Source organism: Carassius auratus, chromosome 28 (assembly GCF_003368295.1).
Source record: "Carassius auratus strain Wakin chromosome 28, ASM336829v1, whole genome shotgun sequence".
Classification (NCBI taxonomy): Eukaryota; Metazoa; Chordata; class Actinopteri; order Cypriniformes; family Cyprinidae; genus Carassius; species Carassius auratus.
Window position 1 is genome coordinate 8,477,428 of NC_039270.1, and position 72,089 is coordinate 8,549,516.

Consider the following 72,089-nt stretch of genomic DNA (forward strand, 5'->3'; position numbering starts at 1 on the left):
GTGTCAAGCGAGGCTGTTCATAGCCACAGGCACAGCCATGCTTTATCACGCTCAAGGGGTCTGAGATATCTGCTCCGTACAAGCTCCTCTGTAGTTCATTTCTGGCCCACATTCATATCTCCTTTATCATTTCTAGACACATGATTTTGTTTAAAATGGTTGCAAGACATTCAGTCATTCAGCTTAAGAAAGTTTCCAACAAAGCTGTTAGCTTTGTTGTTTTATTATCAATGATATAGAATAGGTTTTGTTAATATTTTGACTATTTACTTTTTATTTTTATGTTTTCCATTTTAATTTTGAAATGTAGTTACAGTAATTTAATTATTATTTGTTTTTGTTGTATTTTTCTTTTATGATTTCAGTTTTAGTAATTTTAGTATTAAACTAGCTTAAAATAAGGTAAAATGTTTTCTATTTTATTACAGGTAGCAATTAAGTAACTTTTTAAAAATTTATGGTTTTAGTTTCATTTTGGCTTTAGTCAAGGAAATAGATCACCCAAATATTAGCAGTCGCAGAAAATGAACCGTTTCTTCATGAGAGTAGATTTGGGAAATTTAAGCATTACATTGTTTTGTTGCCCATGGATCCTTTGCAGCAAGAATCCACAAGTAATCCACATGACTCCAGTCCATCAGTTGACATTAAAAGCTGCATGTTTGGATTAAATCTATCATAAAGACACTTTTAACTTCTAGCTAAAATATGAGAGCTGTATTTATAAAATGTGTTTTTCTAGTGAGAAAGTCATCTAGTCTGAATCATGAAAGAAACATCCACATATCAGTTACTGTTTATAAACACAAGTAGTCCAAAACAATCTGTGGCCAAGAGGGGATGGAGTTTTTCACTGGAGGAATAATTGTGGATTAGTGTTTTGGCAAGAAGTGATGGTTTAAAGTTACAATGCCTAATTATCTATTTGTTTCATACAAACAGCTTTTCACTTCACAAAATGTTAACTGAAGGACTGGAGTCGTGTGGATTACTTGTGGATGATTGTGATGTTTTAATCAGTGCTTTTGAGTCGGACGGCACCCATTCATGGCAGAGGATCTATTGGTGAGCAAGTGATGTAAAGCTAAATTTTCCCCAAATCTATTTGGATGAAGAAACAAAATCACCTACATCTTGGATGGCCTGAAAACAAGTATTTTGTCAGAATTTTGTGTGCTCGTTCTGATATTTCTTAAAATCACATTTGAAGTGCATCGTTCAGTTTGCAGGCTAGGGATAATTCACTCAAAAGGTTAATTATTCTGTCATTTATTAACCCTTATGTTGTTTACTTCATTTTCAAACTTGTAGTTTTCTTCCCTGTGGAATGCAAAAGAACATTTAAATTTAGTTTTTGTTTTAAAGAAATGTTCCGGGAAAAGAGTATGAGAGAATATATCCCTGTTCGGTTGCCCCACAGTGTTCAACACTCCTATGATCACTGTTGTCTAAAACGAACATAAACACTGTTGTCAAGTCACCTGCTGCTGTGGATGAGAACTCCCTGGTGGCCCACTGGTACATGGCGATTTAAAGTTAATCCTTAGAGTATTTAAGCCAGTAGAAACACAAACAGTTGGAAACAGATGACCTATGCTTGAGTGGCTAGACCCTCACGCTTCAATGCGATCACAATCAGTCCATGTCCTTTAATCGGGCATCAGCTCATTGCTAGGAAACCAAGCCATCATAACAAAGACACTGACAGCGAGAGAAACGGAGGCTGCTCAAAATAACCACCACGAACCTATGGAGATGAATGACTAGGTGCGGAAAAGTTTCAGTGATTGTCGTAAGACAAAGCAAAGAAGGAACCAAGCAGTTTATTTGGCTTGCTATGCGATACATGCATGCTCTATGTGAACGGGATAATATTAATAGACACACATGAAGCCATTCTAAACATTTATCATGTGTTGTATTGTCATAATATAACATGTTTATGTCTTCGCTAGAGTGATACTGATGTGTATGGAAGTGTGGCACACGTCTGAGCTTAGATCAACATGCTGTGATTTAATTACACCTGTGTGTCTATGTTTGTGCAAATCTGATACTGCTCATCAGCTGATCAGTTATTATTAGTTTCTGTTATGTACTAGCTACTTACTGTAACATGATCGTGGGGTCAGGACCACACTCGGGGGGACATGTTCTATTCAGATTAGTGGATGACTGATCGCATACTGATTCTTGAATTATTTGAGTCCACTCCGTCCTAAATATGCAGTTTTATTCTTGAATGTGCTTCAGGCTAATGGACTGCAGCAGGACTGAATCATTCTCGGTGCACAATGACAGTTTTAAGCTTGACTGATGACATGAATGTAAATCTCATGGGAGCCGCAGAGAAATAATTCCATCTGGTCAGTTTATTCACTTTTAAATGGGGAGGTTGTGATACTTTGGGTTTGAATTAAGCAACCGTTTCTTGAATTCACTGATTCGTGATTTCAGAGATCTGGGTTTCCCTGCACTGAGTTTAACTTATTGATCTTGCAACAGACAAACTGTTGTCATGTACATAATGAAACGGAATGTGGCAAGAAGTTTCAACATTTATCCCTATAGATGCATGTATCCCAAAAAAGTATTAATATTATTGTAAATAAATACCAACTGAAGAGATATAGATACTTCGGCAACCAGTCCAGGTATCCAGTGAACCTCGTGAAAGTGAAAGATACATGTTGTCATTTCTAAATCCACTAGTTATTTAAAAACAATTATACCATAATGAAGTTTTTACTAATACATGTTTCAACAGCTTGCCATAATAGACAGCTGCAATCTCTCTGAGACGTGAGGGACTGCATTTGGGGCACTGTAGCTTGACTGTTTGTGGTCCCTCGCAGTTAATTACTAAGGTGTTTTTCCACGGGGAGGAGCAAGGAGAGCAGCACAGTAGAGCAGCGTACTACTAGACACTTGCGCCTGGAAAGCGAAGACACAGCGCGCGCTCCGTGGACGCGCTCGAACGTCACGCCGTGATATTCGAATTATTATCCTCGAGTTGATTGCTGTGTAATATTTCCACAAAGAACGTTTACTTGCGTTCGCATTTATTTTAAAGTCGCGTGGATTTTTGGTATATATGGGTATATAGGCTAATCTGCATTGTGCTCTTGGAGAACAGTTCTTGAAGTGTTGCTGTGGTTTGGAGGGACACTACAATGTAATGTAATGGACTATATGATGCACTGCTGTTCTAATGTTAACTACACAGATATCTAATACAATGTCAAAGGCTGAGGTTGACATGGCAGGTCTCGGCTTCCCGAGTTTGCCGGCGGGTTTTGACGCGGACTCGTTCTTCCCCGCGCGCCTGCCGCCGAGACGCAGGAGACACTCGGCGAACTCCAGGAGAAATGCCTACAGGTTTAACAAACTCCACACCATGGACGTCGAGCCCCAGGAGAGCGTCGCACCTCTGACAAAAACTCTTTCGTGGTCGGCCGACAACATCTTATCGGAAAGTGCGAATGAGGAGAAAAAGACGGACTCTTCTCCCCCAGTGTCACCTGTCTCCAGCTCTCCGCCGGAGACGCGAGACTCGGAGACGGCTGATACCTGGGCCACCGAGGAGCCCGGCGTGCAGGAGGCTGACGCCAGCTCGGACTCGGATGAAGAAAGCACCCAGAAGAAAGCCGTTTTGTCTAGAGCCCCGTTTGAGCGCAAACGCGAGCAGGAGGAAAAGGACGAGGTTGAGACTAAAGCTGTGGCGACTTCACCTGACGGAAGGTTTCTCAAATTCAACATTGAGATCGGAAGGGGGTCCTTTAAGACAGTCTACAAAGGCTTGGATACGGAGACCACCGTGGAAGTCGCTTGGTGTGAACTACAGGTAAGGACTTGTACAGTTCAGTCAGTTACTTTAATGGGGGTCAACTTTTCGGCCAGTAAATGTCTGGATGCAGTTTGTTAAGGTTCGAGTAATTGCCGTGTGGCGCCCCTAGCGACGTCAGGTAACTGAGAAATGGTTCAAACAGTCATTATTTTATTAGTTTTGACTGTATATATCAGTTCATAGATGTGCATTGTGGCATTTATCGGGAGAGCAGGTCAGCATGTGTTTTATGAAAGGTTTTGTTTATCTTATGATGAGGAGGAGGTGTGGATGAGAAAGCGTGTAAAGTTATGGTAGCATTTCGCTTGGATTTGTGTGTTATACAATGACTGCGAGCAGCTGATATCTAAACTCACTCAGTGATGAATGGACCGATGATATATCTGTTATCTTTGCACTGTTAGCAATCAGATGCATCTGCGTCTGATCTTTAAATGCAAATGAGAGGAACACAGATGATGTCATGTGTTACTTTAAAAAGCAGTTTTCATCAGCATGTGAGATTACAGTCTAATCAAGGCAGTGGTTTTCTAAAACCTCACATTTTTGTCCTGATAGGCTATCCTGAAAATCGTTATCTCATGCTAAGAGGCAAGATGTCATCACGTGGCGTGTCAATAGGATGATTAATGTGCAAGGCTCCATAGGTTAAGGTCATGTTGAATATTTTCAGTGTTAAATATAGATGGGTTAACCTATTTTTATTTTCACTCCAGGCAGTTATGTTTTTAAGTTTGAACTTTCTTGTAGTTGAATCATTTTGACTGGGTTGTCAAACATGATTTATTTGTAACTTTACAAATTGGTCTCGATTGAATGGAGTGTAGATGGTCTGATCACTCTTTAATTTTAGGTATATCTATACTTGTTGTACATTGAATACCAAACCTAGAATTCTTCACTGTGCATTAGGAGCTTTCTTCTCCAGTGCTGATAGCCGTGTACGCTATAATGTCTAGGGTCCCAGGTAACCTGAGTATTGGGCACCGGACCTTCACACAGGCTTCCTTATGGTGCAGTATGCAAGATGTCACATGCTGTGGTGACTAGGCAAATTGCTGGGGTCATTTTTCAAGCACAAATTTGCATGCTACAACATACTGTTCACATTACAGCTGGAATTGGCAAAGATCTGCACCACAGATGTTCTTCTAAGCCATAATTTTCAAATCCGATTTTGGCTATTTAATCCAATAAATCAGTTTCTCATTTGGTCTGTTCTGATCGGATCATAGATAGCAAGATAGGAAACAATGCTGAATGCAAATAATAAAAGGTAATGAATTGTATTTCAATCAGCTTTTTTAAAGGAGGATAAATTGCTTTCCATATCATTTGTTGCTGATGTCAAAGGTTGAACGTCCAAACTCTTCAGGTATCAGGTAAAATCATCAAATCAGCCAGATGATGCCAGCACCAACAGGTTGGGTGACATACTCTCATCCTCCAAAAAGAATGAACGAAGCTACGCCTCTGAAAGAAAACACTTTCAGTACATGACTCAGTGGTAGAATTCATCATACTTTTAGGATGATGTACAGGTTCACTTGCAGTTATGATTATCATATTTATTTACTTAATATTACATTCATGTTAAAAATGTACCTATTTTATATATATATTTATATATATATATATATATATATATATATATATATTTTTTTTTTTTTTTTAAAGAAACATTAATATAGCTTTTAACATTATCTCAGTGTACCCTTTAAAGTTAAGATTTTAAACATTTTGTTAATTTTTTATGCTAAACTATTTTGTTTCGATAAACTTTGTTGGGTCATCATGTAAAATTTGGGCTCTGAAGCAAAACTGGTTGAAAAGAACTACAAAGAGCTCAGCCTTCATGTATTTCTTTAACCCCTTTCATCACTGTGCAGGTGCACATTTCAATCATCGTCATTCATTGCCAGTAGCGCCACTTTCTTGTACGAAACCGCTGTCAACACAATTACTGATGAATGCTCCTTTGGTTGTTTTATTCTGTTTCCTCGACGCATTCAGAAAAACTTGAGTTGAAAAAAAAAATCCTCAAGGGAAAATTCACACAAAAAATGAATTATTTATTCAGCCTCCTGTATTAATTTCTTTCTTCTGTTGAATACAAAATAAGATATTTTGATGAATGTTGGTAGCTGAACAACTGGAGGGTGTGTAATTGATGACGGAATTTAAATTTTTGCGTGAACTGTCCCTTTAAGGCCTGTAACGTAAGTGTAGCTTTAGTGGAGGCATTGATTGTTCTGCAGACACTTGGACTCTTTCTTTGTGCTCGCAGGACATGTTGTCTGTCTCGTTAGAAAAGGATGCTTGTTAATCCTGTGAATGACCAGGAAAGTGTTTTTGTGACTTTCCCAGACTGCCGGCCCCTGGTCATTCACAGAGAGCTTGTTTACCCCTCACAGTTTTATCTGAGAAAGCCATTCCTCGGCGAGCCTTTATCCTGCAGTTCATTTTTCTGCTTGCTCGTCACACTCTTGAATGTGCCATTTACTGCCTGTGGCGTGTTCATTGAGCTGATTCTGTTGAAAGATTAGAACGTTTATTTTACCCAGAATGCAGTGCCTAATTACCCTGCTAAACGGTCGTCTGGTGGAGGGGAGCTGCCATGGTGACGGTGACTGCTTGTGTCCACTGAGGAGGGCTCCATGCTCTGTCAAAATGACACAGGCTTTGCTTCGGGACTTAAGGCGGTTAATGGGATTGACTGAAGTCTCTCACTCAGTGATCTCTCTTTCATGACGGCTGACAAGGATAAGAATAACTTAACACAGAGCTCGGCTTCACTTGTTGCTCATCCAGTGCATGTGTGTTTAACACTCCACAAGTGTTGCATATACAGTATGTTTAATAATTTTAGGGTGTTTTTTTGTTTTGTTTTAGGGAGCAGTAGGTTTTTACTTGTTTTTTGTTTGACTCAGTCCCCCCCGCCCCAACCGTCAAATTTGTTTCAGAATATTTATTGTGAAAAGCAATTTATAAATACATTAAAATTTAATTGAAAAAGTTTATATATTGAGAAGTTATATCGAAAAGACTCTCTTTCTGCTTAATTAATTAGTTATGTAAAAAATAATGCGCTTAAAATATTTTTACCAGACCGGTACATAACTTTACATTTCATACAGTTGACAAATATGATGCAGGGCAAAAACTTCATAAATGCAGCTATGCCTTAAAATCCAAGATATTAGTGCAAGAATGCCCCTTTATGAGATTTCTTTTGTCTCATATTTATATCATAAAATAAGCAATATCACACAAGCAGCTAGAGCAATATTAGACGAGTTCTGATTTTGTCCCGAATATCGCAAGTTTAAGTTAAATGTTATTTTATACAACAGTTCAAGTTGATATTGTGTTAGGCTATATTTTAAACACAATATCATGTGCCTTTGCTCAATTTTGCAGAGAACATGTTACCTATAAAGCCGCAGCAGAACTGTTGTTCATCTCCGAGCAACACAGCGTGTTTAGTTTTTGAATGAATCCGCGTTTTGAACAAATCGTGTGAATCAATGATTCAAAGATCCATTCATGAAGAGAGCCGTTTATTTAGTTCCTGAATGAATCAGCCATTTGAAAGAATCGACACATAAAGACATTTACCGCCACCTGCTGGCAGTTTTAGTTTGTTATTTAGAGTACCATTACATTAAAAACAAAATGGCATAGGCCTAGTTCACCCAAATCAGTATTTTCTGTCATAATTTACACACCCTCGTGTTGTTTCAAACACTTCGTCATTTTTGTCTAATTGTACCTTTCGACCAGTAGTGTGGGTGTGTGTTCACTATTAAAAATGTAAATTATAGATCTATAAAATTATGTACATCTTAAATGTACATCAAATATCTAAGATATAACTAATATTATTTGTTCTGATAAAGTAGATGTGCAGTTCTAATTTGTCTTTTAAACGTAGAAACGTATTAATCTGATTGTTTACATCGATGCGTATCTCTCTCGCTGATCAGAAGCTGAGCATGCTGTGGTCATGTCTCACACTTGTTGTCTAATTCATAGCTCCACGTGGTTCCTCTGTGGGGTCTCATATTCTGTTGCCTGTAGAGGGGGGCACATGGGTGGAGAGAAAGGGGCTCGCATGTCTGTCAGGCGGTCGAGTGTAATTGACGAGCCGGATGGAAAGAGAACTTGGGGGAGGGTGGAAGTATGTCAAAGTGTGTAACAGATGGTCTACGCTGTGTTCATAGCTAGCTTATTATATATTAAATCATTCCAATTATTTAATGTTTTAAAATCATAATTATTCCAAACTTTTTGACAGATTAAACATATATATATATTTTTTATTGACTGTCATGTCACTGTCTATTTTTCAATAGCAGAGCACAAATAGATCTTCTTTATAGTCGAGCACATAATAGTTATTTGCACTTGCATTACAAAACAGAGCTGCAGGCTTGTGGCTTTTGAAGGTGGATTAACTCAGAAAAAGTCATTCCCTCCCAAGCATTCATCATCTTTCTGAGCTGCAGGCTGCATACGAGTTTACCAGCTCCCCAAGGCTTTAATAAGCAGCCTGAATATCTCTCGAGTTTCCCTTTAAATCCCAAATCAACTGCTTCGCACCCTGCTTCGGTCTCTAGTTTTCAACGTAACTAATTTTCCTCTGTGTCAAGTCAATATTTATTCTTAATAGCTGTGTGATTATAGATAGTAGTGCATGAAAGTCATAATTCTGATGGCTTGAACACAACCCATTGTAATTCAGCACAGCAGGTGGATTTCCCCAGCTGATCCTTCTCATTTCACAGCCTTTATCTCACTTATACCAACGAAGTCAGACATGAAACGCATTCATAAAAGGATAGATTCAACAAAAAGAAAATGAAAATGTGTTGCTCAGCACACCATTAGAGGGCCGAGGCCGTGCCTTGCTTCGCCACACGTTTTGCTCTTGAATGACACTCTTCCTTTTTCGTCATCGCAGAGACTTTTGACACAAAGGCTGTGGCCTGAAGCCTTGTGGCATCATTTGCACGGCACATCAGTTTCTTTCTCAGGCAACAGTGAGACTATATCCATCCTGCTTTTCTCTTTTCATTTTCTCACAGTGAAACCGAAGTTTTGACATCCTTCGGTTTTGCGGATTTTAGAATTTGGGTTTTGTACACGGATGAACAAAAAAATAAATAAATGTATAGATAAAACGAAGATTATTAGAGCATGTTTTAAAAAGAACCTCTTATTCCAACTTCAAAATGTCATGTTTAATTCCATGTCACTTGCAGTTTCCTTGTAAATATTTTAGAAATTTACTAGCAAATTCTGTACACCTGTGCAAACAAGATGAGCCATCAGTGTCTTTGGTCCATTTTCTTGCATACATCAAAATGCTAATTATGTATATTTTAAGTACACTATTATATAAATGACCTCAAAGCTCAAAGACTTGGATTAAAACCTTCCATTTTTCCCACAACACTTCCTTTTTGATTTCATTCACTGTCAGATACTTCAGCAGTGTGACATGAAGTATGTCCCAATGTTCAATATCAGGAAGTGCATCACTTCCTCTGAGTATATTGCATGCTGAAGGAGCTGATTGTTTGACATGTCATCACCTTCCATACATGCTTGACCGGACACTTAGGCAGAAAACTCGTTTTCCGCTCATTTTGCCTTGTTTTGGATTCTATACTGCAAGCTGACCTTTCAGCTGAGAGAGTGACCCTTCCAGGCCCAGTGATGATAATCTGTAAGAGATGAAAAAAGAGTAGGGAGGATTCTCCAACTATAGTCTTATTCAAACAATAGTACATGATAATTAGTTGTGTGAGTCACACATCCAAAAAAAGAAATCTCCGTCTGTCAGTATAGTTGTTTCAGTGGTGCAACATTCCTCCTAATTGCAATTTCTTTTGGTGGGGGTGTTGGTCACCCGCTGTTTCATGAGGCATGTATGAAGCTCAGACCCAGAAAGCTGTATTTCACATGAAAGTATCAGCAGGGAATGAGGTGTGATCACCTGCAGCCACGAGAGCTACAAACATACCCCAGCGACCTGAAAGACGTCTCTTATGTTTACCAAGGCTGAATTTACTTGATCACAATGACAGTAAAAAACAATTAGTAAAGACATGTATAATGTTATGAAGGAATTCTGCTTCACATTAATGCGGTTTAATGAACTTTTATTTTCTATCAAATAATCCTGGAAAAAAATGTGTTATTGTTTCAAGCTCTAAAAGGTTTTTCAGCATAGATAATGAAAAAGAACCATTACTAATGAATGAGCACCAGTGATAACTGATAATAACTGCGCCTCGAATGATCATATCAGAATGAATTCTGAAGGATCATGTGACACCCAAGAATGGAGAGATGGATGCAGAAAATGTAGCTTTGCATCAAAGGAATACATTGCATTTTAAAATAGTAAAACAGAAAATGGTTTTTTAAATTGTAATAATATTTCACAGTATTACTGCTTTTACTGTATTTTTGATCTAATGCAGTCTTGGTGAACAAAAATCAAGTCTTGGTTCAAAAACATCTTGACCTTGGCTAATATGTGTACACATAATATCTAAAATTTGTATCTTTTTTACACGCAAACAAGGCTTTAAAGTCTTTTCCTGATGGATACATGAGACCTTTCCATCTGTTTGTACTTCAAACAAACTAACTGCTCTGCCATTGTTGCTTAACGTCAGCAAGACTGGGCAAACCAGACACCAAACGCAGAGAAATACTGTTCTTATGACAGGATTTCTGTCTTCAGGCATCTCATTTAAGGATAAAGGGACGGTTCGCCCCCAAAAAAGGAAATTCTCAAATTGTTCCAAACCTATACAAGTTTCTTTCTTTTGTTGAACACAGAATAAGATATGTGACCCTGGACCTCAAAACCAGTTTTAAGTAAGATTTATACATAATCTGAAAGCTGAATAAATAATCTGTCCATTGATGTATGGTTTATTAGGATCTGACAATATTTGTCCGAGATACTATTTGAAAATCTGGAATCTGAGAGTGCAAAAAAAAAAAAAAATCTAAATAATGAGAAAATCACCTTTAAAGTTGTCCAAATGACTTAGCAATGTACATTACTAATTTTTCTTTAGTTTTGATGACTTAGGACTGCTCTAGGGTCACATATGTTGAAAAAAAAAACAGCCTAAAAAAGTAGCCAAACAATTGACGGTAGCCATTGACTTCCATAGCATGAAAAAAACTGATTTAGAAGTCGTTGGCTACTGTTTGTCTACCTGTATTGTTCAAAATATGTTATTTTGTGTTCAACAGCTGAAAGAAACTGGAACAAGTGGAAAGTGAGTAAATGATGACACATTTTTCATTTTAAAGTTCCCTATTCCTTTGAACACTGGCAGATTTGAAAGAGAGCTGTGAGATTATGGGCTGACTTCTAGCCTTAGGTCATGGTTGAGACAAACACAGTAAGAGTTTGTGTGAGCTGAAAGTTAAATACACTTGGCAAACTGCTTCGAAATTAATTTTTTTTTTCAAATAAGCACTAAATGACCCATTAAATTGAACAAGTCTTAAATGATTTCAGAAACTGCCCCTAAATGACATGTCCAAATAAACTGAACTGTGATTGGTCACTACACATGTCAATCAAACTGTTGTCTCTTCCTGTATAATTGGGCTGGTTTTGACTAGAATAAGATACAATGTGGACATTGGCTTTCTGAACTAGGTTAGGACTTCAGCAATGTAAATCACCAGAAGAGATTTGGCAGAACCAGATGGAAGACGTTTTATTGGCTTTTAGCATTTGGCCCTACACCCTGTGTTATTCTTTTCTTTTTATGCAGGTCTTCCTCTCTGAAATAGAGTCATAATTTACAGTGTCCTCCGCCGTGGACATTTTGCAGATATTATGTGTCAGTGAGGAGCCAGTGGGATTAGCAACAGATGAATGTAGGATCTAAGTCACTATTGATGCTGTCTCATCAGATCTGTTGCTGTTGGAAAGTGGCTTGGGCTGGATCCTGTCTGTACTATTACACTACATGTGGTCTTATATTTTTAGTGCATTTCTATAAGTCCAGCTTGAAAAATCTCTTGTGTTGCTTGCTGTGCTGTATGGAAAGTGTCGATGGGATTTTAGAGTATGTGATATTACAAGGTGCAACCCAGAAAAAGAAAAATGCTCAAACATACCTCGTTGTAGTGGCTATATTGCCTGTTACGGTTCAGTTCAGGTGTTAGAAGGGCCGTCACCTTGAAGCAGATCCTTATTTGTGTTCTACAGAGGAATTCCTAGCTCTGTTTTGACTCCCTTAAACATTTTATAAGCTCTCCGGGAGTTATGTACACACATACACGAGCACATTTAGAGCAAGTTGGTGAAATATAGGCTATGTCAAAAAAACTGTCAGGTCAGATTGTGCATTGTTGTATTTTTTTTGGATAGGTGTTACAAATGAGGTTGTGAACGCTAAGCGACCCAGAACTAAATGTATTGCTTTCTTTTTTTAGTCCGGATCAAAACGACTAGAGACCTGAACTACAAGCGTGTACACATTCTTAGTAATAGAGGCTGATATTGAGAATGGCAAAGCAGTACATCTCCATGTTTTTTTTCTCCATAAAAACTGTTTTTGGTGCAGGTGCCATGGATCTCAGCTGTTTTTTTCATGCTACGGATAGTTTAGTCTGTGTGAATGAGATAACATATGCGATAACCATTTATATATCAACACTCCCTTCCTCACCATTGATAAAAATACACTCGTGGGTGTTAAAGGAATGAGGGATTTCTGAAACTTTTTTTTTGTGTGTGCAACTCTTGTGCATAGAGTCTGTAACACTGTATTTTTATGCAGTGACTTAAAATCATGTGACCTCTGTGTGTCTTTTGAGATTACTTCAGATCTGGTGTTGTCATACTCTGATACTGATCACTCATTTACAGGAACAGTAGTATTTTAGTACAGCAAAATTGCTAATTCATATGAGTCAGAAGAAGTTGTCATATATCTGGATCCTCAACATTGTGTGGCCTTTTCAATATGCGAGCCTTTATACTTTTAATATTGATGTGAGTATAATAATTTGATTGAATAAATCAGATTAGTTAACCATTACCTGTATAGTTGCGTATATTGTATGTAGTTGGAGGAATACGTATTATTTTTCTTTTTTAATGGATTTTCAAGTAATTTTCATATTAATGGTTTGAATTATTTGTGCAATCTTTTTGTCCCGCTCTAGTAGTATTTTCAAAACAATACATACAAATAGAATAATATTAATGTCCAGAATTTGTTAATTTTTAATTATTACTTTTTTACTAGAACAATTACTAGAAAATGTGTAACATACTCAAAATCTACGCAATTTGTAATAATTTGTTTCTGATATATTTTTGTATACTATATCTGATATAGTTTTAGTTGTTTATAGGCTGATTTGACCCCTCCTCCAAATAACATTTTTAAAAGAACCGTTCCTACCCACAACTGATTGGAAATCATGTTTTTAGAAATGAGTTGCAGTCAGATCGGATAAGTAGATTTATAAATATTAGATTCAAAGTTTTACGTCATGCAGGATGCACTGCAATCACAGCATGTAATAATTCAACTGTGCAAACTTGTCCTTAGACACATGCATACAATTAACCCACACACACACACACACACACACAGAGTCTGCCAGCGGTAGTGTTTACTCTGTTGTACTCTGCACGGTTCACACATGCATTCGGTCTTTTGTAATGCCACGGCTGCTCACTGTTTTGTTTCTGCATAATTAAACAGCAGCAGCTGTCTTCAGTAGAGAGTGAGGGTTCACATTCAGATCTGTTGCCCAGATAAAACACGTGACCCTGCTAGATTCAAACGTAAATTCATTCTGAGCTGTACTCTGATATATTGTTTAGTCATTGACTAACAAGCGTGTACAGTAGAATGACAGAATGTATGGGTGGTTTTGAAATATTATTGTTACAAGAGCTTTAACTTTATGGTTTAGCACTCTTAAAAGAAAAGTTCACGTCATTCCAATCCTGTATGTGATCTATACTTTTAAAGACAAGCTACTTAATATTTTTCTGTAGTATATTTCTGCACACAATAGCTATCCTAAATGTCTATATGCATGTAATACACAACCTACTACAATATTATTATATTACACCCCACAATGTGATTGACCTGAGTTTGATTTATTCGCCCGGGTCAAGAGCAGTAAACTAATTCTCGTTCTTTTGGGAGGTATAATTTTAAAATATTTATAATACCAGAGGAAATATGACAAACATCTGAATGCCAAAAAGAGGGCTGCAATGTAATTAGTCTTGAATTAAGACATTCATATAATTTTTTAAAATCCCACATGTAATGTTAATTGCAAAATGTGCTTCCAATTGATTTTGAAATGACCTCAAGCTGTGTTCAAGAGCTCCCGGGACGTTTGCATTTATGAGCTCATCATCACAATTTGATGTGCGTTCAAGTGATTTTGCAGAAGAAAAATAAAAGCAGTGGCGAATTTCCTTTTCCTTTAAGCACCAATGCACATTTTAGTTATACAAGCTTGTTGTTTCATAACCCACCTATAAGAGCTGGTATTCTCCATCAAACTGAGTTGTACTGTCAACATTCACAATTAATTTAATGTAGTCTATAGGTGTTTATTTGTCTTGAAATAATGATAATTCCAACATTTGAGTGCAATACTTTCTAAGAGGTCATTTTTGACCGTTGAGTGCGTCAGTGCTCTGTAGTAAAAGTGTTTTGGTTTATACGGATCGCACTAATGACAGTTCAAACTAAGATAAACCTGAAGTTTACGATCCCTCGTGTGAAGATAAAATGTTATCTCGTATTGTTGGCATTGCATTTAAATCTGAATGTCATTTTGCTTCATAACATTGGCACTGACATTTAGTCCTGTCATTTCCAGTCACGTTGACTGCGTGGCATGGGTTAAGCTGTACCCTGGGACGTCCACACCTCCTTCTGTGAGGGAGATGAAATCGATTGCTATGACCCTTAAGCTCATGCTTCATGGACACAGTGTTTACCTGCCATGCTTTATAATGTCTAGAATAAGAAAAAGACGGAGAAGCTTTCCTTCATTCTTCAAAACAATAGACCATTATTTTCATTGACCTTGATTATTTAGTTTGATAATAACAGAGGAAATTTACATGTAGAAGCCTTGAAAGTACAGTAGCAAGTAGTGGAAGAAGAAAGAAGGTGGAAATGATTTACACAATTATGACAGTTTTTGATGCAAAAAAGCCTCATTATAAAAGAATAAATGCACTTCAAGAAAAATCTAAAAAGCTACACAGGTGTACAATATGTTTTCTTAAGAAAGATAAGTGTCTGGGGATGAATATGTGCCCTTGCTCTTGCAATTCATGAGTATTTAGCCTACTTGAGTTATTTATTATACTGTGTAGGAAAGTTAGCTACAGGAGCGTTTCATTCTTATCTTGCACGTACAGAATATATAGCAGCATTTCCTGGTTAGTCATCTGTCCCACGCTAAGTTTCCATCGACAGCTCGTTTTAAATATGGATAATTTGTCTTACAAAAACACATCGATTCGCTACAGGAGGCCTTTATTCACTCCCCGGAGCCATGTGATATGCATTTTAATATGGATGGATGCACTTTATTTCACTACTTTTGGACTGTTGACAAAAAAAACAAAAACACCCATGCCATTATAATAAAGCTTGAAAGAGCCAATCTTTTAAAATGTAACTCAGATTGGATTCGTCTGAAAGAAAAAAGTCATGATGCCTTGGGGGTGAGTAAAACATGAAAGAATTTTCATTTCGGGTGAACTAACCCTTTAAGTCTGATGTCATTCATCACTGCTTCTGGGTCCAAACTCTGATCAGATGCTACCAGAAAACAACGAACAGTGCTAATATACACCCACAATGTGAAATAATACCACCAAAAGAATAATTATAATCCTAATCTTTAACTGGAAAATGGCTACAAAATTGTTTCCTTGTACTGCTGGAAAACAATAATCTCTTATAGTTCTGCCAGTCATTTAACAGCCTTCAGTTTCCAAAGAAAAACTCTTCGATTTATGTTAATTATGATCAACCCTTTATGTCCTTATTCTCAAAGTGCAGCTTCTCATAGCTTGTTGATTTACTCCATGCTTTTATAATAAAAATAAACTATCATTCTATTGATGGATGTGTTTGTTGCAGACTCTTGAATTTAGCTGTTATTTCGGATGTATGTGGTAATCTAGTCCTAGTGCTTCTCTTATAATAAGGATGTAGATGTGCAGGATCCCCAGTCCCCTTTATAGATCTGAGAGCTTTCTGAGCGTGATGCTGTTTTAATGACACATTCCACACAGCCAGCAGACGGTCGGCCTGGACCCCTTCCCTCAGGCAGGACGCACACACTCCACTAGTGAAGAGGAATGAGTCAAGCCAACGCCTCGAGCACAACTAACTTACTATCATTTAGAAGAACAAACCTCTGGAGGGAAATAGATCATTAAATCATAAAGAAATGTGTTATTAGCTCCTATGAAAGCCAAGGGGATACAAACAGAATATGAACTGTATACGTCATTAGGTATATTAGTCAAATGACCCACATTCTTCACATATTTTGAGTAATGTTTTTAAATACTATAAATATGTTAATATTATATTTGATATACTAAATTTTAAGGGATATAAAAATGCAATGTTTTTCTTTTATTAAATATAAATAAATAAGGATTGCATATATTGTTTTATTTATTTATTTACTTTATTTATTCACCATTAAATTGGTATTAAAAGAGACATTTTCAGTAAGACTGACACTGCATTGTGTTTTGATATTTTGTTTTGTTTTATATTTATTTTAGTTGGATATTTTGCTCAAGTTTTAACTCTGTCTTCAATAAAGTGAATTAGAAAAATTCAGTGCATTTTTCAGTTTGAGCTTTTTCCATACCTTCTTATGCAATGTGCAGTCCTCCCTAAGTAATTATATTTTTAAAGTGCTCAGACCTTTTTTTTATTCTGACCAATAAATGGTGTCAGATCCATGCATCAGACCTGTTCAGTTTAATAATGTCACATCAGTGATACAGCTTCTCAGCCTCTGGCTCTTTTCAGACAAAAACCCCTTGCATTGTGGGAAATGAGCAGATATTTCCACACCTCATTTCCACCTTGTCAGTTTTAACAGTACAGTCTGGATTGTATTACAGCGAGAGGCTGTTCATGGTGCTTTGGTGATCCATAAATCTTGGACTTTCATAAGGCGGAGGGAGATAGAGAGGAAGCTTCCGCTGAGGTCTGCTAGTTCTAGATTGATTCGTCTCTTACGTAATGCAGAAATCAGCCATCGTTCCACTGGCTTCCTCCTGCTTGACAGTAGTTCACCCAAATGATCATTTTGTCATAATTTTCTCCTCCCCGATGTCATTCTGACCCTGTATTCCAGCTTGTTTAGGCGGTAGTGACATCCAATTCTTCTTTTAGTCCTCTGGAGTCAAGTGAGATCTCAGGTGACCCATCTGGCAGCTTCAACCTCCAACCGTGTCCAACCGTGTGGATCAGAGCCTGGAAATATATGGATTACCACGGGTATCTTTGGAAGCACTTGGCACATCGAGGCCAGCCCCATCATCGGATGAACTCGAGATGTTGTCACCTAATGTTAGCAGCTACTGCTTCAGACCATCATCTACCATTCCTCAGGTCTTTCTTGTACAGATCACAAAAGAAGATATTTGAAAAGTGTAAATGTAGAAGGAAACTCATGCAGGTGTGGAATGACACGAGAATGAGGAAGTGATGGCAGAGTCTGCATTGAGGCCCGTGGGCTGAAAAACATCGACTCCTAGACAGCAGTTTATCTTAATTCTGCTCTCTAATATGTGTCTGGTGGCATTATCCATTCTTTAGTTCATCGTTATAGCTGCTGTGATATCTTCATATCCTGGCCTTCAGTCATTTTGAAATACACTGAGGCAAGTGAAGGGTCTATAAACACTATGAACACCGGTTAGGTAAGAGGGACACTCCGAGCCAAATATTCGACGCTCTCCAGTGTAGGCTAAGAATACACTGCTCAGGGAGCAGATGTGGAGTCTGATGAGCCATCTAATATGAGCACTTGCACAGACATGGTAACTGTTGCTTGGTATACATGTACCAGACAGAGAATTGCTCCAGGTTAAACAAGAGTGTGGGGCTGAAATCATTTGCATATATGTTTAAGGCATTACATTTTCTTTTTATTCAGAACTACTTACAAAATATTTTGAAATGCAGTTTATGACATTATCTGCTAAGAAAACGCTTCCTTTACCAGTAAACAAGTGTTAAAATTGCACTTGCACATTTACTTGTTTTTCTTTCCTGTGGTTGTCAGGCTATATATTCAAGGATTATTTATTGAATAATTTATCTGAAAGTCAAAGCAGATTTTTGTGTATGTGTGCCTGTGTTAGCCTTGAAGCCTTTGAATATCAACGAGTAAATGAAATGCCGCTGGTCCAAACAATCAGCATCAAATTCTGTTATATTCAAATTATTCTGCATATTATCACATGAGATTTCTGGGTTAGCCTATATAAAACATTGAAGCATTTACAACAATTTTACATTTCTAATCCAAGTTATATAGTATATATACCCAGAGCCTTCCTTGAGGCAGTTCTTATCATTTTGTTTGATTTAAAATGCTGCTCTCTTCACACAGGCACATTTGTGGGAACTCAGTGATGTTTTCTGTCTGTCTGTTAAAAGAGCACTGGATCCATTGAGAATGTATTAAGAAAAGCGTATGCTGGAGCTGATAAAGCGCAGGGCTTTGTAACCCACCCACATGCTCCAACAATATTACATCACATTCTCCATTCTTCCCAGTTTATGATCAGTGCTGTAAATGCACATTACACATGTGCTCTTTCCCTTGTCTGGAATACATTATATGTCTGCTTTGACGTCACAACTGCTCTCAGAAACCCCAATCACAGCCTGCCACTGACCGCCATCCTAAACTAAAATTACAGTTTAACATGTTCTCTGTTTATTCATCTGTGGACATGCAGTAGTAAAGAAACCCCACTTCATATATATTTTAAGACCTTTTCTTGTTTGCATGGCCTTTGTGATGCATAATGGCTCACAGAGTGTGTTTAACAGGTGTGCTGACGTGTGGTGCTGAGTTTCCCACACTTGGGGTTGATGAATGAGCAAACAAGATTATTTAGCTATCAAGGACAACTCTTTCCTTTCATGAAAAACAACCGTCACGAGACAGACTCTTAGGTATACAAAAAACAGCTTGGATGGAAAATCCCTGCTAAAGGAGAAAGAACTGATGAATAGATGTCATAAGGACATTGTTAATTTAGATTCACAAGCACTTGATTTGATTCGATTTGAGTTCAATGGCAATGGCAGCGTTTCAAAGTGATCCAAAACAGTAGCTGGTCACATAGTGTTTTATTTAAAGCACTGCCTCATGCATATTTCTGATTCCCCAAAAAGAACCAAATCAGAGTCATTTGTTCTTCAATTGTACTAGACTGGTCATGTTGTATGTTTTGATTTTGCATGCAGCACGTGAGAAGAAAATCATGTCCGAATCTCCAAAACAGTCCGTCAGGTTTTCAGTAATGGATTTTAGGCTGCAGCATAAACAAATTCTACAAAAAAGGTTTTAGCTTTTTTAAATGGAAGGCAACACATTTTGGACTCATTTTTCTGTAAGTGGTCAGTCTCCTCGATAGTAAATCTCAAGGCAGCCCTTCTGAGTGTGTTTCCATTAGCAGTTAGTTTAAGGATAAACAGCACTGGCAGCCACAGCTAAGAAGCAGTCCACTAACCACCAGAACTGGGCTTCTGCCTGAGACAGTTACTACAGGAGGGAATGGATTCAGCCTAATTACATACCAGAGAGAACAGATTAGAAAGCATGTCTGATAGATTCTTCATCTAGTCACAGAACCATATTCCATGATAGTTTTTTTTTTGCTTAGGAGCATGTCCATATGTATATTATATACTTTCTGCGTGTGTTTTTCAAACTGCATCTATTTCTTTTTGAAATGGCTATAATTACCCAACTAGATTCACCACTGGACTAAGCTGATATTCAAAAGGAAGTGTTTATTCATTCTTGAAAGGCAACAGGAGATCGGAACGTCAAGCTCTTTAACTTTCTGGGCTAAAGCTGTTACTGTTGTCTTTATAAATCTGGCTTGTCTTTGATCGCTGAGAGTCAGTCTAAGGCAGAGGTTCTCAGCTGCTGGGTTGTGCCACAAATACTGTAGGCCTATGAACGTTTTGTGGTTTTTAATATCAAAGGTACTGCATCCAGTAAAACTCATTTGTATTTGAGCAAATTAATGTCACATTGATAAAGACAAATCTTTTTTTTTAATTCTTAATCATTTCTATTTTTCACATTTTTAAAAAGTATCTCATGTAAATAATTATGCATATTATTGGATCTATGCAGTTCATGATTTTACAGATAAGTATACCATTTATTTTAAAGTCTACACATTTCTTTTTTTGCTTCTTTTTTTGCAAAACCAGCTGAGAAGCACAAAAACAGCTGAAAACCACTGATGGTGAAGCAAAGTCAGCTGAGAACCGTTTATCGTGTAGCAAAGCCAACAGAGAACCACTTATTATTAAGCAAAACCAGTCGAGAGACACTTATTGTGAAGCAAAACCAGATGAGAACTGCTTATTTGAAGGGAAAGTGGGTGGGCAGGGAAAGCAACTGAGGGAGTGAGAGAATACGTTTCACGCAGCTGTTTTTTTCAGGAAATAGCGTTTTCAGAGACGCAACAGCATTCCTTACTTACAGGGCGCTGGATCATCTTTCCTACTTTCCTTGCAGCACCATATTACCACATTATTCTTATTAATGCACTCTCAACACACTCATGCACTCTTCACCCTTCACTCCCGCCAACTTTATCCAAAACTGTCAAGAATGTCCCCGTCTGCTTTGATTACATAACCTACTGTCTTTGCCCCACATTCACATTGTTCATCAGAAAAGATGTTAGAAAGATGTTATCCATTAGCCTAAGCGCCTGAAAATAGCCTTTTCACTGAGCATTTCAAAGTTTTAGGAATTCAAAGCATTCCTAAAGCAACAAACATAATTCACACGTGAACTCATTCTGCACAATCAGTACTCTGTTCTGAGTGTGTTTTCACTTGTTACAGACCAACAACCATGAGCTTGAGGCAGTCATCGGTCCGGTTGACCTGTCACCTGTCTCAGGGGTCCGAGACTGAACGGGGCCCCCATGTTGTTGGCACCATCTGGGTTTGCCTTTGACATAATGTGATGTGTGGGACAGGGCAAGCTGTCTGGAGAGTCAGATGTGGAAATGCAAACAAACTCAGGGCTGCCATATGTGTTTGGACCAACAACTTCTGTCAAAAACCTCCTTCTTCCAGAGAAAATGATGCAGTTCAGCCTTTAAAGCCCAGTGCTGCAAATCAAAGTTATGAAAGAAGACAGCGCTGTCAGTTTTTCCATGTGTGTAGCACTGATTCTTTTTGCATACACTGTGTGCCAGCTTATGGATTTGGTGTCTACTGCATTTCTGATACTTTAAAAACACAGAATCGCTGCTAACATAATTTAGTAAGTCGTGTTTTGATTTGTCAGGACGTTCTGCTGTGTTTAACCTCAGTTTATACTTTATTTGCAGTGACGTTCTGAAGCTTCTGTAAGTTCTATATAAATGGATAATTTGTAAATAAATGTAAATGTAAAATAAATGTAAAATGTAAATAATTTTATTTCAGTTTTTGAGATTTCTTGCCCTTTCTCTGAGAACAAGGAATAATATTTCAATCAAACAATCATAGATTAAAGTCCTTACACCTATTTCAACCCTAAAAATGGGAAGAATATTATTGGTTTATATAAACATTGTACAAACCCCCAACCCTTAACCTATCTGTAAAACTTGATTAGTTAATAGGAATTTTGTTCTAGGACTCACACAGGAACATGACCTACTTGGGTAAATCACATTAAACAAGTTAAACGTCAAAGAAGAGGGACTAAATGGCAAAAATAACAAGAGTTGTTCTAAAAGTCTAGAACTGAAGTTTGGTTAATAAGTGTTGTTTTGAATTCCCAGCCACTGAAGTCAGTTTCAACTTGAATGTGGTTGTCATAGACCAGTCCTACAAGTCACAAAGTGTACAGAAGAACTCCCCAGACTCAGTGTCCCATCATGTATGAACATGAATGAACTAACTCATAAATTTACTGGAAATATGTGTCTCTTCGACAGACCCGAAGGCTGACGAAAGTGGAACGGCAGCGGTTCAGTGAAGAGGTGGAGATGCTGAAGTGCCTGCAGCATCCAAACATCGTCCGTTTCTACGACTCCTGGAAGTCCACCATGAAAGGACAGAAGTGCATCATCCTTGTGACGGAGCTCATGACGTCAGGGACACTGAAGACGTAAGTTCAGGCCAAGCATGGTTGTGTAAAATTGCTACAAAAGTACTTGCAGATGGAGTGGCCATCAAAGATTCCGGTACAAAGACAGGAAAGTTGTCTCTCCTGTAGATAAACTTTTCATTCTGTGTATTCTCACATGAGACACTGAAGCCCAACTGCTTTTTTCCACTCATTATCAGAATAATAACTGTGCTTTGTCATTCTGCAGACACTTTTATCCAGAGTTGCTAACTGCAGAATGACATTAATTTGGAAAAGTATCTTTCTTGATAAATGGAATACTGTAGCTTTTTTTTTTTTTTTTTGCCTCGCTCACAACCTCTAATGGATAACAAATCAAATTGTTCACTACCATAGTTTAAATGTATATCCCTGTATGCATATATTATGAAACAAACTTTATATTCAGTTTAATTTGACAGTTAAAAAAAAAAAAGTTGCTCCATCCCAAATTGCATAGCAGGAATATCATAAAATGACAAATAGGAGAATGAAATGAAAGCCCACAGCTCAGTTCCAAGCATAGTGATCTTTCTAACTGCCAACTGCCTACATAGTCAATCAAAATATTGCTCGCCATGGGAGACTGAACTCAAATTGTTTCAGTAGAGCTTGTCGTTAGCATGTTGCTAAGATAACAGTGCAATTTCCTAATAATACATTCTGGAATTGACCCTTCACAAAGACCTGCCCCCTTTAAAATACATTGCGAAGCAAAGAGGACGCTGACAACATGCTGAAACACAAGACAGAGCAGGTTACCTTTGGTATGAAACAAAATCTCAGCTGTCAAATTTAGTAATTTTGTAAGAAATTCAAACAATAGATACCAATCTGTGGCTCTTTAGTGTGTCGTGTCTCTGTAGCACCTCAGTTCAAGTGGCACGTTAACCGTTTATCTCTTCATCTTTACTAGTTATAGCGCAAAATAAACATGAATGAACATTAGAAGGTATCTTGTTTCAACTGCGCAAAGACCTCAGTATACCAAAATGTATACGTTTCAGTCCACCAATGGTAATCTAATCTCCCGTCTGGTTTGTTTGTCAGACAAAATGGCAGATTTAACGTTAGGATCAGGCGATGGGAATGATGGTCTAATCACCTGTCAATCAAACTCATGGCAAAGTGCCTTCTTCATGAAGAAAACACATGCTTAGACAAATTTAGTAAAAATGATGCCTACTATAACCCCAATGCCGACCTGTTTACCTGTAGGTACCTGAAAAGGTTCAAAGAGATGAAGCTAAAGCTCCTCCAGCGTTGGAGTCATCAGATCCTGAAAGGCCTTCACTTCCTGCACACCCGAACACCTCCCATAATCCACCGAGACCTTAAATGTGACAACATCTTCATCACTGGCCCCACTGGATCTGTTAAGATTGGCGATTTGGGCCTAGCAACTCTCAAGAGTGCCTCATTTGCCAAGAGTGTCATTGGTGAGTTCAAAAAAATTTCAGTTTACTGCTTAGATGTCAACATCTTCACGACACTCAACTGTAAACGGTGCCCTTATCTATCTCTACTATGGGCTTACCTTGTTTGTTTACTCTGTCAACTGTAATAATCCCATGACAAGTGATTGACACAGATTTCTCACCCTGCTTGTATTCAGTAGTGCTTCTATCACCTTAGCTCATTACCGACACAGTTTAAAATCTGATTTACTCACACTCAGGTTAGGAGAGTTCAGTGACTTGAATAAGTAAAAAAATGTGTGACCTGCATTGGACATCAGGAAAGCACCACCAATAGATCAAGCTCAAGTTCAGCTTGGATCTCAAAAGTAATGTTCATGTTTATTAGAGCACATTTAACATTCAGTCACTTGTTTGACCAGCTAACTCACTGAGATCAAGATTATGACTTGAGCAAGACACTTTATACAAGGTTATTCCTCGTAATACCCTGTTTAAGCTGGATTAAGATGGTCCTGTGCTGGTCCTAAGCAAATAGCTCCTGCTCAGGACCAGCTCATGACCAACTAAGGACCAGCTTAATCCAGCTCAAACCAGATGCTATACTTCAAAACATAACAACAGGTTATGTATGTTACTTTGAAATGATGAAAGAGCCTGCTAAATGGTCACTAAAGGTTTGTTTTTGGCATTGTTCTTTGCTTCCCCACAGGAACACCAGAGTTTATGGCTCCAGAGATGTACGAGGAGAAATATGATGAAGCTGTTGATGTTTATGCCTTTGGCATGTGCATTCTGGAGATGACCACATCAGAGTACCCTTACTCAGAGTGTCAAAACGCTGCGCAGATCTACCGCAAAGTCACCAGTGTAAGTCAATCCTTGCAGCTGTATTACATACTTGAAAAGAACGTCATGGCCCCAGGCTGTACTCAATATGGTTTTTACCATCAATACAGACTTCATTGTTTTGTCAGGTTGCATGAAATATATAACCTCTATCTCTGTCTGCCTCTCACACAAACTTTAGCTTGCACAGGCTTGTAAAAATCAAGTTTCTTTTTTGGAAACTATAGTTCCTTGCCTGTATGAGGCTCTTGTTGACATTTATTTGCAACATGGATACAATTAGCGCATCTCTCTTGAGCTGTAATTCTGTTTAGAAGATGGTGATCTTTTCTCTCATCCAGATCTCTAATCAACCCCCTGGATCTCTAATCAAACCTAGGGTCCAAACTGATTTCTAATTACAGTGTTGCAAATGTGTCATTTCATTGTACTTGTGTGCAATGCATGCTAACCGCAATCTTGGGTGTGCATCGAGTTGCATGGTTATAATCTCTTCCATGACGGATGACTTTTTCCCTTGGGGTGGCTCATTAAGAGTCCAGCCAATCGGCATGTTTACGTGAATAATATACAAAGCAAAAAAACCACACAGTTATACAGTTCTAGAACAACAGTAGTCGCATTGTTGAATACAGAAGCCCTAGAGGAAATCTGTTATTTTGATGGGAAAACTGGCTGATTTTCTCTTTCTCTTCTTGAAACCTCAAATCAGTTCCATTTATGAGGTATTTAATGGCCAACACATGTTGAAGAAAACGTTTCCAGTTTGTAATACTTTACATAGATGGATGCCATCTCAATATCTGTGTTTTTTTTATATTTAAACTATCTTATAGCCAAAGAAAAGCATAAAAACTGTTTTTTATATATATATATATATATATATATATATATATATATATATATATATATATATATATTAGGGCTGTCAAATGATTAAATTTTTTTATCAAATTAATCAGAATTTTCAGTGGATTAATCAGGATTAATCACTATTTGCAATTACACCTGAATCCTAACCATTATTTTTTTTAACTGAAATGCATATCAAAAGATAAATAACAGGACACAGATACATAATTTTCATGTATTGATTCATCAATATGTGGTTCTTTTTTTTTGGAATTTCAAAAGTTTAACATTTACTTAGATCAAATTTACCTGAGCACTATATCAAACCATGCCATTTAACTACAGATAGTGTAAGAGTTTTAGGTGAACCAGTGGTTAAATATAGCCACATATCTATGAAACTATGAGAAACTCGAAAGAATGAACTCAGAAACACAAACATGCGCCACCATCACATAAGCAGCACTCTGGGCACTCTTGTTTTTGGGAGGTGTTCATTTGCTCTGCCACAATACTTTAGGATCGATATTTTCACGTTCTGAAGGCTTCAAGTGCCAGTAAAACCAAGTAAAAATGCATATGCTTTTTCAAAAAGCTGTAATTTTCGCTGCATTGCATGTATGCGTTCTGCGCACGCGCAGTGTGAAACACAGGACGCTATAACAGGAAGAAGCTCCAGCGTATCAACTACAAGAGTCGTCTCTGTTTATCGAGCTTGTTTTGACAGCCCTAATATATATATATATATATATATATATATATATATATATATATATATATATATATATATATATATATATATATATATATATATATATAAAGAGATTTTATTCTATTATAAGGGTGGTCTCTCATTAGCAGTGCCATATTGAGAATACATGACCAGCGCAATAATCCTCACTTTATCACAAATTTGTTTCAGAGTAAATTAATCATGAGTATGTATATTTACAAATACTTTAAAAGTTCAGTATCAATCAGACTGAAACACTATTTTGTACTGGCTGGACTGACAGACCTAGATAATAAATTGTAGCTTGCTAGCAAAACATAAAAACATATATGGATGCCATCTTAAAATATAGCCATCCTTCGTAAACTACAGAGTTTGCAAAGCTGAAACTCAATGCAAATGTAATTTCAAGTATTATTTGGGTTGTTCTTGTTTTATTTCATATGCATTATTAGCATTACCTATGATAATTGTACACCTGTTTTGGCTTCTCTTTATTTTTTGCACATTCAAAGACAAAATATTGTCCCTTTCTGTATCATGGTCCAGTGTTTATGGCATTACAAGCACTAGGTCTTTAATCAGCACGTCCTTTGGTTGTTTGTTCCTGTTTTCCCTCGCTGATTAGTTTTTGAGGCCATATCAGATTCAGCTGATAAGGAAAGAGGAAGGAAAGCGTAAATTAGATGCTTGCAGTAGTTTGTGTGCCTGACATGACAAACAGACATCACCTTTCATCCTGCTGTTCCTGATACAGTTGAGAAGAGACTTTGTGGCTTTGAAGTTGGCATGCAGAAATTGCATGGTTGGTCGGAGAGCAGATTTCCGTTTTCCTGAACACTGAGTGATAAGGATGAACAGAGCGAGACTGTAGCACTTTTCCAAAATGCAGTGAGCAGCCCATCTAGGCAACATTTTAGCATCATGGGTTTGCTTCTGATGCAAAAAATAAAATAAAAATACAAATAAGAATCTAAGGAAGTGTCTTACATATCCATTGCTGTCTTTCAGAAGTCTGCATTTAAATGTTTCTTAAAGAAGCCTCCTATGCTCACCTAAGCTGCATTTATTTCAAGAAAAATACAGTAAAATTGTGAATTAATATTAGAATTTTAAATAAATATTTTCTATTATGATATATTTTAAAATGTAATTTTTTCCTGTGATGGTAAGGCTGAATTTCTCACATAATCATTCTAATATGTTGATTCAGTGCTTAAATATTTGTATTAATATTATCAATGTCACATATACAGTATATATATATATATATATATATATATATATATATATATATATACTGGTCAATTTAATGTGTCCTTGCCAAATAAAAGTATTAATACAAAATAATAAAAAAAGGCAGTACAGTACTGTCACACACCTGGACTCATTTAGTGTTTTTGCCCCAGTGACCCAGTTTCTGTCTTCCGTGTTTAGTTTGATTAGTTCCCAGGTGTGTCAATTCTATTCCTCATGTGTTCCTTGTCCCTGTTAATTTAATGATTCCATCCACCTGTGTTTCCCCAATTATCTGTTGTTCATAAGCCGTGTCCCTTCAGTTCTGTTTTGTCGGGTCTTCTCACTTGTGCTCACTTGTGACTAACTTGCTACTTACGTGTGTCTACCTCTGTGCTCCATGTTGGATATCCCCTGTGTTGGATATATTAAAAGCCTTATTCTGTTTATCCTCGACTCCGTATTCCTTCAGGCAGCGTAAAACCGTGACAGAAGACCCGACCTCAAAGGAGAAAATAGAAAACTACGTGTTCTTCCCTCCGTTTTGCTTTTGTTTTTTCGCAGTCTTTTCGTTTCTTAGTGTCTATGGATCCCCTCTATCGTCCCGAATTCCTCATCCTCCTGCTGAAGCAGGAAGGACGTTATCTCGAGGACCATACCAGACAGTTTTCCTTATTAGCTAATGCCACCAGCTACCCGGACGGCGCGCTCTGCACCTTCTACAACACCAGCCTGAACTCCAAATGCAGAGCGTTGTCGTCCGAAGATGGTCCTCGAGAGGATTTCGCCGCATACGTGGAGTGGACTCTGGCGAGAAATGGGTCACCTCTCACCGTCTGCCCCATAGAGGACCTCGCCAGCCCCACTCCCGACCCAGAGACCAGCCAGCCACCATCACGCCGCACGGAGCCAGAGCCCGCCGCAGAGCCCGAGCCATCCACTGTCAGGGAACAGGATCTCGAGAGGACGACTGACCAGGTGTGTGAGCCGGCAACACCGTGCATCGTGGGAGTCCTCGTGGAGATCGAGGGCGTGGAGGAAAGCCCTGCCCACACTCCTGCGACTGAGGGTGAGCTGTATACAGTCTCTGAAAGTCATATGGAGCAAGTTCTGGATCTGATGGACTGGTCTACGGAGGTAATCCCTAATATTCCTGTTTCCCCGCTGGTTCCGTCCAGCCCTGATTCCCCTGTATACCCTCTCAGTCTCCCACTCCTACCTCCTCCAGTCATTTCCTCTGCTCCATTTCCGCTGGTTCCGCCCAGCCCTGAGTTTTCTGTTTCTCCGCTGGTTCCGCCCAGCCCTGAGTTTTCTGTTTCTCCGCTGGTTACGCCCAGCCCTGAATTTTCTGTTTCTCCGCTGGTTACGCCCAGCCCTGAGTTTTCTGTTTCTCCGCTGGTTACGCCCAGCCCTGAGTTTTCTGTTTCTCCGCTGGTTCCGCCCAGCCCTGAGTTTTCTGTTTCTCCGCTGGTTACGCCCAGCCCTGAGTTTTCTGTTTCTCCGCTGGTTCCGCCCAGCCCTGAGTTTTCTGTTTCTCCGCTGGCTCCGCCCAGCTCTGAATCTTCTGTGTCTCCGCTGGTTCCGCCCAGCTCTGAATCTTCTGTGTCTCCGCTGGTTCCGCCCAGCTCTGAATCTTCTGTGTCTCCGCTGGTTCCACCCAGCTCTGAATCTTCTGTGTCTCCGCTGGTTCCGCCCAGCTCTGAATCTTCTGTGTCTCCGCTGGTTCCGCCCAGCCCTGAATCTTCTGTGTCTCCTGTATTCTCCTGTATTTTGGTCTAAATGAGTCTACTCCACCAAACTACTGTTATAAGCATGAGCCCCGTCAGACTGGTCGTGGCGGGGGTGTTGCAACAATATATAGTGATATTCTCAATGTTACCCAGAAAACAGGATACAGGTTTAACTCTTTTGAAATACTAATGCTAAATGTTACTCTGTCAGACATGCAAAAGAAATCTAATGTATCTCTTGCTCTGGCTACTGTGTATAGACCACCAGGGCCGTATACAGAATTCCTAAAAGAATTTGCAGATTTCCTCTCAGACCTTCTAGTTACAGTTGATAAGGCGCTAATCATGGGAGATTTTAATATTCACGTTGATAATACAAATGATACATTAGGACTTGCGTTTACTGACCTAATAAACTCCTTTGGAGTCAAGCAAAATGTCACCGGGCCCACTCATCGTTTTAATCATACACTAGATTTAATTATATCGCATGGCATCGATCTTACTGCTATAGATATTGTACCTCAAAGTGATGATATTACAGACCATTTCCTCGTATCGTGCATGCTGCGTATAACTGATATTAACTATATGTCGCAGCGATACCGTCTGGGCAGAACTATTGTTCCAGCCACCAAAGAAAGATTCGCAAATAACCTGCCTGATCTATCTCAACTGCTATTTGTACCCAAAAATACACATGAATTAGACAAAATTACTGACAACATGGGCACTATTTTCTCTAATACATTAGAAGCTGTTGCCCCAATCAAATTGAAAAAAGTTAGAGAAAAACGTACTGTACCATGGTATAACAGTAATACTCACTCTCTCAAGAAAGTAACTCGTAGTCTTGAACGCAAATGGAGAAAAACTAACTTAGAAGTTTTTAGAATTGCATGGAAAAACAGTATGTCCAGCTATAGACAGGCTCTAAAAACTGCTAGGGCAGAGCATATACACAAACTCATTGAAAATAACCAAAACAATCCAAGGTTTTTATTTAACACAGTGGCTAAGTTAACAAATTACCAGATGCCACCTGATTCAAATATTCCACCAACGTTAAATAGTAATGACTTTATGAATTTCTTCACTGATAAAATAGATAACATTAGAAATACAATAGCGAATGTAGATTCTACAGCATCTAACACTTCAGTTTCATCCATCGCACCCAAACATAAACTGCAGTGCTTTACAACCATAGGACAGGAGGAGCTAAATAAACTTATCACTGTATCTAAACCAACAACATGTTTATTAGATCCTGTACCCACTAAATTACTGAAAGAGCTGTTACCTGTAGCCGAAGAACCGCTTCTCAATATCATAAACTCGTCGTTATCTTTAGGACACGTCCCAAAACCATTCAAGCTGGCGGTTATCAAGCCTCTTATTAAGAAACCAAAACTAGATCCTAGTGTACTGGCAAATTATAGGCCTATTTCAAATCTTCCATTTATGTCTAACATTTTAGAAAAAGTTGTGTCTGCTCAATTGAGCACCTTCCTGCATAAAAATGATCTGTATGAAGAATTTCAGTCAGGTTTTAGGCCCCACCATAGCACAGAAACTGCACTTGTTAAAATTACAAATGACCTGCTCCTTGCGTCAGACCAAGGCTGCATCTCATTTCTAGTCTTACTTGATCTTAGTGCTGCGTTCGACACCATAGATCATGACATACTCATAGATCGATTACAAAACTATACAGGTATTCAAGGGCAGGCTCTAAGATGGTTTAGATCCTACCTGTCCGATCGCTACCATTTTGTTTACTTAAATGGGGAGTCATCTCATTTATCATCAGTAAAATATGGAGTGCCACAAGGATCCGTCCTAGGTCCCCTTCTATTTTCAATATACATGTTGCCCCTTGGTAATATTATTAGAAAATACGGAATTAGCTTCCACTGTTATGCTGATGATACTCAGCTATATATATCAACGAGACCAGATGAAACTTCCCAATTATCTAAGCTAACAGATTGTGTTAAAAATGTAAAAGATTGGATGACAAAGAATTTTCTCCAATTAAATTCGGATAAGACGGAGATATTAATTATTGGACCAAAAAACACTACACAGAATCTTGTAGATTACAATCTGCAACTAGACGGATGTACTGTAACTTCCTCTACAGTCAGAAATCTGGGTGTTATATTAGACAGCAATTTGTCTTTTGAAAATCATATTTCCAATGTTACAAAAATTGCATTCTTCCATCTTAGAAACATTGCCAAGCTACGAAACATGTTATCTGTTTCTGATGCAGAAAAGCTAGTTCATGCATTCATGACCTCTAGACTGGACTATTGTAATGCACTTCTAGGTGGTTGTCCCGCTTCTTCAATAAACAAGCTACAGGTCGTCCAAAATGCAGCAGCGAGAGTCCTTATGAGGTCAAGAAAATATGATCATATTACCCCAATTTTACAGTCTCTGCACTGGCTACCTATTAAGTTCCGCATCAGTTACAAATTATCATTACTTACCTATAAGGCCCTAAATGGTTTAGCTCCAGCGTACCTAACTAGCCTTCTACCACGTTACAACCCATCACGCACCCTAAGGTCACAAAACGCTGGACTTTTGGTAGTTCCTAGGATAGCAAAGTCCACTAAAGGAGGTAGAGCCTTCTCACATTCGGCTCCCAAACTCTGGAATAGCCTTCCTGATAATGTTCGGGGTTCAGACACACTCTCTTTGTTTAAATCTAGATTAAAAACACATCTCTTTCGCCAAGCATTCGAATAATGTATCTTTTTAATTGTGAGTGTAGTTGCATCTGATCAAAGGTGCATTTTTATTCATTAGCTTGGGTTAAACTAATTTTACTTTGTTGGATCAGCAGCTATGCTAATGATGTCTGTATTTTGTTTCTATGTTTTGCCACGGGATTCACATCCCGTGGTAACTAGGATTTACACAAGCTCCAGTCTGGATCCAGAACACCTGAGAAGAGATGATGCTGACCCTCAGAGGACCTCAGATGATGCTAACCCTGAATGAACAAACAGAACTAACAATTATTCCTAAATGTGTGACTTAATCATATAATAACTTAATTAATAATATTGATAGTTCATCGTCTAGCTGACTACGTCTTGTATTATTATTATTTTTTAGTTTTTCTAAAATCCTGTCAAATGTGCACAAACTACTAGCTACTACTAAATATTGTAGAAACATAATTTTCTGTAAAGTTGCTTTGTAACGATTTGTTTTGTAAAAAGCGCTATACAAATAAACTTGAATTGAATTGAATTATTCCCTCCCAGCCTCCCTCTCCCGCCTCCTCCCAAACCTGCTGGTCCCTCTACTCCTCTTTCGCTGGTTCCGTCCAGTCCTGATCCTCCTGTCCTTCCTCCCATCCTTCTCCTCTCTCCTCCTCCTAGACCAGCCAGTTCCTCGCCATCCCTGCTGGTGCCAGTCAGTCCCGCAGCTCACCCTCAGTCCGCGCCATCGGGGCGCGGTGGTTCGCCGCTGGACTGCCAGTCTCCAGCTCCGCCTTGGCGTGTTAAGGCCCTGTCTCCGCCTCCAGCCTCCGAGCCCTGGACTCCTCCTCGGTCCTTCGACCCAGCGGCTCCGCCTTGGCTCTTAGCTCCCTCGTCTCCACCGTGGCCTGTCATCCCACCTACTCCACCGGGCTCCCTCGTCCCTCCGGCTCCACCTTGGTCAGTCGTCGACCATCCGCCGCCTCGGGACTCCACTCCTCTGGTTCCACCTCGTCACTCCATCCCTCCGGCTCTGTCAGGCTCCTCCTTCCCTCCGGTTCCACCTCCATCCTCGGTCGCTCCGGCTCCACATCGGTCTGCCAGGACCCCGCCTCCACCTTGGTCGCCTGAGCCTTCTGCTCCACCTAGGCCCTCCGGAACCTCGACGTCCCCCTGGCTCTGCGGCTGTGCTGCTCCATCTTGGGCTCCTCACCCACCGGTGCAGTCTCCGCCTGTCGGCCCCCTGGTGTCGTCGACCCCTCCTTCACCATGGCTCCTCCCGCCGTCGACTCCACCTTGGATCTCCGTCCTGGCTGGTCTCTGGTGGACCATCTGGCTCCTCCTGCTCCTGTCTCCTCCCTGGCTCCTTCCTCCGTCGTCTCCTCCCTGGCTCCTGCTTCTGTGGTCCCTGTCTGCTGGCCCCCTCCTGGAAGTCCGTCCTCCACCGGAACCTCCTCCCAAGTTCCCACCTACGCCTCCCCCTGTTGTTTCTACGGTGCGAGGACGCACCTACCGGGAGGGGGGAGTACTGTCACACACCTGGACTCATTTAGTGTTTTTGCCCCAGTGACCCAGTTTCTGTCTTCCGTGTTTAGTTTGATTAGTTCCCAGGTGTGTCAATTCTATTCCTCATGTGTTCCTTGTCCCTGTTAATTTAATGATTCCATCCACCTGTGTTTCCCCAATTATCTGTTGTTCATAAGCCGTGTCCCTTCAGTTCTGTTTTGTCGGGTCTTCTCACTTGTGCTCACTTGTGACTAACTTGCTACTTACGTGTGTCTACCTCTGTGCTCCATGTTGGATATCCCCTGTGTTGGATATATTAAAAGCCTTATTCTGTTTATCCTCGACTCCGTATTCCTTCAGGCAGCGTAAAACCGTGACAAGTACATAATACATTTTTTGTCTTGTTTTAAATATAAATATAATGAATGTTTTAAAAATATTGATTTTCAAGTCAATTTTATAGATGTTTGTACAAGTTTACTAGGTCCAGGACAAAAATGCTGATTTAAGCCCCACCAAGGACGATAACTATAAAGATAACGATATAAGCGTCGACACACGTGTGGAAGATAAAATCTGTTTCTCTAAGTGCATGCTCATCTGCCACTTTAAATTCTCAAGCTCGATAGCAGGATGGAGTCTGATTGGGTGTCAATCTTTGTATCATTCATCAACTGGAAAAAAATAGTGCTGAAAGCGATTCCAACTATATAAATTCTCTGTGCCTTTATCGTTATGTCTGCAGTGTGGACTCTGCTATTATTTAATATTGACAATTTTTAGAACTATATTGTTATCGTTATCTTTATAGTTATCGTGCTTGGTTTGAACAGGCATTTAGACAGATTCATTTTTCTGTGTATGTATATCTTGTATATCTGAAGATCGGAATTTTATCTTGAATATAGTGAATATATCTTGTATATCTGAATTTTGCATGTGTATCTTGTACGCCTGCATTTGCATGTCCATTCACATCACCGACTGGAGCCAGTCTTAAATCACTGATTATGACTGCTCATTTCCACATTGCACACAGTGGATCGTCTATGCATGATCTAAGAGTGTGGACACAAACAATGCAGTGGCCCCTGGCAAGCATGGGAGGGATGCAGAGGAGTTCAGCGGGGTAACGCGGAGCCCTAAGGAGCTCCAACCATGTGCCTGAGCATCAGCTGATTGGAGAATGTGTCTCAAAGGCACATTCATATTTGATCCCGATGGGCTTTTGCACTTCCCTGGGTTAATGAAAATCATCCTCTGTGTCACTGGGGGCTGAGAGCGTGGGGTTTGTGATTCGGCGGTCATGGTCTGTGGAGGAGGCGTTTGACCCCGGCGTGTTTATGAGAGCAAGAAAGACACTGTTGTTTGTAGATAGTTGTGTGTTCTGTTTAGACTGCAGACGGGGTTTATGATCTGCATAAGCATGAAACAAGCTTTTAAGAGACAGAAAAGGGAATGTTCAATTGTTCCTGGAGCAAAGGAAGTTCGGAAGACAAATAGCAGCTTTTCAAAGCTGTTTTTCAAAGCACGCGTTCCAGGCGTCCCAGAGAGACGAGGCATGTAAAGCAGAAAAACATTTACATGCAGACACTGAGCATTGGAAACAACAGGCTCCTCTAAGAGATGCGTTTCTGTTTGTGTATGTTTGTTTTGGGCGATGTGCAAATTCCACAAAACACATGCATTTTGTCGAGAATCGAGGTTGAGCTTTAATATTCAGAGTCTTAAGTGCATAAAATGTTCTCTGACAAACACGATCCTCAATCCCGCCGTGTTTGTTTTTCAGATTGGTCGAGCTCAACTTTCTGACCCGCCGGTCCCTGCACTTAAAATTCTTCTGTTGTTATGCCACGGCTTTTTCTGAGTGTTCTACTATCACCATGGCAACACAGTCTCTTATTTAGTTCTTGACCTGTCATTCTTTCTAACTGCAGAAAATCATTTTGTACGGTTAAAAAGGAAACGTGACCCACCTGAGAACAATTTCTGAAATATAAGAGCCTTCAAGAGCCTGACACCTTGCAAGTCATAGTTTTTTGACAATTCAATTTCTTTTCATCCAAATATTCATATTTTTCATTCAGTAATTTTTGTTCAGATAAATGATAGATTATCAGAAATATTGTGTGTGTGTATTGTGTAGATAGATAGATAGATAGATAGACATCTGCGCACACACAAACACACATGCATACAGTATATATATATATATTTACAGACATGGTCATTGAGTTAAAAAAATTGTTTTTAATTAAAACATTTTTAATTTTAGGTTGTTAGTGTTATTCTGTTTATCTAAAGTAAATTTCACTTGTTCCAGTAATGCAATGCTGACGTTGTCATGGCTCCAGCTAATTAAGTTTAATACAATTAGACGTGAATCTGGGTCCTGCATTGCCATGGGGACAGGTCTGTTCTCATGAGGTTGCAGAGGCGTTAGGACCAAACTTACTAATGTGCATGCTATCGGGAGGGCAAAGATTGTGTAACACCTCTGCATATTAGATGTACTATAATTAGACCATGTACACATCACTATGATGTCTTCTCATCTGCCTACGCTTAAACATGGATAAAACTTGATGAAATGTCATGTACATGGAATATAATGTTTTTGCAAGGAACTGGTGCACCTGATTGTTGAAGTATGTAAGATTATGTCTTTTTCACCTGTGTCTGACCGTCAGTGTATCCACAGCGGATTGAGTGACATGCAGAACCAGAGGGAAACAGACAGAGAGAATTAAGACTGGACCAGATGTTAATTATGTCTGTTAGTCTTTGCGGAGCCAGTGATGTCACTGAAGCATGTGGTCGGTCTTACCACATTAGCTCAACTGATAGAGCATGGTTCGATTCCTAGGTAATGTAATGTACTAAACAAACTGATGAAATCTGTATCTTGAATCAGGAGGTAACAAACCTGTATTTTTCTGACTTTTCTTTCTTCCGTGGAACTTAAAAGTAGAGATTTTGAATCATATTTGAACTGTAAAATGGAAATCATTGGGGTACAGATGTTGTAGAAATAACCTTTTCACTATAAGAACCATCATAGCAGCTTAAACTGTCCTGACTGATGTTTTCAAAAATTAACATCACTTTTTTTATATTCAAATACAGCTAACACTGAATCACACATGATGTATTTATCGAAACATGTAACCTTGCAATTTTCCATATTTATTTTCCAATTCAGCCCATGCTGTTTACCTGTTAAACACACAGCGGAGACGAAAAGCCTCTCCATCAAGCATGAGGTCCGCGCCAGCAAGATGACTGTGGTCACTTAACTGAGACGCAGAGAAAATTGAACATGCCTTTTCACTGAAATCAAAAGCTTTCAGGTCGATTTATTGGCTTACAGTGAGCATTAACCTTATAATGAAACTTGCCTTTAAAATGAACAAAGATCCAGCAAAGCTAATCAACCTAATCACAGTTCTCATGAGAGAACATTTAGATGCCATTTAACACTTGGTTTCTGTGGACACATTTGTGAGTACATTGGGATGAGTACATTCATGATCTGGAGTTCAGCACAGTTTGTTTGTGACGCCTCCAGTTTGATACACAAACAAGTGGCATGTTTATGTTGACAGCTAGAAAGGTTGGACTATCTGTCTGCAATCCTTGAGGAAAAGGTCACTTCACATCTACTGTGATGTTTTCACACTAAGAGCATGAAAAGTGTTTCGACTGGACCTGGCAGGAAATCGTAAGGCTCAACATTTGCTCTTTGATAGCTCACAACACTTAATGGAGTTGAATGGGTAAAATTTAATGACAAAAAGATTCAGTTGGTTAATGCAGTAACTAACATGACCTAACCATGAACAAGACTTTACCGCATTTATTATTTATTTTGGTTAATATACATTTCTACATTACTACATTTTAACAATTAAAGTTAGAAATTTGAATGTTTAATTTGTTATAAAAATATATTATGAACAAACAAGACAACGCTGAATAAAAGTAACTTTTTAAGTTGAATAAAACCATTTTTGATCAGTTAGAAAATGGTAGAGTTCATACTGACATTTGTTCAGATAATCTATTTGAGAGAAGACGTGCAATTACTGAGAGTTTTTCAGGGTTTTCACTTCTTACAGAAAGTTTAGAAACTAATGAAATCGTGAATGTTTATGACGGCAAACTCTGTATGAAATCTGGTTTCAAGCCACCAGCACATGACCGCTGCAGCACTTTCAGCTGGATTTATATGATTTATATTTCACCGCTGGATATGTGCTCTATAACCATGTGTGTGACAAATAAAAATCTTAAATCTCGAATCTTAGATGTAATGTTAGGCTTCTTACATAAATGTGAGGCAATGATCATTCCTCAAGCCATTGGCAAGGAAGAAGAAACCGAGAGAAGATGCAGACCAGAAATTAAACTTTTTTTTCTTTTTTGTTTCTTAGAACAGGATTCTTGAGGCTTGCTGGTTTTAGCCGGTTTAAAGTGGTTTCTAGCTGGTCTTTAACTCATTCAGATGGTCTCTCAGATTAACCTGCTAATAATGATCCCAAACACCTCTAAATCCAGCTTGAACAGGCCGAGAGACCTAATGCTGGAGTAGGAAAAGAGCTGATTAACAGTGTGTGAAACAAACATAAATGGGCATTTGGTTCTTTGCTTCATAGTCTCTAGGGGTCTTCTCCAAAGACTGATGCCATCAAGAGGTGCCTGACCAGTGAAAAATCATTCACCTAATCCCTTTCAACTAACTCCTGAACCCCTGATGAAAGCCTAGGAGATCAGTTTTACCCAGTGCCTCGGACAGAAGTGGTTTTCAGGGGCGAGTTCTTCAGGCCGCCCCGCCCCCTTTATGCTGAATTGCACCTCTGTTTTGTATTTTCTGTTTTCCTTTCCATCTCAACCTTTCAATGGGCCTATTATCTGAACAAGTAACACCAAAGCGTCCTGGTTGCGTCACAAAGTTACTCTCTGTGTTTTCTGGGCAGTTTAGAACATTGAGGTTGCCACAAAAATGTTCTGTCCAACAACAGCATGGATCTTTTCCATAATGCCTTTTGCAATGAGCGTATGGCAGCGGGCCTGGCTGGAAGATTACTGAAATTACGTCCTCCGTGAGGATTTTAGGCTAAGATCGCTGTTTTAAGTGATGATGTGATGGATTTGAACCGGTTTACTCACACACTTTATATGCTCAAGCGTTCCATATCACTGTGGTGAGGACATTTACCTTGAATCAGTGGGTTCTGTGAAAATGTCTTCAGCATCACAATTTTGTGGTTTTCACCTCATCTGTTTTACGGTGCGGTTTTAGCTGCCTCAGAATAAGAGCTTGATTTAATTTTGCTTTTCCACTTAACAAAGGAGATGGATTGTGAAAAGAACGTTTCCTTGAATTCCAGAATTGGATTTCTTATCATCTGAATGAAAAAAGTGATAGTCCTTCTAGAAGAACAGTGATTTTATAGAATGACTGTACCATTAGCAATTCTTCTTTAAAATCCATTATAGAATTAATCAAAGTGTTCTTTGTAGTCATTTTTATAAGTGTGTTTGTGAGTGTTTATTATGCCCAATTGTGGAAATGTCCTTGTAAAACCGAGTTGAGTGTGGAAACAGGCAACCAAACCATGCTCTGCAAAGCACCTCTTGTGTGATGGATGTTTATCCACAATATGTTTATCCACAATATAATTAGCTCAAATATATATAAATGATTACAATTAATTATGATTAATCACAATTTATTTATATCAGCTGCCAGTAGTAACTGTAGTAGAATTAAATTGCCATCAACTTATCTGTTCATCCAGTGAACATTCAGTTTAAATTAATATCAACTCTAAGAAAGATATGAAAGATCTTTCCTACAGTATTAATGCATTAGAGCATGAAGCTGGATAAGAATCATAAAGGGACATTATTCACAAGCAGGACCAGAAACTCATGTTATTTGTGCACACATGTTTTATTAACAAATCGCTTACACACATAACTAATCTAAACAAACAAACATACAATAACTTATATATTGGGAAAGATGAAATGAGACTTAATGGATGAAACTATCAGGAAAAAAACAGAGAATGAAGCAACTGAAAGAGTCACTTAACCACCTGAGTAAAATCATCAGTGCCGTTTTACAATGAGGTTTATAGCTTATACTAAACCTCTGTTTCGTTCAGTTAAATATACGATACTTGTACTGCCTTGGTCATTGACGAGTGTTCGGATGCAGTGTTTAATCGCGATTAATCGTTTGAGAGCACTAGGTTTTTCAAATGTTTTAACTGGATTCCAAAGCATTTTTAAAAATTATTCAGTTTGATTCGGCACATAATTTGATGAACTGTGATTAACAACAGAGCAATTCAGTATTAAAAAAAAATACATTTATAAGATTCTTGCCCTAATGTGTCTTGAGCAAGAAAAGGGAGTGCAGACTGTTTATTGCAACAATGTATAAATAGATTATTTAGATATTGTCATATTTTAAGATTTATGCATATGAAGCAGTGTTAAATTAATATTTGATACGCCTGGTCCATGCATTGTACATGATTTCTGATTTTACTATGTTTGTGGGAACCAAATATTGGCAAAATATGAGGCACATGGCTATGCAGTTCTCTTTTGTTTGACAGAATTAAATATCTTTAAATACTCTACCTGTAAATATTGTAAAAATGATCTGTAACTTCCTCATTCCAGTCCTTAGAAATATAGCACTATGTAAATACCAACGCTATGTAAATACAGCATTACATTCACACTTTTACAATTTACAGTTTGAAGAGTACTGTAAAGTGAATTTTCCTTTCTTTACCCTTTCCTCTCCCCCAAACTCCCCTCCTCCTCTATGTACCTCGCTCTTTTTCAGGGCATGAAGCCAGACAGTTTTTACAAAGTAAAAGTCCCTGAACTGAAAGAGATCATTGAAGGATGCATCCGGATGAACAAAGACGAAAGGTAACTATAATGTCTACAAGGTCATTTAACAAATAGGGACATCTGTAACCAAAGAGCTGCAAAGGCGTGTATGTGCACCAGCAGTCGTCGTAATGTTTTAACACCTGCCAGACGGGTTTTTACTGTTAAAACAACAATACCCAGACTCTTGTCCTTTTGACATTTAAACAACTCCTCAGAAAGCCCTGCACGCCACTATTTTTGTTATTAGATATGTTGTTTTTGTTAGTTTGATATTTCTGTTCTGCCCTATATTGATCAGGTGACACATGGTTACAGAATCAACAGTATCAAAGATGCCGACATGAACACTTCAGATTTTCTAGTGGTACTACGTGGGCATAAACGTTCTCCTCTGTGTTGTTTGCAGTGTTGTGGGTTACTTTTTTCCTGAAATTTGTAACTTAACACGTTAGTTTCGTGCGTAAGTAATCAGTAACTTCGTTATTTTTTTTAAAAAGTAATCCGTTATTTTAAGGAAAGGAAAATCCCGACTGCAGCCTGCTTTTTGTCAGACAGTAGTCCTAGGTCTACTGTGCCACCTGCGGATGTATCAGCGGAGCCGAAGCTCTGTGATCGTAAAGTCAATGGCTGTGATGCGTCTGTGCCCTGCGCCTGACCCTGTGTGTGTGTGTTTTTTTTTTTTTTTCGAACTCCCGGCAAGATAGCAGAGAGGACAGCGTTTGGTTTATGGAAGTACGCACATTATTTTCAATGTGTCAACGAAAAAGAAAAGAACATAACGGTAAAATGCACAATCTGCTTTGGTGAAAAGCTTCTGTCGACCGCCAAAAATTCTACCTCAAATTTAACGCTACGTTTCAATCACTACTTTGAAGAGTAAATGTAAGAGGACTGTGTTAAAGCGAATTTAGGCTTGTGACTGTGAGTGACACTTTAATAATAATTAGTTCGGCTATTAAGCGATTTGTCATTTGCATGTGTGGCAGTGAAGGATTTAATTCGGTTTGTTATCATTTTTGTTTGACAGGCAGCTGTTAATTTCTGTTAGATCATTGGCTGGCTGGTTGTTCATCATTTCTAAATGGAGTTAAATCTGCAAGCCTGTTTAAGGTTGTGTTTACAAGTAAGCATACTTGTACTTTGATAACTGTATTATTTAAAGTTAAAGAAAAATCAGGAGTTATCTTGTGGTGCTCATAATATAAAGTAGCTACCCAGGCTGGGTAGGTGCGAATTTTGATTAATAATATGTTCTGTGATAATAAATAAATAAAACGCCATGTGGAATAGCCGATTTCTGACTGTCTTTCCTGATATTGTTATCCTGCAGTGTTAATTTAGTCGGATGACTGACGTTATTCATTGATTGTCGGGAGTCACGACTTGTAGGTGCATTTAAAGGGGCCGGGGGCTGTGTCTGTCATGTGTGAGCCGCTGCAAACGGCTTTTAATTTTTGGTAACGCATGAGTACTCTAACGCGTTACTTTTATGAATAGGTAACGCTGTATCATAACTGATTACTTTTAATTGATGGTAACGTTGTAACCTAACTAACTACTTTCCAAAGTAACTATACCCAACACTGGTTGTTTGACCCCTGGGCTTTGGGTCACTAGTAAAATGAGAGAGAGTTAAAGTTAGGGTTACTAACACATTGCTGCCCATCTTTTTTAAATCCCAGCTAATCTTTGGGTTTTATTTTTGTTGCACACTTGTAAGGAAGCCTTATGACCATGACGGAAGCCCAATTTAGAACACTCCACTTTGGCAGCTACACAAATAGCAAAACACATACCTCACAATAAAGTTTAGCATTAGCAAGTTGCTAAGCTAACAGCATGGTACTCTAACATATACATACACACAGTAGCACACACTAATGTTGGATTAAATGTGTTTTTTTATTTACAAGGATTTGCTTGAAACATAGTAAGGGAAATGTATGTATATTCATTATTATCACAACTCTCTTACTTTTTTTGGACCACATGTCATGCTAACTCTGTAGGCAAATCACTAGGAATAGAGTAACTTTGTGTGGACTTCCTGCACACGTGATTTTTGGTCTTTTTTTTATTTTTATACTTACAAAAAGTAATTAACAGTTTCCATCAGTACCTGTTCTCCACATGAAATTGCTCATTCACACCACTTTTCATCTACCCAAAGTATCCTCATAACCGTGTAATCAATTTAATATAACACATTTCTGCCAGGATAATGGTCCATTTAATGTCATCCAACCATTATGTAAAGCGTTTGGTCAATAGCCACTAGTGGTGACTCACTCCATCCAGCAGCAGGTAATTCTGATGATTAATAGTGTTGATTTAATTAACTTCAGTTTTTGTAGATGAATGTTCTTACTCTCAGTCCCATTAAGATCTCAAAGTACTTGTCTGACAGTCCATCTCTCATAAGATTTAAGACCTTATTATGCTGGGATTTTACTTTTTTTTTAAAACCTTTTTTACCGGTTGCATGTTTCACAAAGCAACATGGTTGTAAATTGTCTTAAAATATTGTGAAAATAATCTGCATTCATTAAAAGCAATAGCTCATGTAAACAGCGTTCCTCGAAAACAATAGTTTAAAATAGCTTTTTTAGGAGCGTAATTATTATTTGTCACTTGCATGTGACTTGTAAAATTTTTTTTAAATGGATTCTAGTGTAAAAAGATGCTTTTTGCTTCCAGATGGTGTAGTTACAGCGTCTACCAGTAGGGGTTAACTAGCTCTTGTGAACCAGCCAAACCTTGATGCCCTTTTTTAAAACCCAGAAGAAAGTATACAGTCTTTTGTGTTTTCTCGTAATCTCGGTTAGGTACACTATCCAGGACCTGTTAGAGCACACTTTCTTCCAGGAGAATAATGGTGTCCGTGTCGAATTGGCTGAGGAGGATGACATGGTGAAGTCTGGTCTTAAACTCTGGCTTCGAATGGATGACACCAAAAAGCTCCACGGCAAGTATAAGGACAACAACGCCATTGAGTTCCTGTTTGAACTCTACAAGGATGTGCCGGAAGAGGTGGCTCAGGAGATGGTGAGATGGAAAATTGATTTGATAGTGATTAATTTCCATTTTTACATTGCAATTTTCATGCCATTACTGAAGAGATCAGCAAAAATAATGACAAATCCATGTCCCTCAGGTTGTTCTTGGCTTCGTCTGTGAGGCAGACTACAAACTGGTGGCCAAAGCCATCCGTGACCGCGTTACCGCCATCAAACGCCAACGAGAGAAGCTCCGCCGACAAGTTGAAGAGGCGAAGAAGCGGCGACAGGAGGAGGTGATTGAGGAGGAACCTGAACCTATTCTTGAAGCCGAACCTTCAGTTTCTAACCCATCTGCTCCTAAGCCTCCTGTAGAAATGCCCGTTTCCACCCAAACTCAAGCTCCGCCCACTGTCACAGTGTCAGGCCCCATTTCCCTGCCTGCAAACGAATCTCTGGACTCTGGCTTCAATGCCAGCTTTGCCACCGAACCCGAGGAGCCAGATGCAGACCACCGGCAATATTTCAACATACATCACTCCAGCTACTCATCAGCAACCTGTAAGTTTGTGTACTCTTCTGTGTATTAAAGTCGGCATGAAATAGATATTCACCCTTTCTAAGAGGTGTCTAAACCTGCTCCTGGAGGGACACTATCCTGCTAAGCTCCAGTCTCACTTATACTCTGCCAGAAAGCGTCCTTCCAGTTGCAGGACTGGACAGCCCTGCCTTCTCTATTTTCTGCATTCACGTTATAGATCTTTTTGTGAACAATTCATCAATGCATTAGGGCTGTCAAAATTGCTCAAAAATGACGTTCGAATATTCCCTCTAAAAAAAAACACGAATATTTGAACTATTCGAAAATCTGTTTGAATGTTGTCAATGACACGCATTACGTCAATAACAGGACAAAATAATACAAAGAGACATAACTACTTGTATAGGTAGTCTATTTAAGTTTAAACATATATGACAACGTATTACCTACACAAAAACAAGGAAATCAACTAATGGCCAATACTGCAGACCTCACGCTCTCTCACCCCTCACATTCTCTGCGCATAACGGTTTAAATGAAAAAAAAACTAATTTTGAGTGCCGATCAAGAGTTTTGTGCAAGCAATTTAAGGTCGCGTTGTCACAAATATAGCAGGTTTCATTCAGTGATTGAAACAAATATTATTAATATTAGATGAAGTTTTACAGCATATAGAACTGACATTGAATGCTCCGAGCGAGCTGTGCTGTGGTAAACGTGGAACTTTTCCTTGACATGAAACGATAAATAATCAAACCTCGGATCCATTGACAGAACTCCCCGAAGCGTGCCCCATCCCACCCATGTCCTTACAAATTAACGAAATTATTTTATTTGTTATAGCCTCTTGTCGTGTTGCAGAGAAAAAGCTTGCGGCGGGCGATGCAAAGTAACATTAAGTGTCAAGACGTGACTGTTTAGCAGGAGTTCCACACATTATGCCATGCTCATTTTGGTGCACATTTCTGAGATGTGACCTCATGTTGCTAGTGGTCGAATGGTATGCTAACTGTATCTTAAATAGCTTGCATACAACTTTATCTTGCGGGTCAATAATTTTACCTCATTTTCTCTGCTGCGGTCGAGTTGGGCTCTGAACTTGGTGGCATCTTCCACGAAGACGCGTCAACTTTCAGCAGTGATGCTGTGCCAGACAGTGCGACTCCTGTGACCTGTCCCTGAACCCTCAGGCGCGCTAGTGCGCCCACTCGCATAGCAGACAACCACGCCTCTACTACCGTGGGCCTTTTTTTTCCACATTTTTTAAACATTTGAATATAAATTTTCACCTTCGAAATTCGTTTTTTTTAACTATTTGAATACATATTCGAATTTAGAATATTTGTTGACAGCCCTACAATGCATATGCATTTTTTATGCATCTGCATGCTTTTCTATGTCATTACTGAACCTTGTAAAAGCTCCTAATCCTGGCTGTAAGCCTAAACATGACAATAACTGTAAGCTTATCCCTGACTGGTTGATTGGAATGTTGTTCCAGGAATATTGTTCCACATGTCTCTTCGGGCCAACCAAAAATCAAACATGTTTCTCATGACCAAATGACATTTAAAACCAACACGATTTACTTGTTAGTGGATAAACAGTTGCTACATTGTACAGTATACATTCATTGCCCAACCATTCGCATGTACAGAATGTTTACTAACTTACACAGTGATTTATAAGGGTAATTTAGTTTAAAACAACTAAACGACATCATTAGATGTCTTTTAAATCTGGCCAGAATGTTTTGAAACAGTAAAAATAATGGACAGTTTGTTTGTCAGTCATTTCCATTTGTTTCATTTCCAACATGTTTCCTGAGCACCAAATCAGTATAATAGAATGATTTCTGAAGGATCTTGTTATTTTAAATGTAATTAAAATAATAATAAAAAAAGAATTTAAATTGTAGGAATATTTCAAAATATTGCCGTTTACACAGTATGTTTTTTTATTTTTATAAAATAAATGCAGTTTTGGTGAGCATAAGATACTTCTTTCTGTCAGTCTTACTGACTTTTGAAGAATAGTGTATATTGTTTAGTTTATCTGAAATTCATTGTGTATCCTGTGCGCAGTTGAATAAACTGCTTAGACTAGTTTAAAAAAGTTATTCGTCTATATTTTAAGACAAGTCATAACTTTTAACTTTTTGATTACCCCTCACCTAATTTAGCTGGTCAAACTAGTTTTAACATAGTCACTTGTGTTTATGCAACTAACCCTGTAAGCTTTGCTAGGGCATGCATGACATCTCTATGCACTTTAGCATTATTAGTAAGCTGCACACTAACAAACTACTTTCCTTTTTGTTCCTCTTGTTTGGTTGAATTGTGGATACCGTGGCAGCTGACTGTGAGACGGATGGATATCTCAGCTCTTCTGGGATTCAGGATCTTTCAGAAGCTCGAGTTCCTGTTGCAAACCAAGCCTCCACTGCTCCACAACCAACCAGTGGAGCTCCTCATGTGGAAACCCCACCCACTGAAGCTCCACCCCCTGAAGCCACACCCCCTCCAGCTGCAGAGATCCCAGCTCTCCGTTTCCCATCAGTACGTTACCATTGGGCATGAGATAATGATGGACACTAATGACTGTTTGATATATCATCCAACCAACACTAACAATTAAATGTTTGACCCACGTGTACCACGTGACACTATGTAATGATGAGTGATGATGCTGAAAATGCATCTTTGCCATCACAGGAACAAATTGCAACTTTAAATATATTAAATCCAGAAAAAAGTCTTTTTAAATTGAAATAATATTTCACAATACACTGTTTTTACTGTATTTTTGCAAATGCAAGTTTGGTGAGCATAAGTGAATGGTAGTCCAAGCTAAGGAAAAGGCAAGATTTCAGACTCCTTTTGACTGATACTACAAAACTTATAACAGACAAGCAGCCCCTAAAATGCCCTTTCTGTTTGATAAAATAAAATATTAATTTAAATGAGTCACTGGAGTCACAATTTACATTGCTAATTGTTTTCTTTTTCTCCCACAGAGCATTGCTGTGTCCCAAACCACAGAGAGGGCCCAGTCAGGAAGTGCCAGTGGTTTTTCCTCTCCTGTCGACAGGCAAGCTTGTTAGATTAACTGGGTCCATACACAGTGTCGACTGCTCCCTACACACTAAACATGGGCCACCTGTCTAAAAATGTTCACTTTAAATACCCTGCAATGTCATCAACCTGGTTAACCGGTTAAGCTATGAATTCAGAATCAGATCTATACAAGACTGCCATTTAAATAAAACCTCCACTACTGCATGTGTGGGTTTGGCTTTTGTTTTGACGTCAAGAAAGTGTGGACCTGATCCCAGCTGTGAGAGCTGTAATCTTACTCACCAACTGACCAACATCATGCCACGTTTACCCACACTGCCCGTAGTGCTGCAGTGGAGAGCAGTTCTTTTTCTGTGTGACTCATGTATAGACACACACATACACCACACATAGCCTAGTGGTAAGTGCATTAATGGTAATGATTTAGCTCAGGGGAGCAATTTACCTCGAAGGCCATTTCTGTAGGAAGCCAGATGAAGGCAAAGCAAAGGTAGCATATGGTCAAATGGGTTCACAAGGACACTGTTGCATCTTACTCAGTTAGCTCAACCTGATTTAGAAGATCTGTGGGAAATTACTTGGCCTTTATGTGTTAGAGGTAAATTGATAAAAGGAACTTTCAGTGAAGTCTTGTTCTGTGAACTTCAGGAAGTCGGAATGTCACCATGTGTTTTATATCCTTCCTCTCGGAACAGCTACGCTTCTGATGTCACCTCTGGTTTGAGTGATGGAAACGAGGGTCTTTCGGAGAGAGGCGGGAAAGTTCAGAACAAACGCACGGGAACCAAGCTGCTCAGGAAGAGGGCACGCTCACGGCTACGCATCACTGGGGTGACTCATCTGTTTATTAGCTAGCCTTAATGAACTGTCCATACCTGGTTCCTGACCTCACACTTATGCCAATGCTGAGTCGGAAAGCATGTCTAAACTAAAAAAAATGGATTACTGCTTTAAAAATGAATTGGCTTTTTGTGATATGCCCAGTGATAAATACTCACAAATCATTCCCTTCCTGTGTCTTTCTTCATGCAGCTGTCAGATCAAGTGGATCGGGTTGTAGAGTGTCAACTACAGACCCATAACAGCAAGATGGTGACATTTAAATTCGATCTGGATGGAGACAACCCAGAAGACATTGCTGCAGTGATGGTAAGCAAGCAACACACTCAAAAGAAAAAAATAAATAAAATATATGTGACATTGGACCACAGAATCAGTCTCAAATTGTCCTTATATCATCTAAGCTTTCCACTGATGTATGGTTTGTTAGGATATGACAATATTTGCCTGAGATACAACTATTAGAAAATCTGGACTCTGAGGGAGCAAAAAATCTAAATCCTGAGAAGATTGCCTTTAAATTTGTCCAAATCAATTCTTAGCAATGTATATTACTAATCAAAAATTAGTTTTTGATATATTTACGGTAGGAAATGTTACAAATATCTTCATGGAACATGATCTTTATTTAATATCTTAATTATTTTTGGCATAAAAGAAAAATCTTAATTTCGACTTTTACAATGTATATGTAAATACTTATACAATTTCAGCATAGTGTCTTTTTTACTGGAAAATGTAAAGCATATTAAAATTGCCCTTCACTAAATATGTGTAAACTGAAAGTTGTGGAGGTCAAAGAGGACACAAGGACAGAGATAAGGCAGCACTCCTTGTGAGAACGGCATTACACCGTGAGAAGTGTTGATGGTTCAGCTTCTGTGTTTGCACAAACTCTGTTACCTCAAACCTACAGTGGAACATCTATTCTACACCGTTTCTCTCACCTGTTCCTCTAAAACATTTTGCACCCTCAGTTACCAGTGGAAAACCAGTCTTATGTGTCCATTGTGACTTATCAGCTATTTCTGATATATTGTTCGCATACAGAAGAAAGAACTGGTTTGTGACTCATCACATTCTCAGTTAGTGCGAAAAATCACTGGAATGTGTATTTGTCATTTTTGTGTCGCTGGCTGCTATTGTGTTTTCCTATGGTAAAATGGACTTGTAGGACTGCTTCTGTGTTTTTCAGTTGCACAATTGGTAGAATGTTTTAAAGATGCTATAGCAAGTTAAGTTCAGTATTAATATGAGACACAAAAAAAAATCGATCTAAAATGGAATCTGTGGTGAGAGTGTTTTTAGTAGAGCTACTGAAAATAACTTTTGTTAGCTGCTTTCTTTGGCTTCTTTGTGTTAGCTGTGACTAAAAGTTGTTTTGATCATCCAGTCCATGGCCTTGAGACTGGATTTAGGAGTCTTAAATATAGACAGTAGTGTTTCCCTTCGCTACATTATGAGTACATGTCTTTGTTCCGCGCATCAATACTGAATTCCAGTAGCTTTGAAGGAGACTTTTGAACTCATTAAGAAACTCTGCTCAAAAGAGCACGCAAGCTGACTCAAAATTAAATCAACCCAATTAACTGATCTGTCTCTTTGCACCCCATTTAGGTACATAATGAGTTTATCCTACCTGGGGAGAGAGAGGGATTCATTCACCGCATGAGGGACATCATTCGTCGAGCAGAGACCCTGATGAAAAGAGAGACTTTGGAGTCACTGGGCTCCAGAGACAACGCTCGTCTGCCTTATCTGAGCACCGTCGGCTCACTGTCTGCCTCACAGGTTTGTATCCACTGCCTTTATCATTTAAAAGAAGTATATATATATATATATATATATATATATATAGAGAGAGAGAGAGAGAGAGAGAGAGAGAGAGAGAGAGAGAGAGAGAGAGAGAGAGAGAAAGAGATAATTTGTATAAATATGTCCATATAGCTACTGTATTTTAGCATTTTATAAAATTACTAATTTTTAAAGCAAAAAGTTTACAATGGTCCAAATGGTGGCAAACATTTGAAAACAGGAAGTGTTGAATATGTGTTCAGTGGTTTTTCTATAAGAAGTTGTATGTGTGTGTCTGGCGAGGGTTTGGATCTCAGTTGTTAACTCTGGGATTTTATATGTTGTGGTTCAGAAATCCAATCTTCTGATGTCATCGGATGTTAGAGGCAACAATTAACAAACAAAGACACAGTGTGTTCTTTACAATGATTGTAATTGGAGAAGTTAGTCATCAATATTGAGCAGTCATTAATAAGCAACAGTGTTATTGTAGACTTGTGCTTCTCTCACACGTGGTCCTAACTTGGTCACTTTTCTTGACGGCGACGTTAATGCCAACGGGTGCTCTGTTTTCCTCCACAGCCCAATCTCTACACGCAGGGCCTCGCTCGCACACACTCCTCCTCCTCCTTGCCAGGTAACACACACACACACACACACACACACACATGCTGATTGTAGACCACATACACACAAACACTCATCCTATACAGTATGTGTAAAAGTCTTTTATAATAACAAACAAATGCTCAATGTGTCGCCCGCCCCCCAAATAAATTGTAATAAAGGCACTACATATTGTATTAATTAAAATCTAAAAAAGCCTATAAAAATGATAAAATATGATGATATATAACGTTATTGTTGTATGTGCTTCAGATTATGCTGCTGCCAGTTTAGGGCCAGTGACCCGGGGTTCCTCACCTACTCTGAGCACCGACTTTTATGTTGACCCCGATGCCGTTCCCCCCGTCCGGCCCCTGCGTTCACAGTCCTTCCACACTACAGGTACAACAATAGATCACTTTCTCTTTCCTTTGAATTTATGTGCTGTGCGTTTTACAATGCATATTATTCCTAAGCAACACTACCGGAAATTATACCACATTATTGATGATGGCCTTAAAAAGTCAGAAAATGGTTACCAGTGGTACTTACTAAAAACTTGACGCTGGAATCTAATTTACATGAGGATGGGGCTCAACATTTACATGCAAATGGTAATTAATCTACATAGCTATAATCTTGTTAGATCATGTAGATTCTGTCTACTGAATAGAAAGCGTTTTTGTTCCTGTCATTACATGCAACTTGCATCAAGGCCAGCAGTAGGTGTGCAGCGATCAACCGTTTTCACAATTAACCGTCGCTTTAAAATGTCAAGGTTAATTAATCGTAAAGGTTCCGCTAAACCGAGTGCTTCTGTTGCCCAGAACGGAACAGTTGCAACTTGCGTGAAATGAAAACAAAGTAACTCTAGTGGTGCACCAACTTAAAATGCGGTGCTTATCAGAGACATGGGGGTTACTACACACACTAGATGAACTATGACAGAGGAACCACACAGCGATCCTTTATTTCCATCAGAGAAATGGCTGAAGTCAATAATGTGGGACTATTTTGGGTAAACCAAGAATGACCATGGTGTCATTTAAATATGGCCAGAAAAACTGCTGCTAAAGAGAGAATAAATGGTTTTAAACTAGGCTATTCTAATGCACAACATGAAGACAAGACCGACGTGAAGCTACGGCTCATTAGCTCAGTATTCTGCCCGCTTCAGACCAGATAGAGATTAAATAATGCGGTAAGATCACATTTATTTGAATTAATTAATCATAACATTTAGGGGCTTGAATTAATTATTTGATTGGGAGAGAGAGAAGTGTATGTGTGAACCTGCGTCAGTGCGTCTCTCTACAAATGTGTTTTTAACTTTTAAGCTATTTTAATAATAAAAGTCACAGGGCAGGGTTCACAACAAGTTTGTGTCCTCCTGAGTGTTTGTATGAGTGCGCAGCGTCATCTCCGATCTCACAAACGAAAATAATAGTCATTATTTTCTCAATCCACATATGGGTCACCATACTTGGCTGTATGTCACTTTCACTTCACTGCAGTATTAATCATAAGTCAAAAATCAAGTTTTTTTTTTATACCATGTTTCCAGTTCTCTGCCTCAGATCCAAAAAAAGTAAAGAATGTAGGCTACACACTGAAAACATTAAATACTTTCATCATATATTTTCCTTAGTTATTTTCAAAAGGGAAATACTTACCTGGATGTTTGCAGAGCAGAGGTCACCTTTTCAATCCCAGTTGGAGAGATGGGCTTTTGTTGGTCTTTTATTATTATTATTATTATTATTATTATTTTGTGCTGTATTATTGGTTACTGTGTTATTTCTGTTTCAAAAGGCAGCAATAAATAACACTTTGATATCTAAAGAGTGTCCATGTGATTGTATACATTATAATTGCATAACAATCTTCCAACAAAATCTATAATCGTTGCATCCCTACCCAGCAGATGTCTTTTTTTTCTTCACACAATAGGTCATTAGTGCCTCATTGTTTTATGCTATTCAATAAAAGCTTGTATTACAAAATACTGTTTTTGCACTACCTCAGGTGTCTCAAAGTGCATTAGTCTGTCAATCGCTGTATTGATTAATCACGTATGTTTAGATTTCGACACATGAAGCAAAATTCAGATGATTATATCACCACTATCAGAGCCAATCATCATTGGTCTCCAGGTAATGAGCGCTATGTTCTGTCACACAGACAGTCAGTACAGTCCGGACCTCTTGGGGACATTCAGTGTATGACGGGCGTCATAATGAACATTCACTCTTTAATCTTTCAGTCGTGTCATTGTAACTCAGAGCACTTTTCCATGCCAATTTCTCTCTTAGCACAACATTAGCTGTGGAGCTACAGGAACAAACTCGATATTTCTTGTATCCCTCTCTTCAATTGGCTTTCTGAACACCTATTCCCATGGAGACCAGGCTTTGACAGCAGTGTCATTGTTGACGTATCTCTGAATTTGCTTCTGACACCTGCTGCTTCACAATGAACAACTAGACTTCATTACCTGAGAGAACAAAATACACATATTACACAACCTGTGCAAAGCATAAAAGCTCTATTTCAAGATTAGCAGTTTTTCTTTTCTTGAAAGACTCATGGTGACAAATCATTGTGCCAGTGTGTCCGCACAGGAAGTAGAGGACTGGCACATAGGGTTTGATAAATGCTCCAATGTGGTTAGCTCCTCTGAAGTGAGGTCACATCCCAATGTGGGGCTTTATTTTTATGCCACAATGATGTTTATGGAGCCTTTTCAGAAGTCAAGGTCAAAGTATGTCAGAGAGTCCTATTTTAATAAATTTACATTTATGCATTTAGTAGACGCTGTTATCAAAAGCTACTCACAGTGCATTCAGGCTATACATTTTTTTTTTACCAGTATATGTGTTCCCTGGGAATTGAACCCACAACCTTTTGCACTGCTAACACAATGTGCTACCACTGAGCCCCAGGAACATAAATTAATTCTTAGATGAAGATTGAAAAGGATCACATAGACGGTGACAAAGCAACCGTTTTCCACAAGAGTTGCTGATTTAAGCAAATAACCACATGGCAAATCATTTTATTCACAGTAACTTACAGCTTGTTTACTCGATACAATCCCTGTGGAACATCCTGGAATTTAGAGCATAACTGGTGACAGATCATGGCTTGTTCTTAGTGGGACTCAAACCTACAGTACGACTGCTTTCTGGTTCTAAGTTTTAACAACATTGCCACACCACTTCCTATGATCGCATCAGTGGCCACAATGACTGTTGACCACATGACTAAGTTGAGAAGAGTTTAGCAGGAATGTCTACTATCTATTGCCACTACTTGGCAATCAAGATTGCTATGTGTCTGTGTATTGAGCTTAACCCAGTGCTAACCCCGACTGAATCTTTCTTCCATTTTCTTCAGGTTCCTCTCAGACCTACCAGTCTTTTACGCCCAACTTCCCACAGTACTCCCACCCTGATGTCCTGCCACATCTCCTGCCAAATCAAATTCCCCATCAGCTCCCCAAACCACCTTACGCTCACAACACCCACTACACCTACCCCTACCAAATTGATCACGCCTCCCTCAAGAGTCCCCTCAACCCAAGTCCGCTTACTCGCATCCCCAGCAACCCAAACTTCTTCTCCTCATCTTCGTCCTCTTCTGTAGTTTCACCGGTTCAGCAGTCCGTCGAGATGCCAACTCAAGCTGAAACCAACAATCTGCCTCTTTCAGTTGGCCCTCCACCTGGCCCGCAAGCTGCAGGCATGTGGCCACCACCTTCCCAGCAGCCCCTTATTTCACTGGCCAGTGTTCTTTCTATGGCTATGAACTTTGCACAGTCCTTTATACCCCCTGGATCCATCCCTCAAGGTTTCCATCCCCAAATGACCCCTCAACCAGGGTATGGCCCTATGTATCCAGCTCAGCATGCGAGTATGAACAACCATGAGGCTCCATACTACCAGGTGGCACAGAGCGGCCAGTATATGGATATGTATCAATATCCTGATGCTCATACACAGGTTCCGGCACCAGTTCCCGAACCTCTCGAAGGGGGCCAAACAGCATCTCCACCAGGAGTTCCTCTTAGGGAGCCAAGAACAGGCATGACCCCTGAGATTAAACAGCCAATAAACCCAAACCTAACAAACCAAAGCTCTTCTCCAGGGTCTAGAAGTAGCCCACTGGCAGAGAGCCAGTCTAACCCCATTGGGCCGCTCAGAGAGCGGGCAGACAGTTCAGCATCAAGCTCCCGCACCCCATCCAGCACAAGCTCACCAGCGTCCTCGACATCCCCAAGCCCACAAAACACTGTAAGTGTTCGAAATTGCACACACTAAACAAGTTTGAACCTAAAGGGGAAGTTCTGGGGAAATTCTTATTTACACTCATATCAAACATAGCAAACCCGTATGAGTTTTTTTCTTCTTCCATGAAACTCAACAGGAGAAATATTATCCTGCTAACGCATAGTCAAACTTAGCATCTTGTGTTCAGTTACAAGACTTATTATGAGGTGCATTACAGTTGGAATATAGCAGTATGTTTGGGTTGTTTTTTGAATACTTTATTCAGTTTCTCCATTTGTGTTCCACTCAAGAAAGTTAGTCTTTCAAGGAATGACATTAGTGATTAAACAATGACAAAAATTAAATTGTTCTTTTGTGTGTGTGTGTGTGACTTTAAAGACTTCTATAGCCAAATCTGTTCTTTTAATCTAAATGTGTACCTTTCAAACAAAGACATGTATCAACCACAAAAAAAGTATTTTAGGTGTTTCTGTCAACATAAATATGAGGGTATACTATTAAGTGAAGCATTGCTCTCAGACGTCTTTGTGAGCGTACTTAGACAAACCTGTTCTGAACATGTACGGTATTGTGGGTGTTGTCTGTTATTACATGTCTCAAAGCATCTGTAGAAAGACGTCTGGGGTTGACACTTTTATTAATGTTTTTAAGGTGTCCTCACCTGTCCCAAGGTCCTCCCCTACTCTATCCATCTATCTGGCAGTGTCTGAAACGAATACCATTGCAGCCAAATCTAGACTCTCACCTATATCTGAAGGTGAGTTGCACTCTTTCCATCTGTCACACATGTACACACACACACACACACACCCATAAATAGTACACACCCTATATTCCTTGCACACAAAGACACAAAGAACATTGAAGGTCACACAACCAGGCAAGAATGAATATATTTACATGCACATACACGTCCATTATTACGCATGCACACAAATAAACACACTTTTGTGTGCTTCCAAGCTTTCTATTTGTCAAAGAAACCTGAAAAAAATAAATGTACAGTATCACAGCTTTTCAACATGAATAAAAATGCTACTTGAGTACCAAATCAATACATTACAATGATTTCTGAAGGATCATGTGACTTTTAAGACTGGAGTAATGATTGCTGAAAATTCAGCTTTGCATCACAATAATTAATCACATTTTAAAATAAAATTTTAAACAGTTATTTAAAGATGTAGTAATATTCCACAATATTACAGTTTTTATTGTATTTTGGGTCAATTAGATGCAGCCTTGATAAGCATAAGACTTAGAGTATATCTGACAAATAATCCATATCTTTGAACGATAGTGTACTTTGAAAATAACATTTTCTATGTTGTGTCCAACCCAAACACATATTTAAATTGTGTATACAAGGGCTACATTGGAAATACACAGCTGCCATCTATTGACTGCAGAAGCTCATTGCATACTAAGCACATTCTTTTGATAAGATTGTTTTTTCCTTTCTATTTTTTACCACTTTACTACTCACATTTTGTTTAGAAATTGTAAAAATGTATTGTTTTGCTGTTTTACCATGTTCAAAAAATAACATAAAAAATCCTCTGCCACTTTGTGCACAGAGAAAAAGTCTATTGTCACAGTGGGACGGTTCCAAGTCAGTCCAAGCAAGGAGATCCCCATTCCATCGCCCAGCCTGACGCCAACTCCCACCCCTACAGCTACGGCCGAATCCTTACCGACCCAAACACGCCCTACAACAGTTCCCCAAGCCACGCCCCCCACACACAACAGCCAATCAGACAGCAGCACAGACATACAGGCGGAATCAGAAAGCAGTAACAGCTCCCTGAATGAATCCCCACCACTTATCCAACCACCTAGTGAGGCTTTGTGCAGTGCCCCCTTGTGGACTGGAGGACCTAAAACACCGGAGAGAAAAGTTGTAGAACCAGACGAGGGACGGGGAGGTGAAGAAGGGGAGGAGGAGACAGAAAGGAGGCGGAGGAGGATAAGCGTGAGCTTGCTAGAAAGTTCAGTCGGGAGTCCTCAGATCAATCTCAATCAGCCTTGGATGAGCTACACACGCAGAGCGTCGTTCGCTAGCAGCGACGAGACAGAGAGTGAAGACGAGGAAATGTATGAGGAGCTACAGGAACTCAGAGAGAGGTGAGCCTGTACTGTGTCTTGTGGGCTGCTTGAGGAACACTCCTGCAAATCCTTGTATGTTTTATGAAGTGCTTCATCATACTCTAGCATCATTTTGTTACTCTTATAGTTACTCACTCAAACCATCAGTGTCTCATTATAGATTTAATCCCAAATGTTTTTTGGGATCAAACATGTCTGAACATGTTATGTGCTGTCAAAGTTTTCATGGGTGAGAGATAGGATGACTTAAGGCAAAAGTGCATAAAATCAGAAAAGCACTTGCACAGATTATATTCTATGTTATATTGCTGAATGAGATCTAATAGGTTATCAGTTGCATATTAACTAAGTGTGTTCACATTATTTTATGATTAAGTGTCACTTGAAGCTTTCAAACCACTGCCTTGTTGTTTACTGTCTTTTCCTTCTCCCTCTTTCTCAGACATGTGGCAGAGGTTCAGGCTCTCCAGGCCTCTCAAAAGCAAGAGATCGAGGAACTCTACAAACGGATGGGTAAAGTGCCCCCTCCAGGAATCGTCTCTCCAGCGGCCATGTTGTCCAGCCGCCAACGTCGTCTGTCTAAAAGTGGAGGGTACCCAAGCTCTCGCCGAAATAGCCTGCAGAGACTGGATATACTGCCCCCTACAGGTACCATAGGAGAAGTTACAAATATTTGACTGAATATTTCAACTTTGAAATGTTTTTACAACCTATTTTGTGCTGAAAAGAATGAGGTGCCACTTAGGATTAAAATCAAACTTCGCTTATCAATAAACACATAAAACATGCATATACACCGATAAATTACCCACATATACATGTATACTATTGGATGTTCAAAATACATATATGAAATACACATGCACACTAATATGAAATCCATACCAACACATATTATGCATTTGCACTTGTGAATAACCTGCGTATACATATAACCTTGAGGCATGCATACACCTACACTCGCTTATATGTATAAACTTGATCCATGCATATACAGCTATAAACACTTGCGCATATACTTAAATGGCAGTAACTCATATACTCATATTTCCACAAACACACTTTCAGGTATCATGCGTAAGAACTCAGTGAGCGGCAGCAGCAGCGGGTCGCAGGAAAGAGCCAGTAAAGGAGTGACCTTTTCCTCTGATTTTAACAGAATTGTGGGTGATACCTTCTATTTGCTTTCACTGATTACTACCTTTCTATACCCTCTTATCTTAACCCGTCTTGGTTTGTTCTTTCCCCTGCTAATGGAATACACAAGAGAGGAATGTGACATGCACTGATCTTTCTTTTTATCTTTCTGACAGTGATTTCATTTTCTAAGGAGCCCTTTGGCCTTCGTACTGCTCTCCTTATGGACTGAAGTGACACCATTTCTTCCTCTGATGTGTGTGAGCACATGTTTGTGTTGTCAGGAAAGGAGTGTGTGTGTGTTCTTCACAGACTCTGATGTGAATATGTTTAACCAGTATACCTCTGTTCAGTATTCTAAGGATGATTTACTTACCAAGTGAGCTTTCTGAAGAGACAGGACGCTTGGAAGCACAGACTTTATACATGAAACACGGAGTTAGGAAGAAACGGCCACTCGTTTGCAGCTGTAGCACCACTAGTGGTTGAATGTATTAATTGCAAATGTGTTTTCACTTATTAGGCAGTCAGTGTGGTTGCCCTCTATTTTTGTCAGTTATAGATCAACCGGTCCGTTAATGTTTTATTCCAATTCCCATAAATTCCCGAAAGAATCGGTACTGTAAACAACTTTATTTTCTCTTTTGCAAAAATGCAATGCAATTCAATACATTCAGTCCTTGTAAAGACTTTTAGGCCCCACTGTAGGTTTGCTTTTAAATTAACAGTATAATGTACATATTTGACAAGTTGTAAAAACGTTTATCATGGATTACAGCACACATATGTGACTTTGTTACTTCAATGTTTTTGCACTCTCAATAATTGCACGACATATTTTTCGGAACTCCCATGACTCGCAGTATTGACATTGATTTTATACAGATGCCTCAAACGGATCTAAAATTAATGTAGATGTTGTGAGTATTCACATGAAAAAAAACATCAACAAAAATATTTAAATGCACAGTCTAGTCTGGTTTAGATATTATGCTAAAATGACTGAATAAATTAATTTCTGGAGGCAACAATCTATCCAAAGAGATTGAATGGGGGACAATCACTTAAATAAATCAGCCTTCAGTTCATGTAGAGTAATGTCCATAATGCCATATTTTTCTAAATTGTAAATTGTAATTATACATTTTGTTGTCATATAGTAGGTACTGCTTAAGAATTTAGTTCCTCCCGATTTAAAAAATTAGCATACGGTGTGATTTTGCTTTATTTAATGGCTTTTCAGCTCATGGCTGCCTAATGTTTTCTAGATTTGAAACTTTTCTGTCTTAATGCTTTCCACTTTGTTTATTTGTATCTTAGTTAATGGAGTGTGCAATGAAGATGTTAACTCATGTTTTATTAATTAAAAGAAGAAAATAGCAAACGACTGACACACCGCACTTTTCTTCAAGGCATTTGTCAGTAGATGCCCCAGATGATCTGTATATAAGGACACTAATGAATTGTGACGTGTGGAGTCTCAGTTTATATGCCTCGGCCTTTGCAGCGATGCTACATACAGTATATATGAATATGTGAAGACATGCATAAACATATTGACAACTGAGAAACTGTGAAGTTTGAACAATTGTTGCCTTAAAGTATCTGCATTTGATAAGACAACATGTGTGTTCTACTGCATAGAGAGAGAAGATTTATATATAAACATAGATATATTTAGATAAAGAGAAAAGCTGTATTATATTAAGCGGGGGGAAAAATGTTGTACTGCCATGCAGATTGTGCCTATTGTTTTTTTTTTTTTTACAATTTATTCTTGATTCCTGGATGAAACCTGATTGTGTAAATGCACAAATAAATAATGATTCACAAACAACCAAATGCTCTCTTAAACTGTGTGAACAGGCCTGAGACCACTAATGAAAATGCTTATTTTTTTGCTTTTCCCCCCAATTTAATAAAATTTTTTTTTTTAAATATTATATAAATCACGTTGTTAGTATAACAGTATCATTTAAAAAGTAGATTTACAGTGTCTTTGCAGGAATACCTCACTTTTGCCACAAATGTACTTGATTGGTGATCTAGAACAGTGCAGATTCTTAAAGGAACCGTTCACCAGAAAATTGATATTTTCTAAAACATTTGCTCACTTTCCAGCCATCCAAGATATACAGTACATGAGTTTGTTTCTTCATCAAAAAATGAAAAAATTTAGTCTTACGTCACTTGCTCAGCAATGGATATTTTGCAGTGAATGGGTGCCGTCAGAATGAGAGCCCAAACAGCTGATAAAATACTGTGAGGCAAAAAGCAGTGTAAGAAACAAATCCATCACTAAGAAGTTTTTAAACTGCTGCCAGTCCCTTATCTATAATAATGTTTCCTTCAGGAAAAAGTCCACCCCCTGTTGTCCACTCACAACAATATCCACATATATGTTTAGAACTTTTCTACAATTTTAGCTTGTAAACTTGCCTGATCTGTTCATATTTCTCTCCTGATTCAGACGAGATGAGTTTTTCACTGAAGAAAGCAATATTATGGCTAAAGAACATTTTGACACATGAAAATTTTTTATTTAGAAGACAGAGGTTTTCACTTCTGAAGATGTTAATTTATGGATGGGGGTCATGTTTGTGATGTTTTTATCAGCTGTTTGGTCTCCCGGCACCCATTCACTGCAGAGGGTCCATTGGTATGCAAATAATGTAATGCATATTTCTCCACATCTGTTCTGACGAAGGAACAAACTCATCTACATCTTGGATGGCCAGAAGATGTGTGGGGTGAATTATTCTTTTAAATATCATTACTTTTATATCTCATACTGTAACATCTCAAATGCAAATGCAAAAAAACAAAAAAACAAAAACTATGTTTAAAAGGGAACTATTTATTTGCATTCAGCTGCATACCCCCCTTTTTTTATTCAGTCCATACAAGAATGTTCTGCTTGGCGTTGAGCAGCGGTTATTTATAACACTTGCATGCATTCCCCAGACTCAGGACTCCGACTCGTCCAAAAACATCATCTGTACTGACCCTTCTCCTACTGTAGGATGAGGAGAGAAATATTTTTACTAGCTATTGTTCTTAAACTAGGCTGATTCAGATCATCGCATTGTGTAGCTTGTACGTATTTCTACTGCAAGAGAGCCAACGAGCAATAAAACCAGCTCCATCCAAAGACAACATCGGGGACTCGTTCGCCTGTAGTTTGTTCCCTCTTTGTTTAATGATCCAGTTTGACAGTAGTGTGGTGGGATGTTGGCCATAAAATCATGTAATAGCTTGAATATGTCCTTGTTTGGAAATGTGCCTTCTTGCTGCTCTGTTTATGGTTTCAAACAGTCGTATTGGCCAAAACACAGCCATAAAGAAGAAAAATGAATAGAATTTCTATGTATTCAGCAGAAGGGAATGACTGGGGTTAATGAACTCATACCTTAGTGCATTGTTGCATCAGTATAGAAATATGGGTTGTAAAAAAACATCTGTGAAGAACAAAGCTATACAAATTGAGCATTGGTTTCACTTCACGGCCACTAGAGGTCAGTAAAGATTCTCTTTCCATCTGTAGGTTGCTCATAGGGTGAGGCGCAGGGGCGTAGCAGCCGGTGAAAAAAAGGTTGGAGTCTATAGGACCCAGAGGCTGAGAGGGGCCCTCCACTAAATGTGACTTTGAGGTTCCATAGTAAATTCTAGCGACTCCACTGGGCAGAGATATCAGTAACTGCATTTCAAATGGAATACTAAATAAATAGTAGCTACTGTATGTGAGATTAGAATTAGCGTGGTACATTGACAATTGGATGACAAAGGTGCTCAGATGGAGTCCGTCTTTGCTTTTATTGCTTTAATTTTTGGACTAATTTTACCCACAAGAGTTTGTGGAAGTACAGTTTACTCTGTATTGTTTTCACTTATATGAACTTAGTGTGAAATGAAATTAGCATGAATAAATATGAACTTTCTAGCTGTTCGAAGGTGGCGAGGAATGCAAGGTTGAAGTTTTAAAATACCCGCCGAGTGGCATTAAATAGCTTGAAAGATCAATTTGAATAAAACTCCGACTGGGTTCGTCTGAAAGAAGAAAGTCATATACACATAGGATGCCTCTGGGGTGAGTAAAACAAAGGCTAATTTTCATTTTCGGGTGAACTAACCCTTTAAACATTAAAAAGGTTTTTCTTCCATCTGCTCTATTCCACATTTGTCACTAATTTCAAATTAATCAAGTCGGTTAGGGGCAAAACGGCACCATTTGTCTGCACAATGACTCTGCCAGCTATGACACTGTCTGTGAATACTGTGGGTTAATCCAGAATCTGTGTGTTTCACAGCGTTCTCCTCCATAACATCTCCAATCTGACAATCTGCCACCCTTAAAAGACACATGTGGCCCCATTCTCCCCTTCATTGACTCCATGTGGTCACCATGGTAACCCAGCAGTGGCATTTTCTAGCGCTGCCACGGGGGGAATTCCTTCTTTTTGGCCCAGAATCTCTTCAGGGGGGCTCGCCTCTGATTTGGTCCTTAGCAACCAGTCGTTAAGCCGCCTTGTTGCCATGCGAGGTGTACCACGCAAGAACCTTTCCTAATCGCCTCCGCAGACACTTGCAGATATCCATAGCTTTTACATGGAATTCACAGAGAGTGCTGTGTTAAAGGCCAGTATGATACATATATAGTATACAGTATACACATTATGTGCGTTTGCTTATATAGTGAGTGTAGTAATAGCAGTATATTTGCAGGTATGTGCATGTACACGGTATCTATGTATTACATAAATTAGTGAGTATGTGTGCGTGTTTTGTGAGTTTGTATATATAAAATATGGATTTGCATATATATGTTAGAAAAAGAAGTCAATGAAAAAAAATGATTGGCCAACATTTAATAAGGAAATACAAGTTTTATGCCATTTCTTTGTTATTTATTGTGAAATTTACTAGCAATTTAAAAAACAGTGCTTCTTACGTCATCACTTAACAACCGAATATGCTATACTAGACTAGTCAAAACTATACTTTATACACTTTATGTGCTATATACTATACTAATCTCTCTCTACATATTCTAAACTATACTTTATGATTTGATATGATACTATACAGTATATATATATATATATATATAATATATATACTATACTACATACTATACTACTCTCTCTTTTTATATACTATACTATACTACACAACGCTCTCTATGCTATACTGGACAATACGATACTTTATATACTATATACTATACTAATCTCTCTACATATATTACACTTTATGATATGACATAATACTATACAGTATATACTATACTACATACTATACTACTCTTTCTTTCCATATACTATACTATACTACAGTACACTGTACTGTACTATACTATACTATATTTTACTATACTACAGTACACTGTACTGTACTACACTACAGTACACTGTACTGTAATATACTATACTATACTACAGTACACTGTACTGTACTATACTATACTATATTTTACTATACTACAGTGCACTGTACTATACTATACTATACTACAATACACTGTACTGCACTATACTATACTATACTACAGTACACTGTACTGTACTATACTTTACTATACTACAGTACACTGTACTGTACTATACTATACTACAGTACACTGTTTTGTACTGCACTATATTACCGTACACTGTACTGTACTATACTATACTGTACTATTCTATACTATAGTACAGTACAATGTACTGTACTATACTATACTACAGTACACTGTACTGTACTATACTATGCTATACTATACTACAGTACATTCTACTGCACTATACTATACTGTACTATACTATACTATACTACAGTACACTGTACTGTACTGTACTATACTATACTACAGTACACTGTTCTGTACTGTACTATACTATAATGTACTATTCTATACTATACTACAGTACACTGTACTGTACTATACTATACTATACTACAGTACACTGTACTGTACTGTACTATACTATACTTTACTATACTACAGTACACTGTACTGCACTATACTATACTATACTATACTATAGTACACTGTACTGTACTGTACTGTACTAAACTATACTATACTATACTATACTATACTATACTATACTATACTATACTATGTATAAAGTCGTGTTCTAATGGTTAGAGAGTTGGAATTGTGACACAAAGTTTCCAGGTTCGAGTCTCATTGCCAGCAGGAAATGTTGACTAAGGTGAGACCCTTGACCAAGGCACTGAGCCCCCAACCACTCCCTGGGCGCTGCAGCAAATTGGCTATAATATTGCTTCAATAATACAGCCCACTGCTCTGGGTGTGAGAATCTGCAAAATGTTAATAATAATAAAAGATAGGTATCATAAATATAGTATTGATTTATATTTAGTATTGAATACGAAATTTTCACCATTCATTTTATTTATTTATTTATTTTTAATTGTTAACACTTTACAGATTCTGCAAGGGGTAGGTTAACTTATGAGAACTGTATGTTTGCTTCTATGTTCAAATTATATTGTCAATCACGCCCCAATATCTGACAATATGAAGAAAAAAAGATACAGTGCACATCTCTCTCTTAAAGGAAACAAAGAATTGCTAGCTGCTAGGATGCAATAACGCTCAGTAATAGCTATATCCTACACTGTATTGATCTCTCGTGCTCACTGTCGGGAGTCATGGCCGCTTTAAGCAATGTGGCAGATCCAGAAAAAGTGATTGAGGAGTCAATGGCATAGTGCAATCGCAGCATACTGCTGCAAGGCCATCGGGAGCAGCACTGCCTGGAGCGGCCGGTAAGCCTCCTATCTCTGGCACCCACAAAGAACAGCTAGTGACATTTCCCAGCTTCCCCATCCTCCCCTTCTTTCCCCCCTGTCTTTCGTGTCCCATGCCCCCCTCATCATGCCACCTTCACTAATTACCAGGAGGGCCAGAGGAATCCTGGAAAACAAGTCAGATGTAAGGACGCACTAGAAGATGAAAGATGTTTGTTGTCTTGCATTATGGATAGTTAGTGAATGTTTTGGCATGGAAGAAAAACATAAGTCCCAAATCACATTTACTAAATCTAAATTCAAAGCAGCCTAATTACATTTGTAATCCAAAAGCTCTTAACTTGAGTAATCCCATGAGACTGAGCCAGCTTTTGTTTTGGCCCCAAAAAGTGGAACCAATTCCCCCTATTTTCCTTGTAGGTTTAGACACTATGGTTTAAAACTGTCACTGGGGCGGTACCCTAAAAGTGTACATATTACAGTAGTAACTTTCAAAACTAACATTTTTAACTAATAGATTTCACCATATTTCCCCACTTTAAAAAAAAGGAAAGAAATTTATTACATCTAATAAAGATTTTCTGAAATGTTTTTCTTTAAATATGCAAATGATCCATTATATACCCAATGCACTAAATTCCAAAACAGAAATCTGAACACTGGATAAAGCCAGATTTAAATTTCCTGTTTCTTGTTGTTGACATATTAGAGTTAAAGGTTTTTACAGAAGGGATTTTTTCCTTCTCTTCTGAACAGTCCATAAATCAGACAACACTTTATTTCACCATATTTTTAGGAAAAAACGAAATGTTATATAAATCAGGCATGAAACTATTACAAATTTGTAAAAAGCATTTTCAGCGTGTTTGTAGGTGCCACTAAAAAGAATACTTAAAAACGTAGAAATAGATACAAATAAAATACAAATAACACTTAAATTTGTATTTTGTATGTTTTCTTTCCACTATTTTGAAATGTTATGAAAGCAAAGTAGCCAAAATCTCAAAACCGACCAGTGCATAAAAACAATGATTTTGCCTGTAGTGTCTTGCCATAAAACAGTTTGTCCTAAAAGCACACTCTGGGTCAGATTAATAGATAGACACCCAGTGAGATTATACTCAAGGGTGGAGGAGGTAGCATGCAACATGCAGCCTTGCGTAAAGGAAATTCAATTTAGATTATTGTGCCGGTCTGCTTTTGCCACCCGTGGGACTAAGGCGCTCGAAAATCACAGACCTTTGCGAGTTTAATAAGGAGCTTTGGTCGACTGCAACGTATAATCTCAATGTTGATGAAAAGCACAAATGTGGCGACGCCCTGCATTTGTTTGTTCATTTAATTGTACGAAGCAGCTCACCGCAGGCCTGGGCAGCTCTGTTGTGGAGCCTGAACATGGGAGATCTCGTTTTGATGCAGCCTTGAGGATTTATTGATAAGCGATTGCTTGTGAAGGCTTGTGAAGAGCTGTCTCATTCGTCAAACGTGCTTCCAGCAGAGGCAGCCTTTTGATTGGAGCTCAGTGATCTCATAAAGCCTGATTTCTATAAATGGGAAATGGTTCGTCGGTTACCTAATATCTACCTCTGCAGACGCTGATGGAACAGTTGTCTTCAAGACGTTGGCAGATAGTTTTGGCTGCGCGGATGGGGCCTCCTGGGAGTTTTGAGTTTCATTTGCAAAATCTGGACAGTCTAATCACAGAGGTAATGCAGTGTGAAGCAGAGGCGGGTTTCGCTTTCTCTGAATCTGCCATAAAAGCAATTCAGCAGCATTTACAGAATGCGTCCGTGTAGAGAAATGAAAGCAGTGTTCTTGTCACACATTGTCCTCTAATATCTGGAGATGCTTTTATAGCAACAAGAGGATTCTTCCAGCAGATCATAAACATACACAGATTCAGTTTTCACCACTTGCCCTTTGATTCATAATCTATTGGCAAAAACGGCGTCCTTCTTCAAGGAGAGGCTGACTATGAAACTTGAAACTCACTATGAGACTCAATTTGAATGGAGTACAAATCATCTCTATCAGCACATTTTGCATTACATTTACATTGTACTTACAATTATAGTTTGCTTTAATAGCTATAACAACCACAAACACTTAAGGAGACATGTAACATTTCCTTATTATATCCAATAAAACGTTTGAAAGTGTGGCACTTAAACTATTACCCGAACAAGCCTCTAAAAGTCATCTGTCTTAATCCAGGAGTTTAATGCTCTTTTTATGTCCAGATGGCTTGGCTTTTAAGCTACTATTTTAAATTAAACTGTAATTTATTGGTGCTTGTGAAGACAACCATCACTGTTTTTGTTGCTCACACTTACAGTTAAGGATCTGAACCAGCTTAAATTCTACGTTTTTCAGCTTTGGGATAATTCGCATCGTTTATGCGAAGGCATGATATCGTTATTGTTTATCCATGTCACGTCTGAGGAAGCCAGAATGAGGAAATCTGATCAGAAACATTTTGTTTTCTGCATTAAATTTGCTTCCATTTAGTAGCCATTCCAGTGTGTGTAACGTCTCAGAGATTCTGCCAGCAAACCCATCCAGTTGACATATCAATCAGAGCAGTTAGACTTTTACTCAATTAAGTGTTGGCACTAAGCAACTGGAAATCTAATCTATTTCGCATTAGGCTGTTTCTTTGTTAATGCTTTGTCCAGTGCATCCGACAGGCCTCGCCTCACCGTGCCAAAGCCATCTAAGATGTGTATTCTTCAAAGCGGCGCTGCTCTAATTTTCCATCTTTAATCTGAATCACATCAGTGAGAATCAGATTCTGATTCTGACAGGTCTTAAAGAATGTGCTATGCTCTTTGTGGGTTATTTTATGATTTAGAGCATTGCATATCGTCTACATATAAACGAATGATGAAATACATATGAATTTTCACTTTTGTGAGTCACAGTGATGTCTGAAGGAAAACAGTGTTCCAGGAACTGTAGAAGCTTGGCTTGTTCATGTGGGTTTGTTGGGATACAGAATTTCTTAAAAAGGCATAAAGTGCAAATGAATAAAATCCATATACGGCCTTATGCCTTCAGAGATGGCTTTTTACTTAGAGAAAAAAAAGTGAATTCTTTCTCTAGCGTTTTATCCTTTGATCAAGATAATTACCAGAAAACAGATCCCAAATAAAGCACATTTTATGCATTAGCCTGTTCTCGTTTTATTCAGTCTGAACATGTTTTTACAACTTATAAGATTTTACACAAAGGTTTTTTGATTCAACTATACAGCACTTTGGGAAAAGGACCATTAAAAGGAGCAATCAACAAATTCTTCAGTAATGCCAAGGATTTCAATTTACAACTCTCAGCCATTAGATATTCAGAAAATGTTGTAAGTTATAGGTTATAGTCTATAATCCATTAATACCCTTTTCATGCTTGAATGTAAAGTGTCAGATAGGAAGTGGAAAACATGTGTAATGTTGTATAGTTTGGTGTTAGCATCAGAAGGGCCTTGATGCCCATAGGCAAGTTTGAGCAACAGAACATCAGATAAGATCACTGACTAAACATGTCCTCCTTCTCCTCCTCCTCCATCCAAAAATAAAATAAAAATAAATAAATAAATTATATATATATATATATATATATATATATATATATATATATATATATATATATTTATTTATTTATTTATTTATTTATTTATTTATTTATTTATTTATTTATTTATTTGGCACATTTGATGCAGACCCCGCCCCCACCCTAAATATGTCAGTTTATTTTTCTTAAACAGAACTGCGGAAAAAATCTACTTTTAGATGAATAATTCAGTTAAATATTTGAAGAACGTAAAAAACAAAAACAAAAACAAAAACAGTTTAAGACAAATGCACAAATATCTTAATTTTATTGTTTAAGATAAGCCAGATTTAGATCTACATTTCTTATTATTTATATATTTTAGAAACTTAATAAAGAAAAAAACATTTTAAACATTGAAACACGGTCAGCATTTATCTATAATTAATTATTCTGCATAATTAGAGATTTAACCCAAAGCGCAGCGTGTGGAGAACGCAGGGCAGACGTGTTCCCCGCCCCCTCATTAATAATGCACAATAACCCCGCCCCCAAGCGCAGAAGCTGTAGCAGAGCACCCGTATGCACACGGCGTCTTCATATGATAGCAGAACCGCGTCGCTACAGTTGATACATACGCTGGTCCTTCCGTCTGCAGCCGCACTCTTGATTTATGGTGATCTTCTGACAAATCCACAAACCCTGACCGGTACGCACGAAAACCAGGAGTTACTGTATAATAGGAAAGGAAAACGGAAGGACGAAGCGTTTAAACTTGGCGAAGGTGTTCTTCATCTCCAGCGCTTCCCATTACACGGACACCGGCGCAGAAGAGCCGCAGATCCTCATCCAAACTGCATATCAGCATAACGGGTAAGTCCAGTCTCCAGACGACTACATAATTTAACATCCAGCGTGTTGACGTGAAATGGGCGACGGCTACGCGGCGTTCATCGTATTTAATGAATCAATGAACCATCTTATTTATTTACAACGTTATGAGTAACGGCGGAGTGCTGGGGAGCCAGACTTTCAGCTCCAGTGTCTCTCCTTTGAAATGCTTGCATGCACCTCCCATAGTCGGAGATACAGTTGGATCTTATTTGGCAACAATGTTGCAGTGTATGGCACTGACATATGGCAGATTGGGTGCGCGTATTGTTTAAGTAATAAATGAATTATATAATTGAATGAATTATGCATTCACAAATATGTAACGCTGTGCATGGATATCTGTAATAAAACATATGAACTATAATATAACCACATACATACACACACACACACACACACACACACACACACACAGACACACACGTGTATGTGTGTGTATATATATATATATATATATATATATATATATATATTTATATATTTATATATTTATATATTAATAATTATTACAACTCATTTTAGATGTGTATGTATATGTGTGCTTTTTATCATTTTATTATTGATTGCTTCAGTTTTTTTTTTTTTTTTTTTACAAATTTACATATTAGTCCAAAGCATTTAAACAAAGTAGTGGTTCAGATGTTTAATAAGTAGTGGGGTTTAATGTTAATGTTTGTTTAAATCCACTAATATTAAGTAGGGTCCTGGTAAGCCCTGATTTGTTATTATGCAGATAATGTGTTTGTATCTCGTCGGACTGGTAGGAAACCCTCCTTATGAGCAGCCCTTCATTATTACCTGCATTTATTGCATATGCATGCAAAATCCATACGGCGAAAGGAACAGCACTATTGCTTGTGCATCAGCATTGACTGGGGCACAATGTGGGAATTCAGTTCACAACCGTGTATTGACGTTCTTGGCCTTGTCACCTTTAGATCACTCATTGGCTTTCATGCAGCTTTACTACCATCCTAATGTTAAAGGAGTCTTGGCCAGGTGTGGCGCCACACTTTTGAACTCGAGTGCCAAAGAATTTACCTAAACTTATCATTGACTCATAAGCACATCCTGATGATGGCCCATTGATTGTGGTTTTTAACGTAACATCCTTATTCCAACAAAGGCTTTTAATTTTACACCTCATGTGATTGTCGTTTATGTCTTCATAGACCGTTATCCCTTCTTCAGAGAGACTTTGCATTGATGCATAATCCAAAATGATCCATAAAAACAGGTGTGGTAAGGTTCATAACCACGTTCTTAGAAGTGATTAGCATGCTTTATATTAATTTCTACGTGATTGGCTGTCCATTATAGCAGCTGTGATGAAGTGCTTAGGGATTTCCATGCACCTTCTGGGTTTTGGGGGCTTGAGACTTTTACACAGAAAATAATTTCAGCTATGTCTCAACACCGGTAAAACATGAGAAATATCTTCCCTGGTCTGGGGGCATCAGCTGAGAAAATCACCCAATCGTAATTAAAAGCCACAAATTGATTCACCGGCTGGCCAGTATAGTGTGTGTGTGTGTGTATGTGTGTGAATAGGCCCAGAGGTCCTTAACTAAACACCAGTGAAGTAGGAGAACTTTGGCTCTTGTTTTGGAGAGAAGAGGTATTTGACAGGTATATTTTCTCATATGCTGCATTTCAACGGCAAGACAAGTGAAATTCAATTCACAACTGAAGGAAGCATGAAGGGCCGGGAGGAACTGATAGTTTTGACACCGTTTAAATTGGTTTTCCCAAAGTTAATTTCCGAGCGTGTTGTTTTGACCTCAGACGACAAATAGCATTGCCACATTTCAGATCAAATCTTGGGGATTCGTCTTTCGTAACTTCCTTTCACGCAACTGAAGAAGAATTCTCTGAAGCTCTTGAAACCTAGCAGCCATTCTAGAATTTGTGCTGCGCTTTTTACTGCAGTATTGTTTATGTTGAAAGTACCGTACGGTGGTCTATGGGGAAAATTTGGCGTAATCTCATTCTCGTAATTTAAAATGAGCGTCCTGCATCATCTGCTGGTTATTCGAGTATCAGACAGGAGGGTCCGTCACCAAGGCAACAAGTCACCACAAAGCCCAGGATGCCAGGTGTTGCTCTTTAACTTTTGTCCCTTTGAAGCTTCTGTACCCCTATAGGGACCTTTTATGGGGTCTGTTTTCAGCTTTTTTGCTGCACTTGGCCAGGCATATATTGTTTCTGTGCTTGACATGTGAGCGTAGCCAGGATACTCGTTGGGTGCGGGTTTGAAAATACCCCCCGATGAGCTTTTATTGTATATTTGTGAGGACTTATGAAATCCAAATACATTTTTCTATTTTCAAGTTTTGTGGATTCCTTTTAAATAGTTTAATACATATTAATAATCGAAAAGGATGTCAAATCAGTTAAATTCATAGAACTTTAACAATTTAATATTTTACTTTTTTTTTGTTACATTACTATTGTGCTATGAAACGTTATGTTTTTTCAGAAATTCGGAATTGTTTTAATACAAAATACTTTGATCTAAAATTACAATATTATCAAAAACAATGGTGATCAGATGAATGCATAAAACATTAACGGCTTAATGACTAATCTTCTGAAATATCAAATGAAATTAACAAGTTATTTTAATTTAGAAAAAAAAACTTGCGCAACAGCAGTTTACTTTTCAAATAAAAAACAGATAAAACATGTTTTTACTCTGAGCCACACATTATACTATACAATATTAATATATTGTTATTATAATTTATTTTGCTGGGTTGTAGTGAAGACCTTTGAGTGTATCTGATTATACTTAATAAAATAAAATATAGTGACATGCAGAACATGCAGGCTTTTTGTGGTTTAATGTTCGTAGTCTGTGGTCCATATTAAAATTTGATTAAGTGTACAGCCCTGCTTTTGATTTATTCATCAAAATTTAGACAAATCTTTTATGACTGGAATTTGCAATTCCATGTTCATTTTACATATTTTAGAAATCAAAAGGCCTTATATTTGTGTGTATGTGGGCTAATAAATAATGGGCCTCATTTTAAAAAAAGTGCATACGCTCAGGTTTGATTTTAGAGAGTGTGTATGCTTAAGTCCACATGAACGCACATATATGTAAAAACGGGCTTTGATGTGGAAAAGTGTTTAGCATCATGTCAGGGTCTGAGCAGATGTCCGCACTTTTTCTTGTTCGAGTACTGCAGGTTTTTGAAAATGTAAGCTGTTATTGCAGCTCGCTGTTCTCAATTAAAGGA

General features: G+C 38.4%; 2 protein-coding genes across 4 annotated transcripts in view; both read left to right on the top strand.

The window, feature by feature from the left end:
* Nucleotides 1-2,840: 2,840 nt before the first annotated feature.
* On the top strand, nt 2,841-59,482 carry LOC113046693 (serine/threonine-protein kinase WNK4-like). 2 transcript variants are annotated; one of them, XM_026207597.1, is made up of 21 exons: nt 2,841-3,844; nt 22,125-22,297; nt 23,516-23,736; nt 24,428-24,585; nt 40,210-40,298; nt 43,088-43,307; nt 43,417-43,554; nt 43,624-43,819; nt 46,155-46,357; nt 46,816-46,889; nt 47,572-47,707; nt 47,909-48,025; nt 49,334-49,507; nt 50,093-50,147; nt 50,390-50,518; nt 53,513-54,408; nt 55,057-55,162; nt 55,983-56,529; nt 56,954-57,159; nt 57,580-57,674; nt 57,825-59,482. In XM_026207597.1, exons 1-21 carry the CDS (start codon nt 3,212-3,214, stop codon nt 57,825-57,827), a joined length of 4,569 nt encoding a protein of 1,522 aa, XP_026063382.1. In that variant the 5' UTR covers nt 2,841-3,211; the 3' UTR covers nt 57,828-59,482. The 2 variants fall into 2 exon arrangements, with proteins under 2 accessions (XP_026063382.1, XP_026063381.1); XM_026207596.1 differs by having other exon boundaries at nt 43,417-43,819.
* A 9,029-nt stretch (nt 59,483-68,511) lies between these two features.
* LOC113046694 (protein TANC2-like) overlaps nt 68,512-72,089 on the top strand; it is a 132,182-nt gene continuing 128,604 nt past the window's right edge. For both annotated transcript variants that reach the window (XM_026207599.1, XM_026207601.1), the window contains exon 1: nt 68,512-68,823. The gene's annotated coding sequence lies outside the window, so the exon portion shown is untranslated. The remainder of the gene's footprint in view (nt 68,824-72,089) is intronic.

Coding starts and splice junctions, on each gene's coding strand:
- LOC113046693 (XM_026207596.1), top strand. CDS start 3,212: ATGTTAACTACACAGATATCTAATACAATGTCAAAGGCTGAGGTTGAC. Junction 46,358..46,815: donor CAGCTCTCCGTTTCCCATCA/GTACGTTACCAT, acceptor TTTCTCCCACAG/AGCATTGCTGTGTCCCAAAC. Junction 56,530..56,953: donor CTACAGGAACTCAGAGAGAG/GTGAGCCTGTAC, acceptor CCTCTTTCTCAG/ACATGTGGCAGAGGTTCAGG.